This window comes from Durio zibethinus, chromosome 13, assembly GCF_047325235.1.
Source record: "Durio zibethinus cultivar Kanyao isolate XHJ-2024 chromosome 13, ASM4732523v1, whole genome shotgun sequence".
Lineage (NCBI taxonomy): Eukaryota > Viridiplantae > Streptophyta > Magnoliopsida > Malvales > Malvaceae > Durio > Durio zibethinus.
This window is the reverse complement of record NC_143174.1, coordinates 2,520,206-2,592,294: the sequence shown is the minus strand read 5'-3', so window position 1 is coordinate 2,592,294 and position 72,089 is coordinate 2,520,206. Positions and strand designations below refer to the sequence as shown.

The 72,089-nt window shown below is 32.3% G+C and overlaps 4 protein-coding genes and 1 pseudogene across 8 annotated transcripts; 2 read left to right on the top strand and 3 right to left on the bottom strand.

The window, feature by feature from the left end:
• The first annotated feature begins 20,319 nt into the window (after positions 1-20,319).
• Positions 20,320-37,672, top strand: LOC111303770 (DDT domain-containing protein PTM-like; annotated as a pseudogene). Its single transcript, XR_016327012.1, has 9 exons — positions 20,320-21,539; positions 22,054-22,761; positions 23,086-24,313; positions 25,082-25,368; positions 25,472-25,598; positions 25,707-26,173; positions 26,284-26,312; positions 35,675-36,186; positions 36,301-37,672. The product of XR_016327012.1 is annotated as a DDT domain-containing protein PTM-like (transcript).
• Positions 37,673-37,898: 226 nt separating this feature from the next.
• Positions 37,899-49,488, bottom strand: LOC111303768 (AP-2 complex subunit alpha-1-like). Of its 2 annotated transcripts, XM_022900198.2 has the most exons (27): positions 49,016-49,488; positions 46,944-47,075; positions 46,137-46,262; positions 45,631-45,693; positions 45,455-45,552; positions 45,154-45,361; positions 44,809-44,880; positions 44,635-44,727; positions 44,015-44,116; positions 43,792-43,889; positions 43,262-43,343; positions 43,046-43,134; positions 42,793-42,898; positions 42,624-42,689; positions 41,953-42,059; positions 41,761-41,865; positions 41,502-41,622; positions 41,191-41,382; positions 40,828-41,064; positions 40,408-40,488; positions 40,077-40,241; positions 39,869-39,955; positions 39,663-39,788; positions 39,294-39,374; positions 39,148-39,219; positions 38,664-38,743; positions 37,899-38,581 (listed from the first exon to the last, which is right to left on the bottom strand). In XM_022900198.2, exons 1-27 carry the CDS (start codon positions 49,145-49,147, stop codon positions 38,434-38,436), a joined length of 3,069 nt encoding a protein of 1,022 aa, XP_022755933.2. In that variant the 5' UTR covers positions 49,148-49,488; the 3' UTR covers positions 37,899-38,433. The 2 variants fall into 2 exon arrangements, with proteins under 2 accessions (XP_022755933.2, XP_022755934.2); XM_022900199.2 differs by lacking the exon at positions 46,137-46,262 and having other exon boundaries at positions 49,016-49,313.
• Positions 49,489-50,069: 581 nt separating this feature from the next.
• On the bottom strand, positions 50,070-54,647 carry LOC111303767 (protein RETICULATA-RELATED 1, chloroplastic-like). Of its 3 annotated transcripts, XM_089742661.1 has the most exons (7): positions 53,619-54,647; positions 53,010-53,118; positions 52,533-52,726; positions 52,157-52,215; positions 51,779-51,858; positions 51,133-51,197; positions 50,070-50,612 (listed from the first exon to the last, which is right to left on the bottom strand). In XM_089742661.1, the coding sequence occupies exons 5-7, from the start codon at positions 51,790-51,792 to the stop codon at positions 50,419-50,421; spliced, it is 273 nt and encodes a 90-aa protein (XP_089598787.1). In that variant the 5' UTR covers positions 51,793-51,858; positions 52,157-52,215; positions 52,533-52,726; positions 53,010-53,118; positions 53,619-54,647; the 3' UTR covers positions 50,070-50,418. The 3 variants fall into 3 exon arrangements, with proteins under 3 accessions (XP_089598787.1, XP_089598788.1, XP_089598786.1); XM_089742662.1 differs by lacking the exon at positions 52,157-52,215; XM_089742660.1 differs by having other exon boundaries at positions 51,779-52,726.
• A 1,960-nt stretch (positions 54,648-56,607) lies between these two features.
• LOC111303766 (UDP-D-apiose/UDP-D-xylose synthase 2) lies at positions 56,608-60,856 on the bottom strand. The gene is made up of 9 exons (XM_022900197.2): positions 60,458-60,856; positions 60,014-60,106; positions 59,732-59,839; positions 58,187-58,301; positions 57,972-58,105; positions 57,723-57,824; positions 57,513-57,605; positions 57,261-57,396; positions 56,608-57,167 (listed from the first exon to the last, which is right to left on the bottom strand). The coding sequence occupies exons 1-9, from the start codon at positions 60,722-60,724 to the stop codon at positions 57,055-57,057; spliced, it is 1,161 nt and encodes a 386-aa protein (XP_022755932.1). The 5' UTR covers positions 60,725-60,856; the 3' UTR covers positions 56,608-57,054.
• A 4,954-nt stretch (positions 60,857-65,810) lies between these two features.
• Positions 65,811-66,948, top strand: LOC111302677 (F-box/kelch-repeat protein At4g19930-like). Its single transcript, XM_022898472.2, has one exon. The coding sequence runs from the start codon at positions 65,843-65,845 to the stop codon at positions 66,941-66,943; it is 1,101 nt and encodes a 366-aa protein (XP_022754207.2). The 5' UTR covers positions 65,811-65,842; the 3' UTR covers positions 66,944-66,948.
• Positions 66,949-72,089: the final 5,141 nt, after the last annotated feature.

Sequence of the window (72,089 nt, the reverse complement as noted above, 5' to 3'; positions counted from 1 at the left end):
AAAGATGCTACACTTCAGAAATATTAAAGAATGCTAGAAGAAAAAAAGCTAAGGTAGGTGAAGAGCGAAATAACCCCAAAGTGAAACTTGAGAAAGATCATCCAAAGCCAGTGTTAAAAAAAAAGCATATGAATTTTTAAAGCTAGTAAAACATAGTGAATATTCAGTTATTGAACAGTTGAACAAAATACCAGTAAGAATCTCATTATTGTCATTGCTATTAAACTCATAACCACATCAAAATACCTTATTAAAAGTGTTAAACCAGGCATATGTGGCACATAATATATCTGTTAAATATGTAAACCACTTAGCTGGAAATTTAGTTATGCCAAATTACATTTCATTCAGTGATGATGAGATTTTCCCTGAAAAAAGAGGAAATGCCAAGGTTTTGCATATCACAGTCAAGTGCAAGAGCTATATCATGGCTAAAGTCCTCATTGATACTGGCTCTGCTATCAATATCTTACCCATGTTAACTTTAACAAGGCTACCTATCAATTACTCTCATATGAATGATAGTCAAATGGTCGTGTGAGCTTTTGATGGGACTAAAAAAAAAGTTTTAAGAGATATCAAAATGTCTTTGTAAATTGGGCCATGCACTTTTAATGTGAAGTTTCAAGTGATAGATATCCTTCCATCTTATAGTTGTCTGCTATGAAGGCTATAGATTCATATAGTAGGTGCTGTGCTCTCTATCCTACATCAAAAAATTAAGTTTAATGTAGAAGGTTGATTGGTAGTAATATTTAGAGAGAAAGATATGCTAGTGACTCAGCTATTGAATGCCCCATATGTAAAAACTGTTGAGAAAGTAATGGATGCTCTTATCAGTCCTTCGAGTTAGTCAACTCTGTAGGTGAAGGTCAACCCTTTTCAAAGTTAGTGATGTGTCAAGTCATCAATAAAAGTTGGTATCCAAGAGTAAAGCTAGGCAAAAACTTACAGAAAATAAGAGAATCTTTAATAGTGATGGACAACAGTGAAAGGTTAGGCCTAAGTTATGAAGCAGAAGGATAAAAAATCATAAGAAGACTAACAAAAAAAAAAATAGTAAGACTAATAATCGTTCCACACTTATATGAGACTTTCAAGCCTGGATGATTCATGTACTCAAATGCAAAAAAAAGTTATGAATAAAGTATGGAAGAGGCATTCGCCCAGTTAACCATCAATGGTATTGAAGATAAAAAGGGGTTTGAACAAGAAGGGTGGGTCCGCCCTTATCCCCCAGATTATGAGCTAAACAATTAAAGTACCATTGATATGCCCTATACCTTTGAGACTAATGCAATGTAATTATACATTCCAATAGCTATTACCCAAGGTATTGGGGTGATCTTTCTTGTTTAGGTCATTTATCTTTTATTATTTTAATAAAGATTAGAAAGAATGCATTTTCATTTATTTTTTTATGCCTTTATTATTGCCATTTTTTTTATTTTCCAAACACATCTTGCCAACATATCCCATTTCATTTAATTTTAGGTCTTTAAATGAACAAAAAAATAATTATGATAATGATCAATAGGTTAATTTTGAGAATTCAATTAACACTGATGAATTGGACAATTAAAATGATTCTGAAGAATATATTATACCTCCAAACCTAATGAGACTGATTGAGCAAGAAAGTAAGCCAATTGAGCCTCATCAAGAGATAACTACTTAGTGAGTTTAAGAGATGAAGATAATAAAAAAGAGGTCAAAATCGATACTTCACTTTTGTAAGAAGATAGGTAACATTTGAAAGATCTACTTCATGAATTTGTAGATGTGTTTGTTTGGTCTTATCAAGATATGACAGGGCTAAGTACGGGATAGTAGAGCACATACTGCCTTTAAAGTTAAAATTTAAGCCAATCCAGTAAAAACTGAAGAGAATGAAGCCTAAAATGCTACTAAAGATCAAAGAAGAGGTGAAAAAGCAGTTTGATGCAAGTTTCTTGCAAGTGGCTAAGTATCCAGAGTGATTGGCCAATATAGTACCAATTCTTAAGAAAGATAAAAATATTAAGATGTGTGTAGACTATCGTGACTTGAATGAGGCTAGTCCAAAGGATAACTTTCATTTACCTCATATCGACACGTTGGTAGATAACACGATAAGGCATTCAATGTTCTCTTTTATGGATGGGTTTTCAAGGTATAATCAGATAAAAATGATTACAGATGATATGGAGAAGATCACTCTTATGACCGTGTGGGGAACTTTTTACTATAAAGTCATGCCTTTTAGGTTAAAGAATGCTGGGATAACGTACAAAAAAACCTTAGTGATGCTTTTTCATGACATAATACATAGAGAGATTAAGGTATATGTGGATGATATGATTACAAAATTTCATGAAAATAAAGATCATATCATCAACCTCAGAAAGTTACTTGAGAGGTTGAAAAAATTTTAACTCAAGTTAAATTAAGCCAAGTACACCTTCGGGGTAAAGTCAAAGAAGTTGCTAGGCTTTGTGGTCAGTGAAAAAGTGATTGAAGTTGATCTAGATAAAATAAAGCCATTCAAAATTTGCCACCTCCGAGTACACCAAAAGAAGTTTAAGGTTTTCTAAGAAGATTGAACTATATTTTAGATTCATATCTCAGCTTACTTATAAATGTGAGCTCATTTTTAAGCTTCGTCACAAAAATAATTCTGAAGAATGAAACAAGGAATGCTAAGTGGCTTTTGATAAAATTAAGCAATACTTGTCAAATCTTTAGTGTTTGTGTCACATGTTTTAAGAAAACCCTTAATTTTATACCTGACAATGTGTAAAAATTTAATGGGATATGTACTGGGATAGCAAGATGAATATGATCGAAAATAGAGAGCTATTTATTATCTGAGTAAAAAATTCATAGAATATGAATCCAAGTATTCTTTTTTGGAGAAAATGTATTGTGCATTAGCTTAGACTGCCAAAAGACTCAGATAATACATGCTCTATCACACCACTTGGCTTATATCAAAATTAGATCCAATTAAATACATCTTCAAGAAGCCTTTTTTGTTTGAGAGAATGGCTAGGTGGTAAGTGATGCTCTCGAAATATGATATCATATATGTAAGCTAAAAGATAATAAAAGAGAGTGCTATAGCTGAGTTTCTTATAGATCGTGCTGTAGAAGAATATGAACCAATGAGATTAAAGTTCTCTGATGAAAATTTGATGTTATTTCTCAATTAGAGAAGGGGAAGCATGAAGAAAAATGTTGGAAGATGTATTTTGATTGAACTGCCAATGCCTTAAGACATAAAGTTGGGGCAATTTTGATTTCTCCAGAAGAACAATACTACCCTATACTAGCGAGATTAAATTTCAATTGCACAAATAACGTTGCTGAATATGAGGCATGTGTTATGGGTTTACAAGCTGCAATAGATAAAAAAGTTAAAGCACTAAAACTGTTTGAAGACTCAGCTCTAGTTATATATCAATTGAAAAGAGAATGAAAGATGAGAGATTCAAAACTTGTTTCATATCATAAGTATATTTTAGAATTGATAAAATAATTTAAAGATGTCCAGTTTGATCATTTACCTCAAAAAAAGAATCTGATAGCGGATGCCTTGGTTACTATGGCTGCAATGATCTGAATTAGTGATAATATTAACATTTAGCCTATCCAGTTAGATGTCAAAGATATGTCAGCTCACTACTCTAATGTAGGAGAAGAGAAGGATGGGAAGCCCTGGTATTATAACATCTTGTAGTATATTAAGAACTAATAATACCCAGTTCAAGCAATGAAAAATGATAAAAAGGTCATCTGAAGATTAGCTATGAGATTTTTCTTGGATGAGGATGTTCTATATAAAAAAAAAAAAGCCATAATCAGGTATTGTTGAGATGCGTAAGTAAAACTAAGGCAAAAAAAATCATTGAAGAGGTGCATGATGAAAAGCCAATGGACATATGATTGTAAGACATATCATGAGAGTAGGATACTATTGGTTGATAATGAAAAGTGATTGCATTGACTATGCTCGTAAATGTCATAAATGCCAGATTTATGTCGACAAGATCCATACTTTGCCATTTGTTTTACATGTTTTGGCACTACCTTGGCTATTCTCGATGTAGGGCATGGATGTCATTGGTCCTATTACCCCAAAAGCTTCTAATGGGCACAGATTTATTTTTATGATAATAGATTACTTCACGAATGGGTGGAGACGGCATCATATGCAAATGTAACACGATCTGTGGTTTGTAAATTCATAAAAAATGATATCATTTGTAGATATAAACTTTCAGAGAGAATAATTTTAGACAATGCTAAGAATCTTAATAGCAAGATGATACAAAAAATATGTACCCAATACAAGATCAAGCATCATAACTCAGCACCATACCATTAAAAAATGAATAGGGTAGTTGAGGCAGCTAACAAAAATATAAAAAGAATTCTTGAGAAGATGACTGAAACTTATAAAGATTGGTATGAGAAGTTATCATTTACACTGCATGCATATCGAACGTCAGTGCACACCTCTATTGGGGTAACTCCATTTTCTTTGGTTTATGAGATGGAAGTTGTATTGCCAATAGAAGTAGAGATCTCATCCTTGAGGGTTCTGAAGAAAGTTGAACTAGAAAAGGTTGAATGGGTTAGGGAGTGCTATGAACAATTAAATTTTATTGAAGAAAAGAGGTTGACTGCATTATGTCATGGTCAGCTATATCAAAGGAGGATGATGAGGGCTCATGATAAAAAAGTTTGACCCCATTACTTTCGAGAAGAAAAGTTGGTCTTAAAAAGAATCTTTCAAATAAGCACGATAATAGAGAAAAATAAACTCCAAATTGGGAAGGGTCATATGTGATAAAATGAGCTTTCTCAGGTGAGGCATTAATATTGGTTGAGATAGATGGAAATGATTTATCCCATCCTATAAATTTTGATGCTGTGAAGAAATAATATGCTTAAAAAAAGAAAAAAAAAGAAAAAAAGGGAATGAAAAATGTGGACTCGAGGCGAAAACCATAAAAGGGTGATTTGAGTCATAGGGGATTTATTTAAGTTGAAAACCTGAAAAGACAGCTTAGATAAAGAGAATACAGCATCAAATCTAAAAATTCATTGGCATAGAGGCTAGCAAATTCGAAGAAGCTCTAAGTTGTTAAGTGCATCAGATGGTTAGGTTTTCAAAAAAACCTTGAGATGTGTTATCATGATTGTCTGATTGTTCATTTTTAGGCATTGTTTTCCCATACCTATCTTTGTAATTTCTTCTTGGCCAAAGTTTGTCAACTTTTTTTTGCTAATAAAAGACATTCTTCTTCATTCTTTTTTGATTATTTCCTAACCATTCTTATTATTTTCTCATTAATACCTTGCAATGAAAAAAATGTGTGAATACATTCTTACTTTTTGATATCGAAATAATGATTGATAAATAAATAATAACATGAAAGATTTTTACATTACATTGAAAAGGTCAAGAGTGATAAAGGCAAATTTAAGATGTTCAGTTCCAAATAAGGATATTGAATTTGGAAAGAGATTGCTTAGGATATGAGAATTAAATGAAAGAGATGATTAAAAGTTACACTGACTTGGTCTTTAAAGAATAAAATATTTGAGGCCCAAGAAAAGAGCTTGAGAAACTTGAGTATCACAATTGAATAGGAATTAATTAGCCAACATTTGCATAGCATGCATTGAATTTCACATGCATTGAATTTCGCACGCATTGCATAGCATATATTACATTCAAAAAAGTATAGTGCATAAATTCAAGAAGCAGGGGTACTCTAGGATCCCACATAGAGAAGATAGATGTGAAAAATTTTTTTCTCATTTGAGAAAAAGCTTGTGAGGTAAGGTTTTAATCCTTGAAAAATGATATCTCTTGGTATCAGGAACGATTTGTAAAACCCTTTGGCATAATCTCCTAAAGTTCCTTTAAACATGATTTTTGACTCCTCTGGACGTGATTATTGATGAGCCATTTATTTTTCAAAGTTTTGGTGCATCTGTTTAGAGGAGTAATTTATTTTTCAAAGTTCGTTGCCTCTGTTTAGAGGAGTTATTTATTTATTTTTAAGTTGTTAAGCCTCTGTTTAGAGAAGCAATTTATTTTCCAAAGTTGTGGTGCCTCTGCTTAGATGAGCAATTTACTATCAAAAGTTGCGATACCTCTGTTTAGAGGAGTTATTTATTTCTTCAAAATTTGTTAAACCTCTGCTTAAAGGAGCTTTGTTTATTTCTTTAAAAGTTATGGAGCCTCTGTTTAGAGGAGCAATTTACTTTCTAAAAGTCTTTGAGCATATGTTTAGAAGAGCTTTATTTATTTTTCAAAAGTCGTTGAGCCTCTGCTTAAAGGAGCTTTGTTTATTTTACTCAAAGTCGTTGAGCCTCTACTTAAAAGAGCTTTGATCAAAATTTTAACCAAAATAAATAAAAAAAAAGAAAAAAGTAAAAAATGTGTCAAGTTGAGTCTTGAATGGGTGTCTACCTCTTTGCACAATTCATGTTTCACAAAAAATGTGTAAAAAGGGACAGCTATAAACACCCAATTGGATCTAAGCCAGGATCAATTGTGCCTGGTCTAAATGGGTAATATGGGCTCATTTTTCTTTTTAAATTTAATTTAATTTAATTTAATTTTTAATTTTATTATTTTTCATTATTATTATGATTATTATTATTTTTTATCTATTAATATTTTTTATTTATCTATTTTTTTTTACTTTTCTATTAATATATTTTATTATTTATCTATTTTTTATTTTTATCTTTTTTTCTTGATCAATTTTCGGTTAGGGTTAGGATTAGGATTAAAAAAAAAATTGGAATGAATTTGGTCGTGAATTTGGAGACTGACAGAGTTGGGATTGGATTCAAAGTTTGAATCACAATATTTTGAATCCAATCCCAGATGAAATTGAAATTAATCAAAAACTCTTCTAATCAATTCTTATAAATAGATGTTGAAACAAAACCCAAGGATACACGAAAAAGAACACACAGGAAGAAAAGAAAAGCAAAAAGGCATTTAGAAAGTTCAAAAGCAATCTTAAAGATTTTAGGAAATTTTTTGGGGAATTTTTGGTGATTTTTTTTTTGGAAATTCCATATTTTAGTTGATTTTTTTCAACAATATTTTAATTTTACGGTGATCTTTTCGGCATCGGTTGAATTTTTTAGCCAGTTACCTAGTTTTCGACATATCATTTCCAGAAATCAACCAACCTTCTGGCCAACTTTCGACGAATAACCCAGATTTTTATGAGAATTTTCAGAATCTAGTTAAATTTCAACCAGTGTTCTTGAAGGGGATAGAGAAAGAGAGAGAAAATAGGAGTAAAGAGAGAGGGAGGAAGAGAATTTTGCTAAAAAAAGGTTAAATTGATGTCGTTTTGAGTTTAAAGAAAATCTAAGATCCACGTGTTTTCCATTCAGGTGACCCGACCTGCAACGTAACCTGCTTTCGACCCGATTTCGACCTGCGCCTCAGCCATCAAACTCAGCAAGTCAATTCTGCTAAAGTCGCATTCTTGAGCCATTTTTTTTCCCTAGCCGAGTCGATTCCAACTCCTAGCTAAGCCGATTCAAAGTTTATTTTATTTTATTTATTTATTATTATTTTTAATTTAAGATTATTTGGTATTCCTTAATTTTAATCTTAATCTTTATTTTAATTTTAATTTTTTTCTTTCTTTTAAATAATTTTTTTCCTAAAAAAATAAAAATTTCCAAAAAAAAAATTTTTGAGTAAAAGTTGAAAGTATCAATTTTTCTTAGTGATAAATTTTAAAAAAATATATTTTTAAAGGAAAGTTAATTGTATCAATTTCCTTTGAACAAAAAAAAATATTTTGTTTTAAGAAAAAGTTAAAAGTATCAATTTTTTTCAAAATTAAAATTTCAAAATAAAAAAAAATATTTTGAGGAAAAAGTTGAAAGTATTAATTTTTCTTAAAATAAAAACTCTAAATGCTTTAAGAAAAAGTCGAAAGTATCAATTTTCCTTGTACAAAAGCAATGAGTTCCTTTTTAAAAAAAAAGATAAAAAGAAAAGGATTTGTATCAAAAAGTTGAATCATTATTCCTTTCTGTTTTATTTTATTTTATTTCTTTTTTTTTTCTTTCTTGAATTTTTTTTAAATGTTAAATAATCCAACGATAGAGTCTTTGCAAGTGAAACACTAATTTTCTTACATACTTTTGAGGTGAGGAGATTTTTTTTAATTTTTTACCAAAAGTATTGGAGTTAATTAAGAATAATTTTCAATAATTAATTACTTGATAAAATTTTTAAGGCTTATTGGATAACACGAATTTAAGCTGATACCATCTTTTGATGGGCGATGTGAGAATGTTATAACCTTTCTCACTCGTAACTGAACTTTCGAACCATGTTCTGGTTAATAGACTTGAACTTATTTTTTTAGGGACCTTTAGTCGAGCTTAGGTGTTCCTTGAAATGATAGATTCTTTAGGTGACCAATCGCACCTAAATAAAAAAGATTGGTGGTGACTTTTAAAGTCAATATCTAGCGATAGATCTCCGAATCTAGATGTTATGACACCATCCTTCACATAACCTAAACATTAGTCTCAGCACCTACAACACCTATACCTTTAACATCTCTAGCCGTTCTTATGCACATGCACTTACAGACCCAAGACCTAGCTTTTTTCAACCCATGTCCAGCCATCTCACAAGACCTTGTACCCATCAAAAAATCAAATAAAAAAAATAAAAGCACAGTCTTCCTTGAAGGGAAGAACCTCAATGCCAAAGCCCTCTACAACAAAAAACCAAACAAAAAATCATCAATTTTAGTTTAAAATATATATAATGAAATAAAAAGAAGAGACCAAGATTTTAAAGCCTGATTTACGTCGATCAAGACTATTTCTGACAAAAAAGAGATCAAATCGAGAAAGAAAATGTTAAGGGAAATTTTTAAGAACTTTTTGGCACTTTTTGACAATCAACACGGTGGTCGGCAACTATTGGCAATAACCGTAGGCGGTGGTTGGCATAATGACATGGCACCAAACTCCACCAAAAGTTTAGAAGATTTTTAGTTGAAAAAGGATTTTTTTTTTCCAAAAAAAAGTTTGGAAATGAATAAAAAAACTGAAAGATTTATAGTTAAAAAAAAGTAAAGTCAAACCGATCAAACTTGATCAGCTCGACTTGTGACCCAGCTCGTTCAAACTCAACTCGTTAGCTCCATTAGGCCCAATACATGGCCTAACTGTAGTAAGTTAAATAGCCCCTTTTTGAGCCATTGAATTACTTTGCTTGGATTTTAGCCCAAAATCAAGCCTAGTATGATTTTCTCACTTAATTTTATTTACATATTTGTTACATTTATTTAAGTATTTGTTTTCTTTTAGTTTAAGTCAATAATAATAATAATAATAATAATAATAATAATTTTAAAAAAAGCAAGAAATATATATAAAATATATAAGCATAAAAAAATCCATTTTTTAAAAGAATTATAAAAATGAGCTTGTTTCGAAAGTCTGCCTAGATGTTGAAAACTTTTAGAAAAGTTTATAAATTCTTAAAATTGAAACCCAAACCTACCTAAAACCGTAAACTTGTTTTAAATTTATAAGGATTTGCATGAAAACATTTTATGAAGTAATTTGTTCCCAAATGTTGCCTAGATATTGTGGTATTTAGAAAATTTTATTTCATTAAGAATTTTCATACATTTCTATAACTCAAAATAAATTTGTTAAATTAACAAGTATAAAACAATAACAAAAATAATCAGATGAGATTTTTAAATATAAAAGTCACACCCAAACTCTATCTAGATGTTGAAAAGTCCAAGTGATCTCTTTATCTTTGAAGATCTGATTTTTAAATTCTTATTTGATCATCATTTGCATATGTTTTGTTTTTAAATTAAAGTACTCATTTATAATGCACATATTTATATATATGTTTGCTCTAGTTATGGATGTTGAATATTAATTATATTACTATTCTCCTTTTTTTACTGTATAAAAAGTTTTCTTAAATTTTTTTAAGTTTTGAACAAATAAAATTAAAATAACATTTTAAGAAATATGTTTGTTAGTACTTTGCCTAGACGTTGGAGAGTCATCAATTATTATCATTTACAAAAAATGTTATTTTATTATTTTAGAAGGAATATTGTGATAAATCTTAAGCGAAAAGAGTTTTTTAAATTCTATCTAGATGTTAGAGAATTTGAAAGTAATTCTTTAATTTAAAATTTTCTTTGATATTCCTAAATAAAGAACTTTACTAAAATTGCTTTCTTTTTAAAAAAAAAATAATAAAGGAAATTATTATTAAATTTTAAATTAAAACCATTTTATCCAACACAAAAAATAGCGTATAATTAATTGGTACTAATTCTATGGGTGTTGTGGGTGTACTAATCCTTCTCCACATGTAACTGACTCTTGAACTTGATCTTATTTTTGCAGACAAAAATTATTTTTTAATAAATTTTTAAACCTATTTTTATTATTTTATTAAAAAGATAAAATTTTTAGGTGACCAATCACACCCTAAAAATGATTGGTGGTGACTCCCTGTGTTTTTCATAATCTTTAAATTTTTACGTCTAACAATCGAGTCCTCGGACCGATACATTATGACAAAAAAATAAGCTTGAAATTATTAAGATTACTTATAATGATAAATTTGATTACGTTTTGGCTCTGTTTAGTAACTAGAATTTGACTTATGGAAATAAAATATTTTTCATGGAAATCAATTTTATGAAAATCAACTATTATCTATTGTTTTGATAAAATTAAGAAAATATTTTTCATTATTTGAATCACTTTATGGAAAATATTTTTCACCATAACGCATTCAAGCTCAATGATAGGAAGAGCCACGGAGATGATGAAGTTCTCGTTATGGAGTTTTTCAAAACACGCGTGAAAGCCACAATGATTTGGGTTTTGAAGTTCTATGATGCACTGTTTATATGCATCAAAAAATAGCATGAGATGATGCAAGAAATAAAGACAATCAAAAACTGGTTATGATGGAGTTTCTTTATTTTTTAGTGGCTTTTTGCTCTAAAGCTAAAGATAAAAGCTAAAGGCTTTTCTTCTTTAGCGATTGCGATTAGGCAACTATGAAGATATTCATAAAAAAATCCATGTTGGCAAGCTCTTATCTTCCATAATGGCTAAATTTAAGTCATCCTGAAGATAAAATTAAAGAATCAAATAGAGATTGTGGTGTTAATGGTGTTTGGTAAGGGAGAACAGGTTGGTGGATGGGTTATGAGTTTGTTAGTGGAAATGGGGGTAGAGTTGTTTTGCAGTTGTTTTGGAAATTGTCTTCCGTTCCTCTCTAGCGAAAGACAATTTTTGCATATGATGCTTTATTTTTTCATTGACTTAAAATTAATTTCTATTGACCAAATTTTCTTTGCCTTTCCAAACATGATAAAACATAGAAAATAATTGCTAGAAGTGATTTTCATCCTTACCAAATGGAGCTTTAATTTAAATTCAATTTTACCCTTTTGAGGTATAAAAATCTTTATCATTCAAGTTTTATTGTTTTTTGTCACATAATTATCTAAAACCACTACCATAATATATTGTCTTTGTCTTTTATATATAAATTTTTAATGTGTAAATTTTTTTTGTAAGATAGATAATGTGTAATTCTTTCTCACGTATTTGTTATTAAATAAAGAATTAAAAAAAGTTAAAAAAATGATTTAACATTAGAATTATACAGATTTGCACTCGACTTACAAAATATTATTTATTTTAATATGAAGATATAACAATTTTGTCTTACAAAGGTGTCTTACAAGTATGGGTTTAAATCTCTACTTATATATCATAATAAATCTCCAGAATATCCTGATGTAAGATTGGAATGTTATAAACTTTTTCTATTAAAGTTTAACATTCCTATCAAGTCCAAAAAAAGCACACACAAAATCACAGAACTATCTTCATAGAACCACAGAACCATAAAACCAAGACCATACCAAGTATTGAGATTCTAAAGGTGGTTCAAATCCTACATCAGGATATTCTGAGAATCTGCTATGATATATAAGTAAAGGTTTAAATCTATACTTGTGAGATACCTTTTGTACGACAAAATCATAAAATTTTCGGGTCAAAAAAGATAAAATCTCATAGTTTAAGTATGAGTCTCCACAAATGTATCATAGCAGTTACCAGTTAGACAAAAGCTAAGCATTACACCATGAAAATCACCTCTAAAATCTAAAGAGAGTTAAGTGTTACATGATGGGAGCCATCTCTACAATCTCAACATTTGGTGTGATTTTAGTTCTGTGGTTTTCTGTGTGCTTTGTGCTAGATTTAAAAAGAACATCAAGATTTAACTAGGGGAATTTGTAACACCTCAGTCTCACATAAGATTTTTCTATGGATATGTTATGATATATATAAGCAGGGGTTTAAATCCATACTTTTGAAATGTGTTTTGTAGGATAAAATCGTAAGACCTTTAGATCGAAGTAGACAATATCTCACAAGTTAGGTACGTATTTCCATAAGAATTATATAATTTATATCAATTTAATACTTAAAAAATAAATTTATAATTAGGTATTTAAATTTCAGTTTTGTCAAGCATATTACCCTATTGATTAAAACCATCAACGTTAAGCTTACATTGTATAAAACCAGTCGATAAAATCTTGACACATTCAAAATTCCATGTTATATTTTTTTATTTTTTAAAAATAATAAAATTTAGAAATAAAATATAAAAATATTTTAAAAAAAAGAATTGAAGAGAGATGAAGAGGATAGAGGGGGAAAAGAAAGAAAAAAGCCTAAAAGTGACATATTCGATCGGCCCAAATGCAAATCAATTCAAAAGCATATAGTTTCATTGACTAACATTCTCCATTTTAAGCTTATGTAGCCTAAAAATAATCAATAAAATTTTAAAACAAAAAAAAGTCACATTAGCTTTTTAATTTTTTATTTAAAAAATAAAATTCAAGGACCAAAAAAATAGAAACATTTAAAAAAATAAAAAAAATGAAGGAAAAGGGAAAGGGAAAAGAGAGAAGCGGTCCACTTTTCCCCTTCCCCAAATTAATCTGACAGGTGCGATTTTGATTTCAATAGTATGGAGGAAATTGTTTCTCATAGGTGAAAGAGAGATGAGGATTTAAAATTTGAAAGTTGATTGATGCTAAAATACGTGACAGTACATGTTATTGGAAGGCAAGTAGGCTTTAGAAATAACGAGAGCGGTGGAGAAAATTACAGGGAATGACATGATACGAAGCGCGTGATATACTCTTGATGCGTCACTATTTTTCACCACTTTTATATTAAGTGCAAGCGTAACTCTTTTTTTTACTTTTGTAAATCTTCAATTTTGTTTTTATTTTTTACAAAAGAATAAGACGATTATAGTGTTAAAATTTAAATTTCAAATTTATTAAATGCAACATATGATTGTATAAATAATTGAATTAAATATTTATTTTTTATTTTTATTTTAGTATACTACTAATTGTCAATAGTGATTTTGGGATAAATAATATAGTATGATTTTGAAGGGATTAATGCTAAAATAAGTAATGTATTTTTATTATGAATCAATGTTAAATTTTGTTATTAAATTTTAATTTTTATTAATTTTTGTTATTTTTGACAAATAATAATAAAATTGATGAAATTTCTGTACTTATATTTATAAAATTAAATATTTTCATTATTTTTTGAAAATTAATGAATTCAATAAAATTAAATTACCATAGTAAAATCGAATGTTGAGCTATAATATAGTCACAAATTTCAACCTTAATTTCATTTTTCAATTGAATTATCCTATTTCAATAAAAAATTACTGTCATAAAAGTAAGAATATGCAGCTCGACATCAAATTATTAGAATCTTCATGTGTATTATTTATTTAAAATAAAGCAATATATATAGTGTATGTGTGTGTGTAAAGTATATAGCATTCACATATAACACTTTTCTTTTGAACAAAACACAAAAAAAAAAATCAATTAATCAATCTTTTTACAGCATTTTGCATACAAATATAAACCTTAATTTTAAAAACCTAAAATTATAAACTTGGTACCGATTGTAGGCTTGAATTGGGCCTAATTTAGCTTCAACTCTTAGGGATAACCCCAAACTGGCCCATAAATTTGAATTTCATTGAAGAATTTGATTTTTTTATATAAAAATCGTAATATTTCATAAACGATAAGTAGATAGTAGTCTCCCTTAATTAGAATCAGTTTTAAATCCATATTATGAATGGGTAAACAAATCAATTATATTCCTTTTTACATACATTACTATTTAAAAATTAAATAATTTTTATTAAAAAAACAAAATTTTTATTTTAAAAAATAGTGCATTTATAATTTGGGTAAGAAATTGTATTTTCATAATAATATATAATGTTTGAAATCTCATTTTGTAATATTGGTTGTGTGTGTGTATATATATATGTGTGTATGTATGTATGTATGTATATAAATAGGAATCAACTTATACCAATATAAAATTTTTTAGTTTTATTACTTTTTTAAAGCATTGATTTCAATAGATTCAAAATCATTTTTTTTTTTTTTACTTATCTCCATCTATTAAAATTAACGATTAGAAAAATATGTAAAAATGTATAAACTTTTTTTTATATAACTTGATCCCCCCCTATATATGAATGTGTGTATATATATATATATATAATGGTATACTTAAGAGAATTTAACCTATTGGTTAATAATTAAAAAAAACTAAATTAAATGAATTTGTTTTTATTTTCCTTAAATCATTCTTAATTAAATTTACCAAGAAGGTAATAAAAGTTTAATTGTCATCATTAATATATTGAATAATTTTGTTAAGACTTTTTTCAATTATAAATGCATTTATATTAATGATGGCAATTAAACTTTTATTACCTTCTTTGTAAATTTAATTAAGAATGATTTAAAGCAAATTCAAATAAATTTAGTTAATTTAGTTTTTGGAATTATTAAAATACATTTATTACATAACACATTTCTAGATTGTATACATGTAAAAAATGTAAACTATCCACATTAATTTTTTTTTTGTTTGAGACTTTAACTTTATATATTTATATAAGATTTCATTATTAGCAACAACAACTCACAAACAAAAGTCAAAGCCTACCATTTCCTAATACCCTTAGGTCATTCCCAGTCCATTTTGTCAAATAAGACGTTGTTGGTATAGCAAATGCTCCTAATGACCCATTAATGTTTCAAACACCATTCTCATACTTCCTAGGCATCCCTTTTCCTTTCTTTTTTTCAATAACATTTTCATTTCTAAGTGCAACCAAACTTTACCCTTTTTCATACCTTTAAGCACTTGTATCATCAGTAGCTTGAATTAAGGGAATTGTTTTTTGTGTTAACCAAAGACTTTTTCCCATTATTAACAGCTGAGTCATGTGAAAACATTGCACTTTTCTCTTCCATTAACCCTTTTAAATGCAAAACCTGAAAAGGAAAAAAAAAGCACAAGAAAAAAAAAAAAACATTGAAAATGAACATAAAGATATGATATTGCAAAGGGTTTTATTGAGAAAGCTTGAAAAAACTAATGTTGGAGTAAACAAAAGGTGTGAGTGAATGTATTATGTTTTCTACATATTTATATTTGGAAAAGGATTTTTCTTGTATTCCAAAAATACCTTTTTAGAGTTTTAATTTATTAATAATTAGTAGGGGTTTTTAAGAGAATGATAAAATAAATTTGTTATAATATTGTAATTTATTTGTTTTACTAATTAATGGAAAATGTTTTTTATTTATGAAATTAACATATATATGATTTATTTAGCAAATTTTATGGTTACATGAAATTTTTTAATATAATTATGAGGTATCATTTCCAAATATATTAACTAAAACATGGCAATTTATTTATTATCAGTCCATACTATTTTTTTTAGAATTTTGATTTTGAATTTAAAAAAAATTGTTACAACTGATATGATCATATAATTAGAATCACTTGACTGATTTTTGCTGTGAATGATTATAATTATATACCATACAACAAAACTACTAAAAATATGAATCAACTTTAATAAATTGGCAAATATTGATTTTACATGAGTATACTATGAAAAATATAAGCTTGAAATTATTAAGTTTACTTATAATGATAAATTTGATTACATTTTATTTAAATTCAATTTTACCCTTTTGAGTTACATGAATCTTTATCATTCAAGTTGTATTCTTATTGTCACATAATTGTCTTAAAACCACTACCATAACATATAGTCTTTGTCTTCTATATATAAATTTTTAACTTGTAAACTTTTTTTTTTGTAAGATGGGTAATGTGTAATTCTTTCTCATTCATTTGTAATTAAATGGAGTATTAAAAAAAGTTAAAAAGTTATTTAACATTAGAATTATGCAAATCTGCACTTGGCCTATAAAGTATCATTTACTTTAACCTAAAGATTTTACAATTTTGTCTCGCAAAATTTGTCTCACAAGTATAGATTTAAGCCTATATTTATATATTATAATAGATCTTCAAAACATTTTGATGTGGAATTAAAGTGTCACAAACTTCTTTTATTAAAGTTTGACATCCCCGTCAAGCCCAGCAAAAAGCATACACATAATCACAGCATCCACACAAAACCATAGAACTGAGATCATACCAAACATTATAATTCTAGATTGATTCTAATCTCATATCAGGATGTTCTAAGGATTTATTATAATATATAAGTCGAGACTTAAACTTATAATTATGAGGTACTTTTTGTGAGATAAAATCATAAAATTTTTGAGTAAAAAAAAACACAATACCTCGTAGTTTGGGTGTAAATCCCTATAAATTGTATTAGAACAATCACCAATTAGACTAAAGTTAAGTGTTACACTGTGAAAGTCACTTATTAAATCTTGAAATAGTTAAGTACCATACGATGTGAGTCACCTTTAGAATCCTAACATTCGATGTGATATTAGTTTTGTGATTTTGTGTGCTTTGTGCCGAACTTGACGATGATATCAACCCTGATGGATGTGATTTTGATTTCGTTAAAAGTTTAACTGAATAATTATGTTAAGACCTTTTTCAATCATAAATATTCAACTTTGAATTGCATTTATAATTGAAAATAAATCTTAATAAAATTATTCAATATATTAATAATAGCAATTAAACTTTTATTACTTTCTTTATAAATTTAATTGAGAATGATTTAAGATATATAAAAATAAATTTATTTAATTTAGTTTTTTAAATTATTAAAATATATTTATTAAAGAATACATACCAAAATTTTAAATTATTCATATATAAAAAATATAAACTATCCACATCATTTTTTTTCAGAGGATTTAGTTTTTAATGTATTTATATAAGATTGTATTTAACATACATTATCTATTAATGCCATGTGTTTTACTTTTTACTTTTGTTTTATTTGTCTGCAGCACGTGATTGAGGTTGAGAGAGTCTTGTTTTGTTGGTTTTGCTATAATTAAACAGCAATGATAATAAATATCAAGTCTTGAATTTCCCTATATTTGAGTTTTCCTTTTTATTACTGATATTTTTATGCTCTAACTTCTATTTTTTCAAACTTAAAGTTTTTCTTTGTGCATTTTTCTCTTTTTTTTTTTATCTTTCACCGATCACCTAGACAAATGGTCATGAAAGTTGCTCAAATATGCCATGTTATTGTTTTTCCTCATGAAGAGTGGTATCGAGGGATACATTTTGTCACACATGATCTTGACATCGTGAACACAAGACAACCGCAATAACTGCGAAAAAATGATAGACAGCGCAATAGGTTTTCAGAATGATTTACGATTAGATTTTACCCATTCACAGGTGAGGTTTTTTTTTTTTTTTTTTTTCCTTGTTTATTATGAATAAAATCTACACTATAATGTACTATCAATTAACTAAAATTATAATATTTCTATGATAAAAAACAATTATAGTTAGGTTAACATGGGCTTAGGCTACAGTACATTGCCCCAAAGTTCTTGAAATAAAACAAGTTTTTATGATTTCTTAAACGGTGTTCAATAATAAATTTTAATCATTTATGAATTTAAAAATATTCATTCACTGATTTATATATTACTAAAGGATGTTAACTTAAATGGTTAGAGAATATGTTTCTTTCTTAATTGCTTTTGAGTTGGAATTTGATGAAATATTGTGAAAAATAATTTTTTTTATAAATTTATTAATTATAATGTTAAAAAATCAATTTAAATCGATCCAAAAAATATATGAATTGAACAAAATTTAAAAACTTTTTATCATTCAATAAAAAAAATCAAATTTCTATCCATTATAATATACAAAAATTTGTCCACATTTTACTATCTCATATGAAAAAAATTATCATCTTTATATAACTAATTTTGATGAATAATATAATTTTTTGGTTATAAAAATTAATCAAAATTTAGCAAACTTACCAATGGTGATGACAAAAATTAATCCACCTCATTCATAAGGATAGTGACCGTTGCTAACAGATTAATCCCAATTTCGAAGATTTAAAAAAGAGATTTTTGGCGGGTAATGCCAGTGGGTAAAATTTTCCCGCCATCTTTGCTACGAATACAAAGAAAAATGCGCAATCCAAAATGTTTGACACCCTTCGGGCTTTGGGTTATAAGAACAGGCCATGAATCCGATTAACTCTGAGTTCGCTCGTTGATGGCCTGAGTCCATTCGACCATTTGCTCTACTATTTAATCTTGGTTATGTATTAAACGATTTTAGTTAGTTCTAGTAAGTATTTTTTTTGTGCCGTGGTCATGTTACTCGTGTAATGAGATTAGAATGGATCGTGTACGAACATGAACATTTGGCCTTCCGTGCAATTGGTTTGACTTTTGATATGGTACATTGATATGTTAGTAACATTTATAATCTATGATATATGACATTATAAGCTCTCGTTATTGTTAAATGTACAATAATCATGGATTAGGATTGTTTTTGTAAATCCTCAAAATTTTCAAGAACGCCGAAATTTTAATTTAACTTCGTTTTACAAGCATAAATAAAGAAATTAACATTTTTTCGTGTTGTTATTTTTTTTTTAGTAAATAAAAAAAAGCTAAATTTGCATTTTTCTTTTTGATATTTAAAAATGGACCTAGCCTCGAACAAATTACCTGTAATGCTTTATTTGGATGACTGAAGGAATCTCTCCTTAGATCATTCAATGAAATCTAATTTATTAATATTTTATGAATAATATTGGTTTTTTAATATCAATATTATTGGGTTTTTAATAATACAATTAAAGATATTTTTAGATTTTATATGAATTTTGTACTTTTTCACTTTACATCTAATTCATAGAATTTGAAATTTAATTATTTCGTGTAATTATTTTATAAAAATAATATTTAATAAATTTGAGACTTAAATTTTAAAATCGGCAATTCATTATCTTATCACAAATTATGATTTTTTGTATATTTAAATCAAATCCATATTTTTTATCATTTTAAAAAATAAATTTTATTTATTCTAAAAGCTTTTATGCATACACATATACAAATATGAAGTATCTAAAACTTGCATTTGATAATATTTCAAAAAAAGGAAAATTTCATTTGAGAATATTATTTTGTTCCTTTATACTGCATAGCACTACAAGTAATCAATAAAAATTGAAAATTGAAAAATATTTTAATGTGAACTGATATAAAAATATAGGTAAGGATTCATTTACACAATATAAAACTAAAAATTTTATACATTTTTTAATTATTAATTTTAATATATTTAAGAGATGAAACTAAATTAAAATTTTTTTATTTTTATTTGTCTTTTATGTTCTTTATATATTTTAGAATTAATGGTTAAAAAATATAATTTTTTTTAATTTTACACTGCATAAATTAATCATTATAAAAAAAAACACAATAACATTTTGATTTTTTTGAAAATTTTAAATATTTTAATTTTTAAAATTAATATCCATGGTAAATCATAACGCAATGGATGTCCTCACTCCTTACAGTATCGCCTCCCATTTCTACGAAAACAAAATTCCCGTACAAAAAAATCAAAGCATAAAATTTCACGCCCCAACTCGGACGAGTTCAAATCGTTATCACAAACCGAGTCCCACTTTCCCTCGCGGGATAAAAGAGGTCGTTTTTAAAAAATAATAATAAAATTCAAATAAATAAATTATTCGATAAAATATATGATTTTTGATAATTTAAAATAAATATTTAATATAATTCAAGTAAAAATCATTAATAAAATTCAAATTTTAAATTTTTTTTATCAAAAAACCTAATTTTAATTGATTAAATTAATCACTTAATATAAAAAAGAGATCGTTGTTCACTCCTATTAGGGAATCACTCTCTCTCTCTCTCAAAATCTCAGAAGAAAATTTCAGTGGCAGTTATCAAACCCTAACCAGGTGTCTACTCCAAAGTTCTTCCGCATAATTACCTTTCGTTTTCAAAAAAATTAACCTGATTCCCTGCAAAAATATAAATTTATAAAAATCATCGATTTATTGAATCTTTATTTATAACTTCCTTTAAGGATCTCCACGAGCACGTGATCACTCGAAAACTCAAAAAAAGAAGCCGAATTAGTTTCTTATTGAGGCAAAAAATAGGTTTTCTGGACCTTAGGGGACTGTTTGGAAAATAGTTTTTATCAAATCCAGGGCTCGATTCGATCTATGAAGCCTAAGGTACCCAGGCGTTGAGGTAGGCCGAGGAAAAGTAGAAGACCAGAAGAAGAAAATGAAAGTGCCGCTGCTGATACGAAATCTAATAATTCCAAAACTAAAAAGCGGGCATTTGAGACAAGATCCACGGCCCTCGTAGGTCAATACGTGTTGAAAGAATTTGGGGAAAATGCTTTTTAAGGAAGATTGTTTCCTACAATACCGGATTGTATAGAGTAGATTACGAGGATGGTGATTTTGCGGATATGGAAAGTAGGGAGCTTCGTGAGTTGATTTTAGAAGAGTCGTATTTTGATGATGATTTAAGTAGAAGAAAAGTTAGATTAGATGAATTAGTGTTAAGCATGACTGTAAAGGAGAGCGAATTGGAGGAGGAAAAGAAGAAAGTGGAGGTTTCAAAAAATGAGCTTGATGGCGTAACTTCAGCTTTAAGTGAGTTGAGTGGTGGAATGACTGTTGAGAATGATGGGGAGCGAGTCGAAGATGATGCAGATTCTTCAAGTGATTACTGTGAGCATGCACGCGATAGGGATTTGTCTTTGGCGGCTGAGGTTCCTCGTATTCCTCGTCTGATATTGCCACCTCCTTCAGGAACAGTTGGTGTGACAGAGGAGTTCATTTCACATCTGTTTTCTGTTTATGGTTTTCTAAGTTCCTTTGGCATTGTTTTGTTTTTGTGCCCGTTTGGATTGGATGATTTTGTTGGGTCATTAAATTTCTCTGGTCCGAACCCTTTATTTGATGCTGTTCATGTTGCTTTGATGCGGGCATTGAGTTGTCATCCTGAAACACTCTCTTCAGAAGGCTCAGAGCTTCCATCAAAATGCTTAAGGTATGTGTAAAGATTTTGACATATCATCAGGTAATTAGGTTTTTATATCATTGCTTTAAAGATTGGTTTTGTGGTTGGGAATGGGATATGTTATGGAAATATCTTTTCCTCCACAATATATGTTATGGAAATATCTTTTCCTCCACAATCTAATATACTGTTACTTTTTCTTGCTAAAAATGTCATGTGGACTTTTAGCCCTTAAAAATTGAAAGAAAATCAACACTTGTTCCAATCCTCCATGAGTGCATCCCTGTGCTTTTTGGGTGACTAAAACTGCCAAATTCTTATAATGATACAATTAATACACTTTTTCCTCCCATTTTGAAAGAACCGAGGAGTGGCTTTGATCTCTCTTTATGGAACAGATGTTTGAATTCAACTTTCAGGTATCATAATACCTACCCCAGCCACACACACACACAAAAAAAAAAAAAAGAAGAGAGAAGAATAACGTGATTGCTTTAATTCATTAATTGAAATTCAAAATATTTGTTACATTCTTTATCTGCAGGTGCCTTGATTGGAGCTTGCTTGATACACTGACTTGGCCTGTTTATTTGGTTCAGTAATTTATGGTAATGGGATATGCAAGAGGACCTGAGTGGAAAAGATTTTATGAAGATGTCTCTAAAAGAGAGTGCTATTCCTTACCTGTGAGCAGAAAGTTGATGATTCTGCAACTTCTATGTGATGATGTGTTAGAATATGCAGAGCTGAAAGCTGAAATTGACATGTGAGGCAACGGAAGTGGGAACAGATCTTGATGCAGTTGCCCTGATCCTCCCGAAAAAGGACCTAGAAGGGTTCATCCTAGATATTCTAAAACTTCAGCATGCAAGGAGAGAGAGGCAATGGGGATCATTGCAGAAAACCATGAGGTCAAGTCATCTTCTACAACATATTCTTTGGGTTTGAGAAGTGCTGAAGGGAATGCTAGTGCTGATGCTGATGCTGATGTAGATGGAAATAGTGATGACTGCCGTCTTTGTGGGATGGATGGGACATTGCTTTGTTGTGATGGGTGTCCATCTGCATATCATTCAAGATGTATAGGTGTCATGAAAATGTATATTCCTGAAGGTCCATGGAATTGTCCAGAATGTGCAATTGATAAAATGGGAACAGCAATTACAATAAACTCGTCACTTAGAGGGGCACAACTTTTTGGTGTTGATTTATATGGGCAAGTCTTCTCGGGTACTTGTAATCACTTTCAGGTGTAAGTTTTTAAACCTATTTCTCATTCTGCACTAGGAACATTTTCCATTTCTCAGGTCAACCTTTCTTCTAAGTGGTATCTGTCTTTGAAACACATTCTTGTCTTTGACTTGAAATTGTTCTCTGATTATTTTATGTTCTATTATTTAACTGTCTCCTCTTTTGAAGAGAGTTCTATCATGTTAAGTTGCTTGTTCATGTTTGCAGCCTTTGAATTAAGTTGTTCAGTGTGCTGATATTCATGACATTAATGCCTCCTTTTTTCTGATTAGCTATCCAAGTTGTTCCAAATTTTTGTTCACAATTCCAAATTTGATAATCACAGGCTTAAGGCTTCCCTTGACACTGAATCATACCTCAGATACTACAATCTGAATGACATTCCAAAAGTCCTCCAGGTGCTTTCTTCATCCATTCAACATAAAACATTATACTTTGATATATGCAAAGCAATTATACACTATTGGAATCTCCCGGGAAGTATTTTCTCTGTACTTGAAATGGTTGGCAATGTAGCAAAAATAAAGGAAGATGCAAAATTTTCTACTGGATCACCTCTGTCATCTGGGAAGGAAAGTCATAAATTTTTGGATTCAATTGATGCTGAGAATGCAAGTAGTTTCGGTGGAAGCAACGTGGGAGTTTCGCGTCCAGATACTTCTGTGGATGCAATGAACCAAACTGACCCTCCTGGCTTTCTGAGCAATGGTGGCATAATGGGAGGGAAGGATAATCTTCCAATGAATAAGAAGCTATCTGAGCAAATTTATATTGAGTCTGCCTCTGCCATGTCTGCTGCTTCAGTTAGCCAGCAAGCTGCCTCTGATGTAACCCACCAAAGCTTAGTTGACAGATCAAGTGTGATAGATTATGCGTCACATTTCTCAGTATACAGTAGTGACAGTTATGCTGGACTGGCAAATGGTATCTGTTTTCAAGCAAATATGTTTTGCCAAAGCAAAGCAGGCAATTATGTGTTTTGGAAGGGACGCAAGAAATTCTACAATTGAATATGCATACATGGGGATTTCTTTTAAGCCACATGCTTATGTAAATCACTATATTCATGGGCATTTTGCTGCTACTGCAGCTGCTAAGCTGGTTGCTCTTTCATCATGGAAAGTCAGGTTTCAGAGGCAAACAAATCAGGCAGTGCCAGAAGAGTTACATCTACAAGTAACATTTTACTTCAAGTAAAGGCTTTCTCATTGGCAGCCTTGCGATTTTTTTGGCCAAATAAGTTGAATGTTCCAAGGGAAAGGTGTGGATGGTGTCATTCCTGCAAGGTCCCAGTTTCAAGCAGGAGAGGATGCATGTTGAATTCTGCTGTCTCCACTGCCACTAAAAGTGCCAATAAGCTCCTTATTGGCCTTCCTCCTTCAAAGAATGGAGAGGGTAGTCTTCCTAGCGTTGCGACGTATATTTTATACATGGAGGAGAGCTTACGTGGTCTTGTAGCTGGCTTCTTCTTAAGCCCAGATTATAGGAAACAATGGCATAGAAAAATGGAAGAAGCTTCAACCTGTAATGTAATAAAAGTCCTCTTGCTTGATGTGAGTTCTACAAAGTTATTCATTAATTTCCTTTGTAGTTTATCTGTTAAAAGCACTTTATCTCGATTTTCCCCTTTTTTTGGTCAAGATTGCCTGGCATACTGTCAGCTTAGAACTTTTCACCTTCACCTAATTTGTTTTTTCTTCCAATTATCTTTACATTATGCTTTAAAAATTTGGATTACTTTTAGAACTTAACTGATGTGGAAGGTGTGAGTTTATTTACATTTCATTTGTGGATTATTAGTTTTATCATATTCTTTAACAAAATTATAGTTGGTTTCTAACTAACTTAAACTTTGGGTTAATAGGTAATCAGGACTATGATTGGTTTTCCAATTTTATCATTCATTTCTTCTTTGCAGATCATTCTTGTTTCACACCTAGTATAGTCTGTCCTCACTCTTCACTTTTCAATGACTAATAGTTTAAGATGGCCATGGATATGTTAATTACTTATTTTGCTCCCACTTCCTTTCCTGCTTTATCAAATTTTGTCTCAATTCATCTTTAGTTGTTAGAACATTTATAAAACATCCTTTGTTTTCATCTTACAATTAGTAATTTAGACTTTCTTATAACCCCCTATAACCATTGTGTCCTTGTAACATGTTCTTTGCAGTAGTAAGCTAATGCATGAAATTTAATGCGCAGCCATTTGCTGTATAATTTGTTACTCTGATTGATGTAGTAGATACCCTATAAATTCATCATCATGCATATATCCTTTATATTTTGGTTGATGTGGTTTTTGGTTTCTATTTTCAGCTTGAGGAGAATATTTCTGTTAATGCTCTCTCTGTGGACTGGCTCAACCTAATGGATGATTGGTTTGTAGAACCTTCTGTGATTCAAAGCACTTCATCCACTGTGGTGTTGCCACAGAAACATGGACCAGGTGGGAAGTAACGTAAGAAACAGTCTATTGCATCTGAGGTTACAGCTGGTGACTGTGATGATAAAAGTTTTGATTGGTCGCGTGGAGGTAAGTTGTCAACCCATATATTCCAGAAAGCAATTTTGCCTGGTTCAATGGTTAGAAAAGCTGCAGACAAGGTATCTTTGGTGTCTATGAAATACAGAGTTTAATTTGCTAAGTTGTAATTGTAAAATTGGTGAAAGTGAAGAAAGTAATAGAGTATCGTTTTGTGACTTATTAGGTGGTGTGAGAAAGATTTCTGCTGTTAATTATGTTGACGATTATGAGATTCCTAAAAGAAGTAGACAATTAATTTGGAGAGCTGCAGTTGAAAGAAGTAAAAACGCAGCGCAGCTCGCCCTTCAGGTTTGTCATTAAATTACTATGTTTGAATGAACCGTTCCCTGCAATACTGTGTCCAACAGCATGCTAGATTGTCAGGGTTTAACAAAATTCTGTTGGACTGTGGTTCAGGTCAGATTCCTAGACCTTCATGTGAGATGGAATGATCTTGTTCATCCTAAGCATAACATCCTAGATGGAAAAGGTACAGAGACTGAAGCATCTGTTTTTAGAAATGCAATTATCCGTGATAAGAAAATTGTGGAAAGCAAGATCCTGTACGGAGTTGCTTCCAGAAGTCAAAAGCATCTTCCTTCTTTTATCATGAAGAACATAATTGACAATGAGCAAACTGAAGAGAGAAATGATAAATATTGGTTTCTTATTACACACATCCCTTTATATTTGATCAAAGAATATGAAGAAAGAATGAGTTATGTGGTTTTGCCATCAGTTAAGAAGCCTATCAGTAAGTTATCTGAGTTACAAAGAAGGCAGTTGAAAGCTTCCTGTAGGAATATATTTGCCTATCTGGCATCTAAAAGAGATAAGTCAGAAAAGTGCTCTTATACTTCATGTCAAATGGATGTTTTACTATGGTAATTATCTTATACTGTTGTCGTATATTATTTTTGTTGATATTGAAATTCCTGTTTTCTCCACCTCCTTGCTCTAGGCTTATTCATCTTTTCTGTTGTGCAATCATCAGGAATGCAATCAAGTGTGGCACATGCCAAGGTATGCTAACCACTCTTTGTAGGAAACTTAGAGAACAATTGACCTTATTTCTTCTTATTCTATCTACAATGAAGGAGTACATCTAAATAAATAGGAACAGTGAAGTTCCTTATTAGGAAACAACTTACATGAAACAGAAAACAAAAAATAATAAAAGAAAAGAGAATTATTATATTCTAAAATAGAAACAAATCCTTAAAAACTTGACAATCAGAATAGTTGACTAAATTAGAAGAGTAAATGAGAAATCTTCCCAAAATAAATTAGGAAATCAAGCTGCACTAATGTAGGAGAATTGGATCTGCACTAATATAGGAGAATCAGATTTCTACACTCCCCCTCAAGCTGGGTTGTGAATGTTAATAATACTTAGCTTGGATTTCAATTCATCAAAATGCTTCTAGGAAGACCTTTAGTCAGAATATCTGCAATTTGTGAACTTGTAGGGATATAGGCCAATTTGATCGACCCATTTTCTTCCTTTATGAAATGTTGGTCTTATCATGATAAATAGGATTTTTGGCAATACTTATAGTGGGCTTATTGTCACAAAACAGTGTCATAGATGTCATATTCTTAACTTTTAATTCTCCAAGTAACCTCATCAGCCAAATTCATTCCCAAATACCATGGGACATTGCTCTAAACTCAGCCTCAACATTGCTTCTAGCTACAACAGCTTGCTTTGTACTTCTCCAACTGACCAAATTGCCCCAAACATAAGTGCAATATCCAGTAGTGGACCTTTTATCTGATATTGATCCAGCCCAGTTGTGTACACCTCAACTGCCTTGTCCATTAACTTCTTAAAATATGGACCTTCACCAGGACTTTTGTTTAAGTACTGTAGGATGTGATGAACAATGTTATCATGCTCCTTGGTTGGATTATTCATGTATCTACTTACCATCCCTACTGCAAACCCGATATTAGGTTGTGTGTGGGAGAGGTAAATAAGCTTCCCAACTAGTCTTTGGTATCGCCCTTTGTCCGTGAGAGAGCTTCCATTTTCATTTCCAATTTTATTAGTTGAGTCTATGGGTGTATCGACAGGTTTGCATCCAATTATGCCGGTTTCTTTGAGTAGATCAAGTACATACTTACGCTGAGACACTGATATTCCATTCTTAGACCGAGTCACTTCCATCCCAAGAAAATATTTAAGGAACCTTAAGTCTTTTATTTCAAAGTCCTTTGCAAGGAGTTTTTTCAAATCATCTATTCCTTTTGCTCTTCGGTGATTATGATATGAAAAAATCTCTTGAATAAAACTATTTTATTCTTCTATATTTTTCTCATTACAACGCTAGAATTGCATGAAAATATATAGGCTAAAGACTGAATATTCTCAGTCTTAAAACCCAAGATTTTCATGCATTAAAAACGGCTAATCAAAGGAGTAATTTACTCTTTACACATAATGGGAAACTATCTAATGGATTTGGTGTAATTACCCAAATCACTTCTCATTCTAAAAATAAGAGACATAACTAAAATAGACAAAGCCAATTAATCAAATAATAATAAAGATTAGATTTCCACACTCCCTTTTAAGCTGGGTGGTAGATGTCAGTCATGCCTAGCTTGGACTTTAGATTCTCGAAGTTGTTTCGAGAGAGAGCTTTAGTGAGTATGTCTACAGTTTGGAGGCATGTGGGAGTATAAACTAATCTAACCTTTCCTTCTATATTTTCTTTGATGAAGTGACGATCAATCTCCATATGTTTAGTCCTATCATGATGAACAGGATTCTTTGCTATTCTTATGGCAGCTTTGTTGTCATAAAATATTTTCATGGATTCTTCTGCAAAGACCTTTAACTCTCCTAGCAACTTTTTCAGCCAAATTCCCTCGTATATGCCTTGAGACATAGCTCTAAACTCAGCTTCCGCGCTACTTCTAGCCACCACAGATTGCTTCTTGCTTCGTCAAGTAACCAAATTTCCCCACACATAGGTACAATAACCAATAGTTAATCTTCGGTTAGTAACGAATCTACCCTAATCAGCATCAATGTAAATTTCAACATTTCGATGTGATGTCTTCTTAAAAAATAACCCTTTGCTAGGACTCTTCTTTAGGTACTGTAAGATTCGATACATAGCCCTCAAGTGTTCTTCGGTTGGGTTGTTCATGAATCTGCTTATCATGCTAACTGAAAAACTGATATCTGGTCTTGTATGAGGGAAGTAGTTAAGTTTCCTTACAAGTCTTTGATATCTGCCCTTATCTGTTGGTGGACTTCTTTCTTCCATTCCTACCTTATTCATTGTGTCCATAGGGGTGTTAGCAGATTTGCATCCAAGCATTCCAATTTCATTTAGTAAGTCTAGAACATACTTACGCTATAAAATAGAGATGCCATTCCTTGAGTGAGCTACCTCCATGCCAAGAAAATATTTGAGGTGTCTCAAATCTTTGATTTCAAATTCTTTGGTTAGGAGGTTTTTAAGGTTGCTAATTTCTTCCACATAGTCTCCAATAAGAATAATATCATCCACATAGACAATAAGAATGGCTATGTTTCCTTCGGATGAATGTTTGACAAATATGGTGTGATCGGTCTAACATTATGAAAAACCATACTTCTTTACCACTTTTGTTAGTCTATCAAGCGATGCACATGGATATTGTTTGAGACCATTCAAAGACTTTTGAAGTTTGCATATCTTACAAAAATTGTCCTGGTTTTTGAATATCGGAGGGATTTTTATGTAAACTTCTTCTTGGTTGCCATTAAGAAATGCATTTTTGACATCTAGTTGGTGGAGTGGCCAATCTAGATTTGTTGTCAATGATAATAACACCCAGATTGAATTAAGTTTAGCAATCGGAACAAATGTCTCAGTCAACACCATAAAACTGAGTAAATCCTTTTGCAACAAGGCGAGCTTTGAATCTGTTAACACTTTCATCTACATTGTGCTTGACAGTAAAAATCCATTTGCACCCAATTGGATTTTTCTTTTTGGGTAGTTATGAAATCTCCCTTGTTTTGTTCTTTTCTAGGGTCCTAATTTCTTCCAAAATAGCCATATTCCATTTTGGTTGCATGAGTGTTTCATGAATATTATTGGGAATCTGCATATTGTTTAGTGTGGTAACAAAAGCCCAATAACTGGATGATAAACCTTCATAAGAACTCACATTACAGATTGGGTGTTGAGTACATGATCTCACATCTTTCTTTAGAGCAAACTGTTGATAAAGATCATTAAAAGATTCAATTGAATCAGATTCAGTAAGAGTGTTACCTATGTTGGTTTCAAGTATCTCTGGCGTTAGTTCAGATTCTTGGTTTTGCTTTGAAGGTGTACATTCTCTTAGATCCTTCTGAGTTTATGTCTTCTTGAATAGACAATCAATTATTTGTTTGTTTTCTTTTGTGTGGACTTCGAGATTGGAGGATTTGGTTGGATGTTATGCACTTGAAAGGGAGTTAGAGGATTTGGTTGGATGTTTTGGACGTGAAAGGGAGTTTGAGAAGTATTTGGTGATTGGTAATAGGATCTTCCCAAAACTGATATTCTCATGTGATTGGATTCTCCCCTGAATGACAGTTTTGGGAAAGTAAGGTTCATTTTCAAAAAAAGTAACATTCATGGAATGATAGAATTTTCTTGTTACTAGTGAGTAACACTTGTGTCCTTTTTTATTCGAGGAGTATCCGAGAAATATGCATTTTGTGGATTTGGGATCTAATTTGCTTTGGATTTGTTGGCTGGTAAGAACAAATGCAGTGCATCCAAACACTTTAATGGGAATAGACAAGATGATTCGAAGGTGAGGATAGGAACCGAGAAGGGATTGGTAAGGGCTTTGAAATTTCAGAACTCGAGAAAGCATTATGTTTATAAGATATGTAGCAGTAAGAATAGCCACCCTAAAAATGCTTAGGTACAGGGCAGCCATCATGAGGGATCTAGCAACTTCCAACAAATGTCGATTCTTTCTTTCAGCAACGTCATTATGTTGAAGAGTATCAACACATGAGCTTTGATGAATTATACCATGCTTCATTAGATATGATCCAAGGATTGAATTTTAGTATTCTTTCCCATTGTCGGTTTTCAACACTTGGATTTTGGTTTTAAATTGAGTTTGGATCATATTTTTGAAGTTTTGGAATAGCTGGCCTACTTTTGATTTTTCTTTCATAAGGAATACCCAAGTAACCCTGGTGTGATCATCAATAAATTTGACAAACCATCTTGAGCCAGTAATGTTATTTACTCTGGAAAGACTCCAAATGTCAGTGTATCATGGAAAAAGGATGGGATGATTTGTAAGATTGATTAGGATATATGGTATGGGTATGTTTGGATAGTTAGCAGACTTCACATTGAAAATTGTTAGGATTTTTATTGAATAATAAGGGAAACAATCTTTTGAGGTACAAAAAATTTGGAAGACCTAACTGATAGTGCCACAACATAATTGTACTATATTATTACTGGAAGATGAGGCCACATAAAAGGTATTTTGATATTGTTTTTCAGAATCATTAGCTCTTAGGATGTAGAGTCTTGCACACATTTTAGCATTGCCAATCATCTTCCCTGAGTCCAAATCCTAAAATTTGCACATATTTGGAAGAAATTTAGTAACACACTTAAAGTCTCTTGTAAGTTTGCTTATAGATAGTAGATTGCAACTTAGATTTGAGACAAATATAACAGAATCAAGTGTTATCTCTTTGGAAAAAATAACAGAACCTGTACTGGCTACTTTTGAAAATGACCCATTAGCAATTTGAATTTTGAAGTTTTCATGACGTGTTATATTTACTAAGTACAGATGCATCCCCAATCATATGGACTGAAGCTCTTAAATCCACAATTTATGAATTTGATTTCTCTAGTTTTACACTCAAGACAGTTAGAAAATTACCTTTTTGTACTAAAGAACCTGTTCAAATAAAAGTGGTAATATTCTGCAATGATTGGGAAATGCTAGCTCTGTGGTTAGAGGAAACCTCCGATGTCGAGCTTTCCCTTTCGTTGGCCATGCTGGACTCTGAGTGAAAATTTTTAAAGGTTCTAATCGTGTTTTGATACCATGAAGAAATCTCTTGAATAAAACTATTTTATTTTTCTACATTTTTTCTGTTACAATGCTAGAATTGCATAAAAATTTATAGGCTAAAGACTGAATATTCTTAGCCTTAAAATCGAAGATTTTCATGCATTAAAAACAGCTAATCAAAGGAGTAATTTACTTTTTATACATAATGGGAAAATATCTAATGGATTTGATGTAATTACTCAAATCACTCCCTATTCTAAAAATAAGAGACTTAAATAAAATAGACAAAATCAATTAATCAAATAATAATAAATATTAGATTTCCACATGATATCGTCCACATAAATAATAAGAACAACTCTTTTTCCTTTATTATTGAACTTAACAAACATAGTATGGTCAGGTTAACATTGAAGGAATCCATACCTCTTCATTGCCTTGGTCAACCGTTTAAACCAAGCCTGAGGAGACTATTTAAGTCCGTAAAAAGATTTCCTGAGTTTGTACACTTTGCCCATGTTGTCTTGCTTTTCAAAACCAGGGAGAATTTCCATATAGACATCCTCCTCTAAGTCACCATCTAAGAATGCATTCTTGATATCGAGTTGGTGGAAAGGCCAATCCAAGTTGGCTGCTAGTGACAATAGAACTCTAATTGAATTGAGTTTGGCTGCAGGAGCAAATGTCTCCTCATAGTTTATCCCATAGGATTAAGTGAACCTTTTTGCAACAAGTTTAGCTTTGAACCTGTTTATACTTCCATCTACATTGTGCTTTATTGTGAAGATTCATTTTCATCCAACTAAGTTTTTACCTTTGGGCAAATTTGAAAATTTTCATGTCCCATTTTTCTCTAGTGCTTTGATTTCTTCAAGAACTGCTGCCTTCCAATCTGGTTAATTGAGGGCTTCTTGAATATTTTTTGGAATTTTCACATTGTCAAGGTTACTAGTAAAGGGTCAAAAGTTTGGATTTAACCTGTCATATGAGATGTGCTTGCAGATACGATACCGGGTGCATGATCTCACACATTTTCTTAATGCAATAGGAATGTCAAGGTTACCAACTGGCTCACAAGTTTCAGTTTCAGATTCAATAAGGACATTACCTGTGTTAGTTTCAAGTTCTTGGAGACTCATATCAAGTTGATTTTGAGTGTTGGGTTGTGTACAATTGTCCACTTTTTCCTGTGATTTTTGCTTCCTTGAGTAGACTATCAGTTCTTTTGTTTTTTCTTGCATAACCTTAGGGTTTGAAGAGTCAAGAGTTGTTTGAACAGGTTGGGTTTCAGAATCTACATGTTTGATAGGTTGGTTAGTTTGAGAATCTAGTGTTGAAGGGGCTGGTTGGGAATCTGGTTTTGAAAGGGTTGGTTGGGAAATTGACAAGTCGACAGCTAAGAATTGATATTCCTGAGTAGTATTCTCCCCCTGAATATCATTCTTGCTATAGTATGGAAGATTCTCAAAGAAGGTGACATCCATAGAGCCATAGAATTTTTTTTGTGAGGTAGCCCTTTTGGTTTGGGGAATAACCAAGGAAGATGCATTTTAAGGCTTTGGGATCAAGCTTGTTACGGTTTTGTTGGCTAATATGAACAAAGGCAATGCAGCCAAAAAGTTTGATGGGAATGGACAAGATCAACCGAGTTTATGGGTAGGAAGCAAGGAGAGTTTGACAAGGTGTTTTAGAGGCAATAACTCGAGAAGGCATTCGATTAACCAAATAAGTTGTAGGGAGGACAGCTTATCCCCATGAATATTTAGGCACATTGGAAGTCAACAAGAGGGATCTAGTCACTTTTATCAAATGTTTGTTTTTGCGTTCGACAACCCCATTTTGCTGTGGAGTGTCAACACAAGAGTTTTGATGGATAATGCCATGCTTGGTGAGGTAAGGGCCGAGAATAGAGTTGAAGTATTCCTTTCCATTGTTAGGTTTTAGGATTTGGATTTTGGCTTGGCATTGGGTTTGTAGCATGCTATTGAAGTTTTGAAAGATTTCGCTAACCTCGGATTTTTCTTTTATAAACAATATCCAAGTGAGTCGAGTATGATCATTGATGAATGTAACAAAACACCTAAAACCTGTGATATTGTTAATTTTTTACGGTCCTCAAATGTCATTGTGAATCATTGAGAAGGGTTGAGATGACTTATAGGAAAGGCTAGGATAGGTATTTCAAGTGTGCTTGGAAAGTAGACATTTCACATTGAAAATCTTTAGAGATGTTATTGAGTAATGAGGGAAATAGCCTTTTTAGGCATGAAATATTTGGATGTCCTAATCTATAATGCTATAACATGATAAGGTCATCCTTACTAGTACTAGAGGCTAAGGCTGTACAAGAGTTTTGTGGTTTCTCAAGTGCATCATCTTGAAGAAGGTAGAACCCTGCACACATCCTAGCACTGCCAATAATCCTTCCCGAGCCCAATTCCTGAAATTTACACAAGTTTGGAAAAAAATTTAGTGACACAACATCTATCTTTCATAAGCTTACTGGTAGAAAGTAGGTTATAGCTTAAATTAGGGACATGGAGGACATAGTCGAGTGTTATGCCTTTCGAAATTACAATAGAACCTGTTCTTGTCACCTTTGAGAGAGAGCCATTAGCAATTTTTACAGCAGAACTATCATAGCTAGGTTTATATGTGTTTAATAAGGATGCATCTCCAGTCATGTGATCTGATGCTCTTAAATCAACAATCCAAGATTGTGTATTTCCCCGTTGAACACTTTAAGGTGTTTAGGAAATTACCTTTTTGTGCTAGTAAACTAGTTCCAAAGGTTGCAAACTTGTTTTGAAGGATTTGTTGGAGCATCACCTCTTTGTGACTTCCTTTATGCCATACCTCTATAGAAGAAGAGTTCTCACTTCTGCTAGCCATAACAAAAACTCATGTGGCTACAGTCTAATGGTTTAGGCTAATTTGCTTTGATACCATGTAGGAAACTTAAAAAACAATTGTCCTTATTTCTTTTTATTCTATCTATAATGGAGTACATCTAAATAAATAGGAACAGTGAAGTTTCTTATTAGAAAACAACTTACATGAAACAGAAAACAAAAAAAATAATAAAAGGAAGGAGAATTATTCTATTCTAAAATAGAAACAAATCCCTAAAAACTTGACAATCATAATAGTTGACTAAATCAGAAAAGTAAATGAGAAATATTCCCAAAATAAATTAAAAATCAAGTTGCACTAATGTAGGAGAATCAGATTTCTACACTCTTTAGATCTTCTATTGAAAATCAATATTTCTCAATTTTATCTTGGGGCTTCCTAAATTATCTCTTCTAATATTTTTCAGCATCTGTATATGAGCATTAAGTAGCTTGCTAGCCTCTGTGCCTATTGCATAATGTATAATCCAGTTGCACTGTTTATTTTTTTTTGCAATTAACTTAAAACTGAAAAAAGACAAGCCATTCTGTTATAAGTAATCTAGAAGAAAGGTGAAGGTAGGGTAAGGTCTCCCAATTGTTTATATTTCTTCATTTGTTTGTGTGTGCGTAATTAACTTTTGATATTTGCATTCTGTGTTCATTTTCCATGCACATGAGAGGAAGTTTGTACGTTGCATGTTTGAGGGGTGTGCTGTCAGCATATTTTGGTTTATAATTACATTTTTCCACAAAGTGAAAGTCTGGTTGGATAAATAATATTATAAGGATAATTTCCTGTAATGTTGCTGTATAGAAGTGATATTCCTGTTAAATAATATTGATGGGCTTTAAGTATAAAAACATCTCAATAACTGCATGATAAATTAATCTAAAAGGCAATTCCTTCGTAGCTTAATGAGTGGAAATAGAAAAAAAAATTTTCTGATATCTAAAACTCTCTCAAACTTTCTTTTAACTTCATGGCAAATAGCAATTGATTGATTTGAGCAGTTTTGAGCCAGGGGAAACCTGACCCTGTGGTTCTGACAAAATGAGTTTGTTTCGTTTTTTGCATAATTTTGATTCAGGGGAAAAAATATTAATTGGTGATCATCGACACTTGGCAGAAAGCTGCTTTTGATGGTTCATAATTAATTATCATTTCATTAATTGTTTGATTGGACTGGACCTAGGTCTGACTCTTATTGATTCAACTGAATGGCTAATGGCTATCCAAACCAATTTATTTCCAGTGAGTTTTTAAAAAAATGAAAATATGAGACAGGATATGGGTAATATATGAACAATTTTGCAACAAAAATCAGCAACCCACCAGGAATGAATGCAGTTTGCCTTTTTCTTTGTGGGGGCCTTTATGTTCATTGTTGCTGAGTTATATTTGTCTTTGAACATCAGTCTGAATAATTGTCATTTTGTTATCAGGTTATTATCATCAGGGCTGTACTTTAAGCTCAATGCATATAAATGGGAAAGTCTTGTGCTTGATTATTTGCAAGCATTGTTACCATGCCAAAGTTCTTGCTCAAAATGAAATCAGTACCAAGTCTCCCACCACTCTGCTGCCCTCACAAGTACGAGATTGTCACAGTGCGCCAGCAATCACCAAAGGCATGCAGGTTAAAAGTTCTATTCAACCTATGAAACCGATGGCCTTTATCAGAAGGAAGGAAAATTCTGTCAGAATTCAGGAAAGATGTTCTGATACGAAGCAATCTGCTTCTCTTTATGGGTTAGTGACAAAGCGAAGCAAGTTGTGTAATTGGGGGGTCATATGGAGGAAAAAGAACAGTGATGAAACTGGAATTGACTTCAGGCGTGCAAACATTCTCGCAAGGGGCGGGTCAGATAACCACTTTTTCAAGCCTATTTGTGAGCTGTGTGAACAACCCTATATAATTCTGATCTAATGTATATTCACTGTGAAACTTGTAGGAGTAAGTATATTGTAGATCATTAGTGTCATTTGATTTTTTTGTAAGTAACAACTTTTTTTAATTTTCTTTTGACTTTCTCTTTTTTTTTAAAGATGAATGTCTACTTTTTATCAGAGTGGTATCATGCTGAAGCTGTTGAACTAGAGGAGTCAAGGATTTCTGATGTGGTTGGATTCAAATGTTGCAAGTGTCGAAGGATAAGAGGACCTGAGTGTCCTTTCATGGACCATGAACTTAGAGAGCAAAAGCGCAAGAAACGATTTGGAAAGCAGCAGAAACAGGGACAAGGAAACATAGTATTGGACTCTGATTTTGGAACTATTTCCGACTTTAAAGTGTAAACCCATCACTCCTATCATTTCTACTGAGGATGAGTTTGTACCAGCCAATGATCCTCTTCTTTTCTCCCTTTTGAAAGTTGAGCAAATAACAGATAACAAATCAGAAGTGGACGTGGAGTTGAATGCTGCTTCCGGCTTTGGGCTGCAGAAGTTACCTGTCAGAAGGCATGTAAAGTGGGAAGGGGAGGTGGATGGTCTTGTTGGGGTTGATCTTGAACATGTTGAATTATCGACATGTCCTGAACCTAATGACTTTGTGGAGCCCAAGGAGGATTCATCTATTCTTTTTGCAGAAGGGGATGTTTCTGGCAATGACCTTGAAGGCAAGCTGCTATTTGATTATAAAAGTCTTAACTATGAGGATATGGAGTTTGAACCACAGACGTATTTCTCTTTTACTGAGCTGCTAGCATCTGATGATGGTGGCCAAGTCGATGGAAATAATGTAACTAGAGATGGGTCAGGAAACTGTGAGAATGCATCTTGTTCAATTTCACGGGATGGAGTCCCTGAACCGTGTGGAATTGATACTTCTAACAATCAAGTGAAACCCCTGAACTCTAATATTAATGCATTGCATTGTCATGTGTGTCTACAGAATGAACCTGCCCCTGAACTTCATTGTGATATTTGCGGGTTTTTGAGGCACAGTCATTGTTCTCCTTGGGATGAGTCTTCATGTTCAGAATGCAGCTGGAGGTGTGGCCGATGCCAAGAATGGCGTTAGTCGGCTTGATTTTCTGTAAGTTTTGAGGTTGTCTTTTGTATCTGTTTGGTTTAGTTGTTAGAGGGAGGCAAAACGAGCCATACAAGCGACAATTTTTTGTTATCACACCAGTCAATGAGGTTATACGCATTGGTGGAGGAAACTGAGTCCCAAGGCCCCATCGCTGTGGTTTCTCGAGGCTGAGAAGCTTTTCGTTGATGCTCCTTGAAACCTCATTCCTTTAATTGGACCAGTTCTCTTTTAGAAGAAGAAAAGGATAAAAGTAGATCATCATAACAATCGTTTGGTTAAGATGTTTTGATGAAATACGTTGACGAGCTGGCTAATATCAATTTTAGGGAAAGATAACACAGGGTTCAGATATTTATGTACAGCATGAAAGATCGGCAAAATTTTTTTGTGCTTGTCTGATTGGCATTATTTTTGTATAAATCAAAATGCAAGTATCGTCCCCTTTTTAAAGATAAACAAGGATTTAAGATTAATACAGCATTCTTTTGCCTCTTTTGTTACATCTTTTCCTTCTCCACGAGAAGTCATTCTTTTTATTTGCTTTACTTTGGATTTGTGAAGAAAGAAACAGGATGGGCCTAATGACATGGGTGGATCATTGGGGGATGGCAAAGTTTTTGCTTGGTAAATCATTATTAAAAACCAAAAATTATATTTATATTAAAATCGGAACTACATATGATCAAATTTCATATGTTCTTTTTTCCCCACTATACTTTGTCTTAATAAAAAAATATATATTTGGATTGACAAACGAATACTTTCTTACAAACGACCCTACTTTCATGCCATATCTTACATGCTACGACATTGCACTAGAGAAACCAATCTCGTAAAACTGGGAAGAAATAGATAAAAAAGAAAAAGAAAACCTTCACCCACCGGCCCCCACCCGTAAGACACTGAAAAGGGAAAGAAAAGGCTTTAAAACAAAACTCACCCAAGGCACAATATCATTGTGCAGAAAGAATCACAAAATCCCGACCAGCCCTTCTTCACTAAGCCGACAATAATATATAAGCTCATCCGTGATCCCGCCAGCCCTTGCATCATGATCTTTCCATTTACAACTCTTAATGTGATGGCAAATGGGTGGGTCGCTGTATAAAATCAACGTTTATAAAGTGTATATTGAACAAATCTTCACATTCAGTCATCTTCATTTCATCACATCAAACCAGCTAGTACATCAGCAGGATCATTTGCCGGTATTTGTGGGGTTGGTTGAGCTACAGGAGGTGCTGGCGGTGCTGGTACTGGTGCCCGAGGAGCTGTAGGAATGCTAACCAATTGTTCCTTGATGAACTCTTTCAACCTGAAGATATAATATATAAGAAAAATCTGCCAACCCAAAGAAATTAAAATAAATTGCTTGGGTGCGAAGTTTAGCAACATACTCAAATGTTAATGTAGGATCGCCTGAAGCCAGTGTCATACGCAACTGGGTTCTGTCCGCTGGATCTGTTTCAATTCTGATCTGAATATTACAGAAGAAAAGGCTGTAAGCAGTGACCTTCCCCAGATTCTAACGCACTACAAGCTCATGGATAATCTCCAAAAGTGCAAGTTATAAAACTATGACTAGTTTTCTTTACATATGAAATTCAATTAGGGTGGCGCAATAAGATGAAGTCATGAAAAGAGGCTAAAGCCAAAAAAAAAAGGTGATCAATTTCAGAACAAATTCAGCACCTTTTTAAACCAGAAAATATATATATGTGTATGTGTGTGTATAACACAAACCAAACAGATCAAATAACTAACAAACAAGGGAAAATAGCATAAGAGTTTCTTAGGTGTCATCATAGCATTCAAGTTTACCACTCAGCTTCACCATTACAATACAACAGCCATATAGCTTGACGAGAATATATTTCTTACCAAGCAGAGCATGGCACGTGTATGCTCCGAGTAGAATGTTGTGCTTGCAACTAGATTATTAGGATTTGGATCCTGAAACAGAAAATTGAATGGTGAACAATGCCTATATAAATGGCAGAAGGGATTATTCATATGAAAGGACTTACAAGTCCTGGACAAATCATTAGCCGGAAACTATTGAGTAGATTCACCATATCTGGAAGAGGCATAGGTCTTACACCTCTAACCTGCACAAATTGTAGCAAATGGCCAAAGATCAGTTAGGGAACCCAGCAATGAAAATAAACAAGTCTGTACGTGCTAATATGATCTTGAATACCTAGGTGTGGTTTCTACATATATGACACTTGGTATTGCACTCTCCAATAGAGAAACGATAAAGATGGGACTACTACTCCACTTATAGCAAAACATACTTAAGGCTAAAGGATGATACAGGTCAAATCTCGCCCCTTCCCCCACCCCCCCAACCAAAAAAAAAAAAAAAAGGCATGTAAAACAGGAGGTACACATACAACTTCTTGAAGCTTCAATGGTGGTCCTGAAAGCGATCTCCATTGGGGGAAAAACTCCTCAGCAGACACTGGTATAGGCTGAAGAAATTTATTCAACACAGCAGGAAGTCGAAGCTTGGCATTAACCTGTACAAGGAAATAGTAAAATACCTGGCATGATAAAAATTAACCAGCTCGTATATAATGTATCAATTTTCTGCAAGTACCATATTGGCTCCAAACTTGTAGGAGAAGTCGAGAACAGCTACATCCCGGCTTGGCTTAAGATTTACAATCTCAAGTGGGCATTGCACCTACAGAAACCATTACATTAAACAATAAACATGATAATACAAAAGAAAATGGATGGATAAGATGACAAAAAATTCATCAATAACCATTAACCACTATATAGGCACAATGAGTCCTTTTCACCTGTGCTCGAGGAGGTATCGTGTCAGGCACTAATGAAAGTTCCATCTTCAGATGAGCAGGAGGCAATATTACAGCCTGAACTGAAATGAGAGGAGCAGTATTCTTGTTTCCCAAGAAAAGAACAAGACGTCCATGATGAGCCCGCCACTCTGCTTTAATGCCAATCTGAAGTAATGTTTAGGGAGAAAATCAGCATTGACCTTTTGGAAGCTTCTAAAAAAGTAATAATACCAAATTGAAAAACCAAAATATATCCTAGAGTATAACCTGAGGAAATAATATAACCTAAAGATAACAGAAACTACAGCATATGAAAAGTAAAAGTCCGTACCTGAATGTAAGGATCCTCATATAAAACACCACTATCTTTCAGGCATAAAGCATGGAATCTTTCAGCAATATTTCCTATTGGCTGCAGATGCAAGTATTAAAATCAACTAGTAAACTTATAATAATACTTAACACTTACTAGAATCATCATGCAAATTTAACAATGACTAAACTTTTTAATTTTGTTAGGAAAAATCTATAGCACATCACTTGACATTTTATTGCTGGATACAGCAGCAATTTAGTACTTAAAATTTAAGCAAAGAATTGGAAAATAGAAGCTCTGTACTTCGACTTGAGGATTTGTGAAAAAAGGGTATATAATATCACAAACTTTCTTCAACATTGAAAATAAACCACGTTAAGTTCCATTCTGGTTTTGAACTTGGAAAAAGAGATTTGACCAATGAGAAAGCAGTACCTGAACTGTATTTGTATGCTCTTCTACAGGCACTATGGCTGAACCATCCACTGCATCTAGAACACCTTTCAATCCAGAGACAGCATTGCGCTCAGATTGGACAGTAGCACCAGGAGGGCCTTCAATAGCCAGTGGGCCCAAAAGATCACCAAGTAGATCTGCTGAAGGAGGTTGTGAATCTACTTTGCTTAAAGTCCCATTTTCCTGAGACAAAGATTGGTCTGTTGAATTATGATCCTGCCAAAATAATCAAATATAAGTTAGTCCAAATTAGACTAAAAACAAAAGCTATAGATAAGTATGTATGTATTTATATCAAAAACCTAGAAAACAAGCAGCCACTAGGAGCCCAAAAGAACTAACCTCAGTACTAACCATGCTAGGCACCTTTACAAGACTAAGCTGCCCAACAGAAACTGCTGGTGGAGCCCCATTAGCAGGGCATTGGTCAGTTACAACTAAAGCATTTGACATTTGCTGTTGAGCACGCAACTTGATAGCACTTTGCTCTGCAGTGTCAACCTCACCATCTTCAGCCTTTTTTATCAGTGAAGACTGTAAATTGATGACAAGTACACGGTTAACCATCACTTAAATCAAGACTATACATGGACCGCATACAATTCAAAGATGGAGCAGGCAGCTTCTAAACAAATATTGCAAAGTACACAGACCTGGCGCTCAGGAAATTTAGGCATTTCAGCCAATATATCCATTAGAGCAGCACCTTTCCGACTCAATGCAAAATATTCAACAGCTCGTTGCTGTATCTCCGCATCAATGCAACTCTCATATCTGAATTAACAATTACAAAAGTTCATTAAGCAAATCACATTATTTTGATGACAAAGAAACCAAATATTTTCAAATTTCAAACAGACTACACATGAGATTGACCAATCAGAGAGAAAAATATGCAAAACTAAATCTCACTTATTGAATATTGCCCAAATCTGATTTTGCAGTTCTTGATCTGGTGGTTGAGCGTGCATTAAGATCTTAGCATAAGCTGATAAAAGAATAGGAATGGTAGTAGTCCTGAAACATGATATCCATGATAAGATACATAAAAATAGAGAAGCAAATATTGACCCAGCAGAGAGAATCAATGTTTAAGGCTCTTACGATACTGTAGGAAGCTTCTCATGTAGGATGCTAAAGATTTCTTTTGGACTACAACCAAGCCGTCTAGCCAAAAGGTGGCTGTATTCTCCAAGAATATAAGCACTGACCTGTTTGATACATACAAATACCCCAAAATAAACTTACATATCTCTAACCCTGAAATATACATATCTACGTAAAATTTAGTGCTAAACAAGATCAATTTGGAAGAGTTTAACACAAATAATGACACTTGATTAAATTTGGTTAATAACAAACAAGAGAAAAGGGCAAACATACTTAATGCAGCATGGTGCACATTTCAGTCCATTGTACATAGAATCAGTTAAAAAGAACCAATCCCTGAGATATTTGAGAATAGAATAATGACCCTAAAAGGAACGAGTGATGCAAATGAAACCACTATGCTAATTCTGTTGAAAATCCCAAGTTTGGCTTGTAAAGAGGTAAGTCATAATATAACCATCAGTCTTGACAGGTAAAGATCTCTAATGCAATCCAATATGCTTTACCTACTACCCAAGGATAGACAAACCAACCCAGAGATGCTAATATTTTACTGTTGTTTTAAAAAATTAGTATGAAATACTTAAAACCATTCACATGAACCATAGACTACTCTCCACGCCCACACAACTCATCCAGCAAAAAGAACTACAAATTATACAAACCTTGACCATTGTCTCATGTACAGCAGGCTTGTCAAGATACTCTTTCGCCTTTGCAGCTGCATAAAGCTGGTCATAAACATAAGAGTTTCAGCCCAAAAACCATCAAAAGGAGAAGAATACTTTTCTGTTATCAAAGAAGAACAACATGTGTTAAAGACTCTTTGATCACCTGTAGGTCATCGTTGTTAGTAACAAACTGCACAACACGGAACCATATGTCATCGCTAATAAAATCTCCGGCTTTGTCAATCAACTGAAGGATCACATCCACATACCTGCAAAATTTAGGCAAGCTAGTTATTTTGACAAGAAATAACAACCAATCATTTGATGAAGTTAATGTACACAATAGAAAAGAAAACACACAAAATTTTCAATCATAACACATCTGCTAATATCCTCCTTTCACCCGACATACTTACCATGACAGATCAGGAGCAAACTTCTCAGCAAGAATAGCAGCCTTAAGTGACAATTCTTCACGCATTGCAAAATCAGCTGAGCTCAGATACTGGTAAACAGATGACAGTCAGTGACATTCTCATCTTGTGCCTTAGTATTTGAATAGTTATATGGAAAATAAATTATCAAAGGAATCATTCGAAGTAATAACTTTTACATACTCAAGAATCTAGTACCTGCAATAGTTCTTCAACAATGTCCTTTGCATTTGTTACATCACACATACCATAAAGCAAATCAAGAGCACGCCTACGGATACTGGAAATTCCATACTGGAGTTAGTGAATAAAAAAGGATTTTAAGAACATACAATTTGAAGCACATATAATTGATTTAGATAATAGAAGTTACATGCATTACTGCTTACAGCTGTAACAGCCATTTATATAAATATGCCAATAGTCAATGCTTTAGGTATAAAAGAAGGTTTCAGACTTAAATAGACCAACTTGTCATGTCAATCAATCAGATTAGGAACTCATCAACAGACAGCAATATAAGGTTATTTCAAAACTTTTTGACTGCATAAGCAAGGATGCTTACAAACACAGATATTTTTAAACACTTTGGCATGTTTGACATGAGGCCAACTAATAGATGTTACCCAGATTTGAACCTTAATATTAATGATTCAGAAAAGAAAATCATAGCAATAACAATAAAAGTGGAATCAATACTGAAAAAACTGCAAAATTAGAAACTTAACCTAATATCAGGATCCTTCAATGATGTGATAATCTGCGCCTGATGTCTTTTGATAATCTCTTGCACATCAGTCACCATTAGCATCCTAGTCATATTTTCCTGCAACCAAGCATTTGAAAAACTATAAGTAAATCATTAGGTTATAGGTAAACACTAATCACTGCTACTGACTGAAAACAAGATCATTTAAAAGATAACTAAGTAATTATGTTTCTATTACTTACCAAACCAAGATATCTAATATTGGGTTCGCGAACAGCAATGAATTTCCCAAGAAGGGCAACACACTGAGACATCATCTCCTTTTCTGCATCAAGATGCATGACCTGTAATGAAGGGAGCAAATGCACAACACAACTTAATAAAGAACTCTTCAAACATGCTTAGTACATTAGAACAGTTACATATGTATATGGTTGTATACTTTATAGGATGTGTATGCTCACAGAAGGACCAGGAGAGGGGTATACTATATAGCTTACAAATGCCATAGGATGCAAAAAAGCAGATAGGTTGCTACTTTGAAACCACTATGTTTTTCTTTCCTCATATGGATGTGTAGTGTGAAAGGTGTTATCTCCATACGAAAATACTTTTATTACATACTTAAATATGGGCAAAAAATGTATGTGTAAATGCTAAAAAAGTGCAGAATGCTTCTTGTCATATTATAAAAGACATGAAACCCATCTACAAAACCTATTTTAGTGAACTTCAACATGATTTTCATACAATTATCACTTCGAGTTTGACAGACTAAATCTTTCTGGAGTCACATATAGTCAAGAAATGTCTTTGATAATAAATTTCACATGCTAAAACCAGAACTCAGTAGTAAACTCACGAGAGCAAGGGCTTCAAAGAGGACAGCATGTGATGCATTATTCTTATTAACGTTCTTCACAACATCAGTTCCCATTAATATACGTTGTAAGACCTGAAATCAGCATTCAAGTTCCAACAATATCAAAATAATCTTAAAAAAGACAAAAGAGGAATTCTATGGGATAGTTTAAACCTCAAACAATGTTCTTCTGGTATTTGGATCTTCAATGGTAGGAAAATACTGGAGAGCCCTCATTGTCTTAACCTGTTATAGCAGAAAATAATAAACATCAAGATGCACTTTATCAGAAATGAGTCAACGATAATTACTAGTAACCAAAGTCATTCACCCCAAAATGAGATAGGAAAAGAAAAAAGGAAAAATAATTGGACACAATTACCCAGTAGTCTAGTGCAAAACATATCCAAGAGGGAAATAAAGAAATTATTCACTTAGAGCATACTTGTACACACTAATCAGACCAGACACATATATCTAATTCATAGAAGTTGTAATAGTGAAACAATAAGGACAAACCTGAAGCCAGGGAGATGGGATACCATAGTAAGTATATTCCTGTGGAACATCTTGGTTCCTCGCAAGGCGCTCCAATATTTTGACACACTTTGGAAGGCAAGTCCAATATGCTTCATGATTGTTTGATACCAAAGCAACAAGAAGGCTCATAGAAGATGTCAAAACACCAAGATCACGCTCATCTAAAAGTTGCGCCATCCGATCCACCCTAAAACATAGGAAAAGAAAAACAATTCAAAATAAGCCCAACTAACATCATAAAACAGCCAGTTGGGATAAAATTTTCAACATTCTAACATACCAGCCATCAACATTGACAACATCTGGATTTTTCCTAAACAACCGCAGCAAACATAATGCAGCTTTTTTTCGTACAAGTGGTCTACAGCTGCTAGAAAGCTGGAATAACAGATTATATCAGTGTGAATTATTTCTTAAAGAAACAGTTGAACTTAACAAGTTTCTAGTTGATCTTACAAGCAACTTTTGAACATCAGGTGCCAAAGATTCAGCAAATTCCCTCCCACCAATATTTCCAACCTACAAAGTCAATTCAAGAAAAAGGTAGATATAAGGTCGCAAGAATAACAATATGGAAAACCTTAGGTGTCCATAAATCACCCAACGAAAGGTAACAAAAGAGTGACCAGAACATCAATAACTAAAAACTTTACACACTATAAAGCAACATCCAAGGTATAAAGCAATAAAACACTGAGTTCCCTCATGGCATAATGATAGAACCACCTATTGCAGATGCAGGAACAATGAGCTACAATATAAATTATAAAGTGATGAATAATATTTAGAAAAGTGAACAAAAACTTCTCTGGGGTAAAAAGAAAAAAGGAAAACTCTCAATCATATTTATCTCGATCAAGTATGTAGGATAGCTGTTTGATGCAGTAAATCAGAAACAACTCTCTCCCATCCTAATTACATGGATGACATCTAGAACATCAAGCAGTTTTTTTTTACAGTACCATGGTTAATGCTAGGCACTGGAAAGTTTCATTTCGACCAATTATATCATTGCGAACAGTGTTGATTGCTAGTCTCAGAAAATCATGATTTTCATTGAGCAAACATGATGTCACAATGTATCCAACCTGCAGCCAGTTATAGGACAACAAAAGTTAAATAAACAAAAGAGAAAAGTACTTAACACAGAAAATGGAAACATGCAGATTTCAAAATCAACCATTCAGAGCTTGAGAATTATATCTTTTATTGACCATGGTAAACCCAATAAGCTCAATTATGTGAAAGACTCGTAAGAGTACCCGATCCATATATGATCCAGGCTTCCATAATATATCCTTTATTTGATATCTACAGGCCCACTCAAAGACTTTCAGAGATTGCGATGCTATAATATGATGGTTATCTATACTGCTCAGACGGTACCAATCATTTGCCCAATTTATTGTTGTAGGAGACATGTTGCATGTAAAAAATAATTGATACAAATCTAATGAGTAAAGATTTCATGGTAATGCATATTCTAAGCAGTGAGACAAAGCTGAGACATCTCAACATGTTATCTTGTTAGCTCTTTACACATTCAAGTTTTGTTGGCCCTTTTCCCCTCTTTCTTTCTTAGGATGAAAGGAGAAAATGGTTATAAAAACTTTAGACCTTAGTTATACAACTTTTCTTGTTTCCTTATCTTTTAGGCTTTTGAACAGGATGTCATTTCTAGTGCATAAATCCACTAAGTTTTGCTCTCCATTTAATGTCTCGTAAATGTGATAGTAATCATATTAAAGGGAAAATGAAATGGATCTTACCTGCTTTTCTGGATACTTTGGTGCAGATATCAAGGAAACAGCTTCCATATGACCAAAATCAACATCATAACCCAGCATGTAAATATAAAGCATTTTCCAAACATATTTCTTCTTCTCATATGGTGTCAATCCCTGTCAGAAGAACATGAACTTTCAATAAGAAACTGCTCACTCATCTCAGTTAGGCACTAAAAAGACCTTGTCACCTAACAAAGCACTAAAAGGTTCCATGTAAAAATTTCTAGATAGAATGGCAGTGTTTGGACAAATTTGGCTCTAGAACTTAAATTTCACATGAAAGAATGAGATATACTCCTCCTGAATAAGTCAACTACGAAAGCAGAAAAGAAAACAAAAAGAAACTTCATACAGAAACAATAAGGCTACATTCTTGGAGCTGGAGACCTGGCTGAAATTCAGTCAACAGCCCTTAAGTAAATAGATATATGGATTTCTGTAGAAAAGAGTATAACCTAACATTCTAGCATGTTTGAAGATGGAGAAATACTCAAATTGAAACAAAAGCAAATGCAATTTAGGTTTCTTACTGAGACTAGAGTTATTTGTATGAACCTCTATGAGAATCAAAGACAATAAACTAGTAAGATGATGCAACAATTAAGGAAATAAAATTTTCCAACAAGGCAAAAGATTTTAAAAAAAAATTGATGGTACAACTTCTAGTGAAGGACGAATACAAAACACTGTAAAATTTAACAATGGTCATCCTAAAGCACAAATTAATTTTTCAATTATTATAGTAGTGAGGAAGGGGGAAAAAGGAAATTTTTATTAGGTTGAGAACCTTAGTGCTTTTCCCTTCAACATAGAATGATAGGAGAATGTAAATGGAAAAAGCCCATATAAGGACCGCATTAAAATGTACCCACAGGGGGGAGTTTAGGAGAGATGGAGGAGAGAGAGACACTATAATAATAACATCAAATCAAAGGCTACAAGGACCTCTTCTAACTATCAGTAAACAGCCAGACCTATAAAATCCAAATAAAAATAATATTTGCAATTCAAATATGCCAGGGGCTTCATAATTTCATCAATTTATGGAAAACATCTTTAAAGCTTAGATCCTCATAAGGCATACAATTTTAAAATTCTAACAACATAGTTCGAATGTTTGGCTTGTTAAACATGGTTCTGTGGGAACATACAATCAACATCATCTTCCTAGCCTTCAGAGCTGAACTGGAGAGAACCGATTGTTCAAAAGGAGCCCCGGAGCTCATTCGTCAGTTAGATTGAGGAAACTTATTACATGAAACCTATTTAATTGCTACTCTATATAATTTATACTTCGAATAATTGCAACAGGCTTATTTGATTAGAGTATTGCAATGCTACAGACTGCCAGAGCATACTATAGTACCATAGAATATACATGTTTGGAAAGTTGAGAAATTCATTTAAGGGTCTTTAACTGAAAGCTCAAGTTGCAAGAGTTTCTCAGTATTAGCAAGCCGAATACTATCTAATAACACTAAATAAATTTTCAATTAAGGTGGGGTTCGCAAAAATTGTTAGAATTTTTAAGACTACGAGATCCAATCCTACCACAAACCCTATATAAAATATTTCAAAATGACGTTACTGCATAGGTTTGGTCAGAAGAAATGTGCAGTAAAAGCTTATAAAAATAGCATTTTTCTCATTCAAACAGCTGCCACTACTATTATGAAACAATATGGCACTTTTTTCCTGATAAAATTATGAGAAATTGGTTTGTTGTAAGTTGCTGTTAATTATGTACAAAATTGATACACTTTACGGAGTTTACATATGCATAGATTTTTAACCAAAAAGTTATTATGACATAACAAGCTAGTTCTTTGCTTAAAAAAAAAAAATAACACAGTGATAAACCCTAAATAACTTAATAGCTTAGCCAAGTTCACATTTTGCTCCCAAAAAAAAAAAAATTTCAATAAATCTAATTGACAAAAAACATAAAGTTCATCGCTTTTTATATTATAAGAATTTAAAACTTGAAAGAAAGTCCGATCATATTGTAAAGATGGAAATTAAAAAACATCGAAAATTTTCTTTGAAATTCAAACCTTTTCATTTTTGAAGCGAGTACGGACGTTGCCGAGCTCTTTATCGACACGTAAGCGTTCCTGCTCTTTGTTCTGGCAATTTCGAATGTCGCTTATGAAAACCGAGAGCCCTCTCATCCCGTGCATTGTCATTCCACTTTATCGATCAGATCCACCTCTTCTTCCCTTTGGATCTGCCTCTCAATTTTCCAGATCTTTCTCTCTTTTCCTTCAACGGCAACGGAGAAATCGATGCCGCATAAATTTAAAAAAAGAAAAACAATAATTTTGAAGACAAAAATAAGCAGTTGAAAAAAAATGGAAATTCAGAAGAAAATGAGAAAAAGAGAGAGAGAAAGAGAGATGGTGAACCGAGGAACAAAATTTGGAAAAAAATGCCGTGGGGAAGAGATGGAGACGACTTTTACTTCACTCGATTTAATTTAATTTTTTTTTTGTTTCATCTTCTTTGGGTTTTTTAATTGATTTGAAGTTTATTATTAGTGTTATTAAGTAGACAAAAGAAATCAGGACATTGTCCGGTTTCGGTTTTCTGGGTCGGGTCTCATACGGTTTTGGTTTTTTCACTTTGAACCCAATTTACCCTTTTTATGTTTGGTTTGGTCTCAAGGCCTAATGGATTTCCGGTTGTTGTTTTGATAATTGAAATAATGGGAGATTAAATTTTGATTATTAAAATTAAAATTTTAAATTTTGACTGTTGAAATTAAGAAGTTGATATAAATAGGCAGTTGGAGATTTTTTTTGTTGGCTAAATGAAAAGATGATCATTGGATGCTTATTCCATCAGCACAACTGAGCATAATAATAAGAACCAGTCAAGAGTGTCCATCCTAATCATAAAAGCCTTAATAAAAGATTAATTTTAACCTTTAGAAAAAAGTTTACAGCTCAATTAAAATGTTTTTTCTTCCACACTAAAACTTAAATTTTCGATAAATTTCGGAAAAATTAATATCTTTTATAATGTAACAACGATATATTCTTTTTATTCCTAAAATTAAGAGACGATATTTTTTTCTTTTTTGTGAAGGTGGGGAATTGGATATTCGCATAAAGTTGAATTCAACCAGTTAAATCAAGTGGAACGAAGAAAAGGAACAAATTGTCCTCAATCCTCATAGTGCATTTCAAACCATTATGTAATGCTTGCCTCAGAATATCCAAGGAAGGAAAAAAAAAAAAAAAAAACCCATCTTTCAGCATGAACAGCAATGTTGACCCAAAAACATGGAATCCTCGTTTATACTTTGACCATCCATGTAATTGGCTTGTCATGATCGAAAGCCAAGGGGAAAAAACCAACCTTTTGTTCCATCTTCGGGGGGTTATTTTGATTGTTGAGACCAGCCTGGTGGCTCTTCCATTTCAAGAACAGCTATGGCAGAGAATGGATGTTGCTCCTATTGTACCCCACTCCACTTGGCCCAATCTACAAATTGCACGCCACCATAAATATTGTTGGCAAACCTCACACCTCGAGTGAAAGCCAATGCAACTGGTGGAACCTGCTTGGCAACGGGTAATGCTTCCACCAGACGCTCTAGTCCATTAATAATTTGATAACGAGCGTTGGAAGATACCACGAGGAAAACACCTGATTAAGATGGCAAAGCAATTAAGCAGGATGAATTTTAAAACTACACATGAATAAATGAATAATTTTCAGTTAATTATATAAAAAAAGTCAGTTAATAATTTAAGTAGCATTCAAGGCATTGCAACTGCCATCATCCACTGATTCCTCCAAGGCTCCAACTACTTCCGCTACAACATTTTTTATGAGTGGCCACATGAATCTAGTTTAAACAGTCTTCAGGATGAATATATTATTAAGGCTCCTTTTGGATGAGCGGTGAGAATGGCAGTGGTGAGATTGAAAATAGTAATAAAAGTTACTGTAGCTGCTATTGAAAAAAGTTGTTGTAGCTATGACTGAAAAAAAATTTTAATGAAAAATTTATGCTGACTTAACCTCACTGGAGTTGGCATTCAGATTCAACTGAAGGTGCGGTAAGCTTAATCGCACAGTACTGAAGGTGTGGTCAAATCCAAATGGCAGCTAAGTAGTATGAGATTGAAGCTAAAAGTTGGAGTCTAAATAGGTTTAGACATACCCCAAAAAGCAGCTCTTTGTACAAGTCGTGGCACGGGAATGTCCTCATCAGATTTTGTTATGCTCCTGATCATTTAGAAGATTATACATGTAAGCAAATACCTCAAAGAGAAATGATAAAAACAGTCAATAATATTAAACTTAGAGATAGAGCATCTAAACAGTTTCATTGTTAAGAAGTTTGTGCAATTAAAAAGAAACAAAAAAAGCTGAAAGAAACCATAGAAAAAAAAAATGTTTCATCATTGAATAGCGTGAAATTTTGCATTGCAATTGTGTCACTCTCCTTCTGCGAGACAGATCAAGTAATTATTCCATCCATGGAAGGCAGATGATATGATGTCCCCAAATTGATTCTAACACATAATTAGCTAGGATGCGAGAACAAATTAGGTAATTTTTTCCATTAGACATCCTAAACCATTCTAAGCTGATTGATGGACAGATCAATAGATAGAAATATGCCATCCGTAAAAGGGTAATTACTCAAAGTTCACTAGAACTAGGAAGTGGAAAAGCAAATTAGATCACTTACATACTGAATTCTTCTCCCAAATTATTAGAGGCTAGCAACTTAGGTTGAACTTTTGGCAGGAAAACCACAAAGAAAGTTTTGACGTATAAATGGTATTGAGAGAACATTGTACCTTTTGGCAGTCATGATCAGATTTGCAATGCCTACGCCAACAAGACCACAGCCAAACCCTACTGAGCCATACAATACACGCTGGATCCAGAAAAAGCCAACAAATAAACTAACAACATAAAAGATACTCCTTGCTCTTTTTTTTTTTTTTTGGATGAGGAAAAATGAGGGATGCAATGGTAACAGCAGAACACAGTGCTAGTAGAACCAGATGAGGAAATACAAAGAGCTTTAATGGCACAAGAAATAGATCCTCTAAAACAAATTCTCTGTGGGTGAAACTAAATCCAACATCGTAATGTAATCAGAGCATGAAGCAATACCACCTCCCGGACTTGGCATTCCATCTAAGAGTCATTGATTACTCAGCAATGCATACCTTGTAAAAATATGTCGCAATTCATTGTTTCACTGAGAATTTACATCCTGGTCTTTCAGCTACAAAAACAATGCGAGAGCAGAATTGTTTACTGTAAGTTAAATTTTTGTGACCATTTACAGCTAGTATTGTGTAAAACATAAAGATAAAGTTGGAACTATATAGGAGGAAAGAAAATCAAATAAAACAAGAAAAGAGCAAAATGAAATTTTATTTTTTTATCTAAACAACAAATATCTCACACATGAAATCTACTCTATTATCAATCAGCGAGAACATCTACCAAGGAACAAACTCAAAATGATACTTAAAATGAACCATCAAAATAAGAGTTTGGAAGTTCATAGGACATAAACTGTTGATATGTGATGATTACCTGCTAGAAAGAGCAGAACAAGCATATTGTAAGCGCCCAAATAAATCTCTGGATGCAGAGGGTCAACCACTATCAAAATATCAACCACTACACCTAGCAAAAGACCAGCAAGGTACAACTCAAACTCTGACCAAAAGTCCTTCCCCCTTTTCTTCATTTCCACAAATGTTGCACAGCTAGAATCAATTACTATTCTGCATCACGGCAAATCAAACAAAGAAAAGAAGAAATCAAAAGTGGAAAACTTAAAAACCCGGAAACACTCAGCACAAACTGCAATCAACAGAGAATCACAACTACATCTCAGTACACTACAGTTGGGCTTATCAGGGTAATCACAGCACAATGAGGAACACCCACCAAGGAATATGGCTAATGTTAATGGTCAGTACATCTGCAGTGCTATAACTTGGGTTCATATGTAAACTTTGAGAAAACATTATCATTTATCTAATCCTGTGAATATATTAATATTACCCTCAACAAACTCTGTTCCAACTTTGAAAAGAAATGAAGGATCCACTAGCATTCAGTTCCGGAGCATAGAGCAGTATTTCATTAAAAAGCGAAGTGGCCAAACTGATCCCTGCCAATAAAAAAGGTAAAAAATGAGCATAAAAGATCCAACTCATAAACATTGATGATACAAAATAATAATAATAACTGCACTGCAGGCATAAAACAGAGGAAAAGCAATAAACTAACTAGAATTAGAATCAACACGTTCTAGCCACTTTTCAGCCTTTAATTTGTATTAGTATTCAATTTAACTAGTCCAAAATCTAAAGCTTTATTTTGCCCCTAAGAATATTGTTATTCCTGAATAAACACTATGATAAGTAATTCTATTATTACTCAATATCAAATAAAGTGAATTCCTCTATTTAGTTGCTTTTGTATAAGCAATTATGTATATCCAATAAAAGAATAAAGCCTCTTGGTCAACTATTTGACCTAGTCGGTTTATCTATATTCCTAAAAGACAAAGATTCGCATATTTCTTTCTGCTCACTTTTCCTCCAATTTCTCATCAATCAAACAAAAACAACGATCAAAAAGAAAAAGTTTAAGCTTTTTAAATCCAACCTGCAAATCCAAGTAACGAAGAAGGAAAATTTTCCGGATTCCGTTACTTTTCGCAGCCTCCATCATATCCGAAGGCAGCTTCACTCCTCTAGCTTCCGCTTCTTTTATCACCTCCTCAAACTTCAATATCGGCCCAAACTCTCTCTCCTCTTCATCGTCACCTTCACCACCACCCCCGCCACCAAATTAACCACCGCCTCCATTATCTCCGCCGTTGCCGCCGTCAATCTTCTTTCGGTCACCATTTCCAATCTCTAAAACCCTAGATTCACCATCAAATTCATCATTTTCCCTTTCCAATGAACTACTGTGTTACCCGCAGTATCAGGCTTAACGCAGTGAACCGTAAAAGCGCGGTTTGTGAACTTTAACGGTGCAAGTAAACTGATCCTGATGAAGTTAATTGCAAGCGAGATTCGATATTGCTAATCTCTTTGAAACAAGCGAAAGTTCTGGTTCCGATACCTTGATCGTCGTTGAATCGTTGTCTCCGCCGTTGGAAAAAGTTGAGTTTGAAGCTTGACGGTGTTGAAATTGACATTTTTGCCACGGTGAACGAGGACAGAGGTTTCAACAGAAGGCGGCGAAGCTAAAATTGCAAGCGAAAGAAAATCAAGGAAAAATTAAAAGGTATGGAATTTTGTTTGTTTTGAACTTTGAAGTGACACTGGGCTTTCCAAGAGGGGGGAGTGAGTGAGTTTCAATCAGGTGCTACGCGGGTGAGAAGAGGAACTGACGTGGCAAACTGTGATTATGTTGGAAGGTTTCTGTTGTCAAAAGTCAACACATTAGTCTGATGTTGACCAGGGATAATAAAAAGGGCAAACATCGCGTGAGAGGTCCGAACTCTCGCAGGGGGTGACAACGGATCAGAGTCGCGGATTTTTATTGTTTTACATTTGGTCCGATTTCATATTTGTAATATTTGAAATAAATTTGATTTGATTTGATTTTTTTATTTTTATATTTAAATTTGATTTGATTTGTTATTATATAAAAACAGAAATAATTTGATTTAATTTGAAGTTAATAAAATATTAATATTTTAAAAAATAAAATATTTTTTAATATAAAATATTATTTTTAATGTATATATAAAATTAAATAATTAATTAAAAAATATTTTATATATATATATATCGAATCAGATAAAAATGAATTTGTTTAAATTTTGATTTTGATTGATTTTAATTTTTTATTATAATTACTCGATCTGACCAAAATTATAAATTTATAAAAAAATAAAAATAATCTTACGAGGTTGAATCAAATTTAAATCCCTCAGGATGGATTTGGTTGATCGCCAGGTGAAACCCATGTACTTAGCAGGCAAACGCCCCAACCACTCGGCCAAGTGACTGCAGATACCCTACGGGTTTTATTATTTTGAAGTAGCACTTCTAGATTTAATTTGGTGGTTTTGATGGTTTTCAATTTTCATGTTGAAGGCTTGGCATGGCTAACTTATGCCCTATAAGCACACCAACATCGTCATTTCCTTAAACAATTTTCTTTCCCTTAAATTATTTTCACATCACTGCTCGAACCTATTGTTTGGATTGTATAAACTGGATTAGACCGAAAATGGTTTCTTTTTTTTTTTTCTTTAAATCTTAAAAGAATAGGTGAATTCTTCAATGACCACATCCACATGCAAGAGGGACATTTTTCATGATTCAGTAGGGTCCCTGAAGAAAACGTGAATATATGTAATGTAAGTGTTGTCAGTCAATTTCAAGCAACGTAAACCAAAAAATCACACTTTAGCTTCAATTGGCTACTTTTTTCTTCTTTTTATTATCTATAAATGGAGATTTGTCGGACGGGTTATGATTAGAGTTTTTTTTTTTTTTAACAAATGAATTTTTTTCATGAATGGCTGACCATGCAATTTGAAGATATCTTTTTCCTAAAAGCTCGAGAATTTGGCTAAACGAGTGTGAGAAAGGAGAAAATTAAACGAACAACTCATCAGACGAACCAATTGTTTTTTTCTCTTTTCTTGGTGACGTTAATTGGAGCACAAGGCTTCTTGGGACTTGGGAAATTCTGGACTATTCCCTTAAAGACCACATGAGCAATCGAGATTGTTCCTATTCCAATTGCACATGGGCCTTTAATTTGCTGTGACTATTCGAACATTTATATTCGAATTTCCAACCCAACCTTTTCTTTGTGAATAAAGAGTATATCATAAAAACTCACGTGATCGCCAACCATATTGTGATTTGTTAGTAAAATGCCATATTAAAATTCTCACAATCACAAATACAAAAAGAAATGCTACGTATCTATTAAAAATGAGGTGATACCTAGAACAAATGTAATTCCATCAATCAAAAGAAAAAGCACGAGAAATAGTACAAAATTAGAAATTCATTTTTTAATGCATATGTTGAGTAGCTACCAAGCCAAGCCCAAGGAGGACTGCCGAAAATTTTCCAACTCACCTAAACGTAAACGACTCCCTATTTAGTACCTAGTCGTCCTTGATCTGATCCAAATCCCTGACGAATAATTACTTGCCTTGTATATACCAACGTCCAGAAATAGAAAGTCTTACGGTTCGGTTCCCCTTTTTTGCGAAGAGAATTAAGACATACACTCGAATTAGAAATTCGAGGTTAAGCCTCTGGGATCTTAGGCCGACAATTTAATTGGCTTACTTGGTAAGTTGGTCACTAATTCAAAATAGAAGTCAATTATTGAAATGTAGAGCATCTATCAGCTACCCCATGAGAATTCATCTTCAAATTGAAGAAACAAAAAAAAAAAAAAAAGAGTTGCTCCAAACTTCAAAATTTCATGAACTTCAACCATACTAGCAACATTTTATATCAGGAACTGTTAAACGCCCAGTCACTATAGGACTCCTTAACTAACTGGGGCCTAGTCAAATGACAACAAAAACTGCTTTCAAGCATCAAAAACATTTAACATAGTAAATAACCAGTTTTTATCACTTGCTTGATTAATCTTATAATTTAGCTGCACTTCAACTTGCATGAAATTTATAAAACAATAACTTATAAGAGGGTCAAACAAATTAATAAATACAACACAACCCAGAAGAGAGAAAGTGCAGGAATAGCAAGCAAACCACCAAAGAAAAGATAAAAGCTTTCATTTCCTCGTACCCCCAACCCGCTGTAGCCCATAGCTCTATTGGAATAATTTAGGATATTAACATAATACTGTCCCCTTGTGGAAAAATCTAATGTCTCCACATAATACCATACCGAGAACATAGCTGCCTGTGCTACGGTGAGATATCTACTATAGTGACACAGGGAAGACAAAAAAAATAGCTTATTAAGGAAAATCAACAATTAAGATATATTTAAGACTCGCTTAAAAAGAAAGAATTGAAACATTTGTGAACAAGCAGATTTTATGTGAGTCCTTTTCTTAGGCATGGTCTAAACATCTTGTCTCTTTAAGATGCAACAGGTTTTACCATGGACTTCTTAACAGCCTCGGCATAAGTCCTGTGTTGGTAGGTAAGGGTCGATTCGAGCAAGTCCCAAAGGGATGTCTTGGGGTTCCAACCTAATGCAGTATTAAACCATAATCAGATAACTCAAATTCTCGTATGGAGAAAAACTAAAGATCATGAGAAAACCAAGGATGCAAAGTCGATACCAAGTTGTCGATTTATTATAGTCATGTCTGGAATTCTCTTGTCACTATCATCATATCCCTCGCCGTAAAATTCCTTAGAGCTGACGTCAATTGTTGGCACCTGCAGTGCAGGTTCTCCGCTAACCTTGGTATAGACCTGAAGAGTCCAACGATTTATAGTTATAAATTACATATGATCAACATCTCACCATAAACAACACAAAAAAATTATATGAATAATAGAAACTATATATCATCAATCATGTACTTCACCTCAGTCATCATTTCAGCAAGTTGCCTAACTGTGACTTCATTGTTTGGGTTGCCCACATTGAAAATCTGACCATTCGCCCTGTCTGGGTTTTCCTGTACAAAAGACACTGCTAGTTTAGTTACTTTGATTGGACTGCCTGATTTGGGGATGAAGGAGGAGGGAGGGTGAGGTAAGGTAAAGAACAGGGAGAGAGGAGTGTTAATACGCACCATCATCAAGAGAACAGCTTCAATAGCATCCTTTATGTAAACAAAAGTTCTTTGAGATTGGCCACCATCCACAAGCTTAAGTGGCTCATGGCGTAAGAGATTCTGAACAGAAAAAAGGAAAAAATATCATTAGAACTAAAACTGTACAAAAACTACAAACTAAGCCTTAAAACTATAAAAAGATCAAAAAGAGAAATTATAGATGGCTTCTAGGCCATTCTCTAGAACTGTGAAAAACGTTCAACTAACATTACTAAAGCATGCCAGAACTCTTGGAACTCCCTCACTTGGACCATCAATGCCAGGGATGAAATCCATCCTAGGTCCAATCCAGTTGAAAGGCCTCACAATGGTGAACTCAAGGCCATTCTCTGCCCCCTCAGCTGCAATGGATAATAAAAGAAGTCAGCAAATTAAGCTTGAAGCATCTCAATAGGGGCCAGATCAATTGGCAAGATGCTAACCATAAATGAGCCTCTCAATCAATTGCTTAGCACACGCATATGACCACCTCTGCTTCTCAATTGAACCAAAAATGCAGGGCGAGGTATCTTCCTTGAGAACATAGTAGGCAGGATCCTATCACACAAATCACAGAATGTGCAAAGATTCTAAAATTGGTAAACAATAAACATGTTAACATTACCACAAAATACAAGAGTGAAAAAGGAACAATAAAACAAGGAAACTCAGAAGTTTAAAGAAGAAAAAAAACATGAAGCATATCAAATCAATTTCAGCATCAGCATGAATTTAGAGACGCAATGATTATGTGCAAAAGGGAAACAGCTTGCTTAATAAACAAAATTCCATTAAAAAGGACCTAGTTTTAACCTTTCTGCCTCATGAAGCAAATGAATAAACAAAAAAGCTTTTCCAAAGGCGTCTAAATTTGTACAAGTAATAAAACCAAAACAAGATAGCTTCCTACAGTCAAATGTTGTATGGTAAACATGGCTAACAAAGAAGAGAAAACAAATTATATTAAACAAAATTTAAGAACCAGAAAAGAGCATATCAACAATCAGTACAGGAATTGTATCTTGCAAGTCTTGAGGCTGTTCTAACCTCTTATTCATCAATTAACAGGTTCACCAGCAGGGCATTCTAGGAATAACAATAACTCAAAGACTCTTAAAACAAGTGAGATCCAGTTGACAAAAATGGCATAACTTGTTATAAACCACTCATAGAAACAACTATGATAGACTAAATAAGACTTGATAACCCATTCAACTACCACAGCAAATTGTTATTACATTGAAGGTTAAAATGTGCCATAGGTCCTTGTACTTTTCGATTTTTAGGAATTTAGTCCCCATAGTATTATTTAAAGGAATTTTATCCTTGTAATATTATTTTTAAGAAATTTAGTCGCTTTAGTAATATTTAAAGGAATTTAGTCCTTGTAATATTATTTTTAAGAAATTTAATCCCTATAGTATTATTTTTTAAGGAATTTAGTCACTATGCATTGTTAACGATTTTGAACTGAAATTCTTAAAAAATAATACTACAAGAACTAAATTCCTTTAAATAATACTAGGGAGACTAAATTCTTAAAAATTGAAAATTACAGGGACCTATGGCACATTTTGACCTTACATTGAATCAAACAACCACATAAAAACTGGCCCCTGAACCTTCCATTTTTTTTGGAGGGGGTTTGACCAATTTTTGCTGACCAGAAGAAGACAAATCCCAGAAAATTGTAAAAATCCAAAGAAATGTAGTAAGAAGAATATACAAATCAACTAACCACCACCCTATTATCAAGACTTATTCATTTAAACCATATTTCTTACCATTTCAACTGAATACCAACTTTAAAAATCCCTTGTCTTAAATATTAAAAATATATAAAAAAAAAAACCATAAATCCTCAATATAACCAACAGATCTTTACTAAACCATACATGTTACCGTGTTAAAAGTGAAAGCATAGACATAACTTCTTTTTTGAAAAGATAATCAGTTAAGTTATTAAAGGAGAGATAGCGAAAGGTCACCTGACGGAGAGGAGAATCTTTAGGAAGAAAGCTTCCAACGGTTTTGCCATAAACTTCACAAGTAGAGAAGTGAATGAGACGTTTGTTGTTCTCAGAACAGTACTTCACCTATCAAACAGCAAATCCACATCAGAAAAACTACAACATCAATTTCAACTTTGATATCGAAAAGCTCAGTAACAATCAAATCTCTACTCACATGATCACATCAATATCAATCAACAAAAACAGAAACAAGAAAATGTGACGCAAAAATAAAACCGTTATAAAAGAAATGCTTACCACGGGAAGTGCATCAATAAAATTGCTGTAAATCGTGTCGAGTGGCCGCGTATTGTAATCTGCCGGAGTACAGATCGCCGCGAGATTAATCGTCTACATTGTCGCAAAAACAATAAAAACCAAATCAATCGCCATAAATCCAATAAAAACTTTTTTAAAAGTCAACAAAACATCAAACAAATCAGAAAAACTTACTTCTAAACAACAATGTGAGTAAATTAGATTAAGAAGAAAAACTTTAAAATCACATAGAAAAATACAGAATTGAACCAGATCTAACATATTAAAACCAAAGAAAACACTAAAGGAACAAAAAAAAATTAAAGCATTTAGAGAGAAATAAAGCGAAAAATCAAAAGATCGGTGATCTCCTGCAAACGTTTTCAGGAAAAGAAAGAAATAGAAATGGTAGAAAAAGAGAGAGCAAGAAATGCAAGAAATTACGAGATCTGCCATCTTGATGAGGCCTTCCAGCCTAGAATCGTGCTTGATGTTAAGTCGGTGGAACTGGATACGGCCAGCCCAAGGGAGAGAGTCAGGCTCGAGGAGGTGCCTGATCTTGTCATTATAAACGTCCAAGGCAAGCACCTTGTGCGGCGTCTCCGCCATCAGTTTCTCGCAAAGGTGAGAGCCAATGAAGCCTCCGGCTCCAATCATGCATATTGTCATCGGCTTGATTGGCTTCCCGTCCAGATCCATTCTCGTTGCCATTTGAAACGACACCTTTTTTTTTTTTTTTTTTATCTTCCAACGCCAGAAATGACAAGGAAGAACTAGCAGCGCTAGAGCGATAGAGACAAAGGACGCGGAAGAGGCGAGATGTGTGGAAAGGAGGGAAACGACAGGGAGAGAGAGAATATGTGCCCCTTTTACAGAGCTACAATAGATGAGGGCCAGGATTAAAGCGTACTCGCGAGTGTAATCACTGGTTGTACTCGACTTAGTAGAGGGACACGTGGACAGATATTATTTCACATTTGGTAAACTTTATCTATAAAATAATGCATTAGAAAAATTTTTAATATTAAAATAAAATTTTGCGAATTTTTGGGTTATTTTCGAAATAAGAAATTTCATGAAAGTTAATCAAATTACAAAATTAATGTCTTGTTTACCTTTAGAAAAATGCAATTTTTTTCTATCTCCCTATTTTAAAACTAAATATTATATATATTCATTACATCAGTTAATTAGTAGGAATTTTAAATTTTGGAAATCTTAACTTTTTAATTTTTTGAAAAACTAGAAAACGATTTGAAGCTTTTTAATAAAATCAATTAACTTCGGTTTGTGTAAAAAAAAAAATAATAATTTGATGTACCAAAATAAATGAAAATTGCTTTTGTAGTCTTTTCTTTTTATTTCTATTTCTACCCAATATGTTTATGATTTACAAATATACATATATATATGAAATTTTATTATTTTAAATATTTTTATCATTAATATTAATAAGATTTATCAAATTTATACATAAGAATTTTAATTTCATTAAAAATATTATTAAATTAATTTACTTGATCAATAAAAAAATTAAATTTCTATTAAATTGTTTTATCTTCGTAGTTCTCATTTTACATTACCATTAAAAGCAATAAACTAATTTTTATCTAATTTCAATTAATTGGATTTATTTTATAAATGAAATTTTAAAGTTTACATTAAATTATTTTATTTTTTAAATTATAATTTTACATTAACATTAAAAGCGATAAACTTAAGGTAATCTAGTATGTATGACAAATGAGATAGAATTTACATATTAATGAAAATGTTGATTAATATGTATTTTATTAATTAATTCAATTAATTGCATAATATATAATTTTATATTTAATATATAATTATTAATAAAACTAAATAAGAATACAGTAATTTCATAAAAAGAGGTCATTATAGATAAATTTAACAAAAATACTAAAATTGTCATAATTAATTAAGTAAAATTTAAAATAAGCTGAAAATTAAAAAATTTTATTTAAGTGGAACATAATTTAAGAAAATGTGAAGGAATGGGGTGAATTAATATATTTTTGGCTAAAAATATTGTCTATTTTTATTTAGTTGGAAACAATTATTTGAAGTGATAGTAAAAATTGAGTACTCTTTATTGTTGAAAATAAATAGAAAAATCCCATTTAAATATTAGATAATAAGGAATTCAAGACTTGATAGATATGTAATAATACCATTTAACATAATTCATTAAAAGTATAAGGTATTTAAAATTAAAAATTGAAAATATGGAAGACAAAAAATTTAACTTTACTCGATAATTTGCTCAAACTTTGAATAAGTTCACAACAAGTCTCTGATGTATTTGTTGAAAATATGATTAAAAAAAATATTATTTTAAAATTAATAAATTTTAAAATTTTGACTGTAATTATCTAACTTTTAGATAATTGGTTGAGCAATACAACATCATTAATCCTTTATTTTCTAACATTTCAAATTCTATTCAAAACTTTGAAATAGAATTTACAACTTAGAAAATAATAAGATAACACAATACAAAAATCATATGAATAAAACACGAAAATAATATGATTTAAAATTTTAAAAAATATATAATTAAGTTTAATAAAATAAAAAATTATATTTTACATTTTCGTATTAACATGAATTATAACATGTAATTTTTATATAAAATATAATACGAATATAATATTTTATACGATATGATAACATGAATTATTAAATATACTTAAAAATGCCAATTGAAATATAAGTTATTGGCAGCACATGGTCTCTAAGCTAAGAAAAGAAAAGAGAAAACTAGAGCATCCAATAAATGAAGTAAAAAGAAAAAAAAGGAAGTGGGCATAGGGTAGTTTTCTCAAGTTAAGAAAAAATAATAAATCATTTAATTATTATTTTATTATCCTATACAAGAACATGAAGTTCAAAAATTTTAGAAGTGATCAATTTACATTCTTATTGCATCTATATTTTTTTTAACATATTTAATTATTATTTTAAATAAAAAATAATTCGCATATTACATTTAGAGTTTATTAAACTTGAATTTTAAACCTTAATATTAAATTTTTTATTTTAAATTATGATTTTTATGTAAAAAGTTAAAATCACATTTTTAACAAATACTAAATATTTATTCATTTAAATAATTTGGATTAACTTATTATTTGTTATTGAATAAATATGTGATAATCATATAAAATATGTTTTCTAAAATATATATTTTAATATAAAAGATAATAATCCAAGAAACATTATCCTACGTGGAAAATAATATGAAAAACAGTTGTCCTAATTGTCTCATCTCTACTCTAGTATTTTGTTCGTGTCAATCGTTTTACACGAGAATCACGAGGGTTTTGAAGCCAGCTAAAATCACCGACAAGGGGAGAAACAACTCACGCGTATTTCATCGCGTGGAAGAATAAATGTTGACTATAATAGTAACATAAAAATGACCGAATGTAGCTTCCTACAATTTGGTTAGATTGTCATTTTAATCTTTGCTTTTTTGAAGTGATCGTTTTTAATTGAACCGACAAAATGCGGAAAGACTGCTGCCTAGAGTCAAAATTCTGAGCTGGAATTTTTTTATGTACTTATTTAGAAAGGCCTAATTACACTTAGATGGTTCATTATTTATAAAAAAGAACTTAGGGTTTGTTGACGATGTTTTGAGTAAAGATGAGCTGGCACTCAACCAAATAAATGAGAGAATTAGTATTAAACAATGTTTGGCACCAGCGATCAGCATCTACTTTTCGTCAGCGTTTTAGGTAGGGCAACTTGATTTTACTGTGAATTAGAGAAATTATTTAAAATTTTATTTTTATTAAATTAAAATGGAGAATGAATATGAGATTTAATTTAATTGATTTATTAATATAAAATTTATTTTTTAAATTAACATTTTATTCTTTTTTTTATATCAAATTAAGCTTTAATGATAATTTATTGATTCATAGATAACTTTAAGTGATAAATGATCAATTAATCACTAATCTAAAGCTTCAATTCAACTCTACCTAAAATGGAACCTATTTGGCAGGAAAAAATATTATAATAATTAAATTATAAAATAACATATGTTGTTAGGTAAATCAATTATGAAATTAATTTTTTTAATTTCTTTTACCAACTATAATTTAAAAGTATAATACTAAAAATGGGAAACGCGTTTGTACAAAATATAATTTCTTTTTTGGCCATACTAGTATTTTTTGAGCATTTATGCAGCATGATATTTCTAGGCCATGATTTTGACATTGTCCTTTGTACAATTATGCTGCATGTTGGAGAAAACAAAGGTTCTGAAAATAGTTAAAATTTGGGGATCCTTGTACAAGGAACTATTGACGGTGGGAAAGAACAAGCAGAAATAGTAATGGCGGTTGGGAAAGAAAAATTAGGGTTAATAATTTATGCAATTGTGTCATACTTAAAAAATGTCAATTCTAAAAAACCCACCATGTTTAGGGTAAGAAAAAAATTGTAAAAATTAAAAATTATAATGTTCAATCTTATTTGAATTGATTTTTTAGTTCATTTTGATATTAAATATATATTAAATTTAGATTAAATTTCAAATAAAAAGTAAAAAATTAAATTGAGTTATATATTTTTTAATTTTTATAAAATAAAATAATTATTTTAAATTTAAATTTATTTAATTATATTAAATATATATATTAAAATAATATATAGAAAAATTAAAATTTAAAATGAATAAACTAAATCAAACTAATAAAATTCAATTGAAAAAATAAATTCAAATTTAGATCAAAATTTACAATTTTATAATATTATATATTAACTAAAAAAATCAAATTAAATAATGTTATGGAATATGCCTGGTTACTACTTGCTAGATATTCTTGAAAGGGTATGGGCTAAGTTCGGAACAGAAATGAATAAACATTCCTCAGGCCCAGATATAAACGTGGTAAATGCTGATACGACTTTAGCCTTGAGAATCCGAAACAACGACCTATTTACTTTTAAATTTTTCATAAAAAAGACAATCTTAAGACCAAATTCGATTATAACTCGATAATATAGTAAAATACTCAAATCAAAATTGACCCAAATCAAAATAATTTAAATACAAAATTAGTAGATATTTGATTTCACTTTTAAATAATTTGAATATCAAAATGATATACATTTATTGTTCTTCAAACTCGAATTAATCAATTGACTTGAATTGAATCGAAATATGAAATAATATAAATTTAAATTTTTAATTTACTGTTTTATTATGGTGAAAACAATTTTATTTTTGTAATTATTACTAAAAATTTTAATCTTAAAAGGTATACGGAAAAAATCCAATTAATATGATATTAACTTAGTAAGGTCTACATTTTAAAATATAATTTAATATATTCTTGTTTCAAAAGTAAGATTTATATAATTAATAAATAATATTTATAATTAAAACATATTAGAAGATAAAAAGAAACTACCGACTATAAAATTTTTAAAATATAAATGATTTTAACTTGTAATTACTCAAATCTTAAAGTAATATGAACTCAAAATAATCGGAATTGAAAATAACTCAAAAGGTAAACTATTATAAAGTGGCTTGGAATTTGTAAGTGCCAGTTAATTTAACATTTGAACATAAAAAGAAACTAAATCAAATCAAATCAAGAATTACGATATTTTCTTGATACTTTCACAAATTAATGAGATCACAGTTATTATAAAATCTGATGATAACTAAGAATGAGACGATACTATAAAATCTTCTTATTTCCCGGAGTCCAAGAAACGTGTTCCATTCATGATTTAGTATATATAATTGCCTATGGAAGGATAGTGTCTTCAAGGCCTAAAGAGTCAATGGAGGGAGAAAGAGACGTCAAAGCTTTTGATCTAGTTGTAAAGCTTCCAGCGGATTATTGGGTTAGTTTCAGTAACATGTCAAAGCCCTGGAGTTCACTGACTTCCAACTCTCTTTTGATCTCTTGTTCTAATAATTCCTCCTCTGAAAGATATTTCTTCACTGCCAATGATGAAGAACTGACAGCTCTTCACCGTCTCACCCTCTCCACTGCAGATCAACCCCATACAGTGACCCAAATCCTTAACCAGCTCTTCTGCTTTTATGATGGAAATTCCACTGTTTTTGTTTGTAATCTGTTTAGTCATGAAATCATCCCCCTTCAAACACCAAGTTGCTTGCGATCATGTCACAAATATTCCTCCAAAAAGTATTGTCCTGAATATTTCTTAGGCTTTGAACCTTACTCTAAGTGCTACAAAGTTTTAAATGTTTGTCACATCTATGTCGGTAACTTCATGTCCTGTAAGAGTATGGATACCAATCATACGGAAGTCAATTGTGAGGTATTTGGTTTAGGTACCGATAATTCTTGGAGAAAAATCGATGCCCCACATTTTAGGATTCGACCCTATAGCCAAAGTGTGTGTGTTAATGGAACTTTACATTGGATGCGTACAGATAATGGCAAGGCAGCAGCTTTAGGAGCATTCGATTTGAAGGATGAAAAATTCAGGGCTATGAGTCTTCCAGAGGGAGTTTCTGGACACCATGATTTGATTCAAGTTGGAGAAAATTTGGCAGTCCTGGACTGTGATGATTTTAGGATGAAATCCAAGATAAGGCTTTGGACATTGAAAGACTACAACAATGAGGCTTGGATGAAGGAGGACTTTGATTTTCCATTCAGCACCATGATGCTTAGGCGCCCTATTCCTATCAACAATAGCAACAGAGGGGAGATCATGCTTATAGAATACAATTCATCTTTGCTGTCGAGGGTGTTTGTTTATGATTTTAAGACTCAACAGAGAAGAATGATTGAAATCACCGAAACTATCGATGGAAACAACTTCAAGTTCATGGACGTTGGCAAGCGTGCTGGAATTTTAGTTACCTACTTATCAGGTAAAGAACTTCCTGCCTTTCAAGGGAACTAAGAGCCAGCTACTGCTAAACCTTGAGACATCAATACCTATTCATGTCTTCAAACTCAACTCGGTCAATGAACTAATTTTGTCGAGAAAATATATGAAAGAATTCTATAATCACTCTGTTTTCCTTGGTGATTGTTATTTGCAAATAAAACAATGTGATCAGCAACTATAATTTTCTGCAGGGTATCGATCTGGTGAATAAATAGCTGTAAAGAGGAAAAACCTCACTAATTCTTAGAATTGTGGGCGAAGCAAACAACCACTCACATAAATTTATTCACTAGCAAATCAGTAGCAACTGAAACATTGACAATGGAACAGAAAAAGGGACAACACCTTTGCTCTTACATTGAATTCGCACACAATTTCCAAGTACTAAATGTAAACCTAAACGCTATCAAATTAACAAAGAAAGGCGATTTTCTCAGTTATTATGGATTTGAGTAACACTTATGGAGATCGCACAGATCGTGATAAGGAGCAAAGAGAGTAGAAACAAAGCCAAGACAGCGCACTTGAGCTCAAATGGGAAGGGAATTGCTGTAGCGTAGCAAAATGCAGCTGCAGCTACCAGGAAGGCAACTTTCTCTAATATCTCTGAAGTTTTGGTGCAACTTGGGCTAACAAACAATGCCACCAAGATAACATTGAATGTAAGTAGGACAAGAAATGTAAGCAAAACGAAGGAAGAATTGGGCTGATTGGCTTGATGACCGGTTTGGGCGTATAGGATAGAAACAGAAACGGCAAATGAAAAGCAGAATGATAGGACTGCGTTTTTCCATTGTAAATGCCGCTGGGCTGCAAGTGTAGGATCTAGTTGTTTCTGGTTGGAGGCAGCAGAAGGAGTTGGTGCTGGCGGCTGTGACTGTTGTTGTGAAGATTCAGGTTGATTAGTAGGAGAAGTTGGCTGACGCAATTCAATGTTGAAAGTGGAAAATAGTGGTGGTACCGGTGGCGGTGACTGTGGTTGCAGGGTCTCAGAGTCATTACTAGAAGGTGGCGATGATAGCTGCATTGGTGGTTGAGATGAATATTCAAGGCTGATAGTAGAGGTTGATGATTCTGTTTGCAGGGTTTCAGGGACATTAGCAGAAGGTGGTGTTGGCTGTGATCGTTTTAGGACTAATTTAGGAAAACTTCCGAGGAATGCTATAATTGAAACAAGAAAAGCTTTAAGCTCTTTCAGGAGGTCCATGTTGATTGCTGCTGAAGTAAAGAGAAGCTAAGGATCTAGCCAGGTATTTATAATCGTTTGGCTGGAAAAGAAAAAGAAAAAATAAATAAAAAACTGGATGTGGAAAAAAGGACCTTCTTGCATATGAAACTGTTTGAATGAGTGGGCCTACCATAACAGATCGCTGAAGACAAATATCTTTGTAATAGGATGCTCCGAGTTCAACCCAGAAAGGCCTTGATGTAGCATAAACAAATGCAAGGCTTAGGTGAAGTTCCCTCCTACTTTGATTCTGTTGTTTCAAACTCAGCACAAGAAAGCTTCTAAGAATGTCCACATTGTTTTTGGTCTTTTTTGTCACTTAATAATGACATCAAAAACACTAGAGTTGCATTTATTTCATTATTTATTTTTTGGTATAAAAGAAATTATAGTTGAAGATAAAAGAAATTAAATGTCAGAATTATTTGTACTTACTAATTAAATTAAAATTTAATTCATTTATTTTTTAATTTTATGTTTGAATCGTTGATTTTTTTATTTTGATTTGTTATTATCTTATTGATTAAATTTCAATAATTATGCATTGGAATACATAATTAACATTAATAGATGCATATAATTTCTTTTCAATTAAAAAAAATCAGAGTTCTAATCTCACTTTTTCCAAACAAAAAATTTTCAATTGATTAATGTGTCTTAATATTTGAGATTTTATGGGATTCTTCTTCATTAATCTTAAGATTAATTATTACTTATATTTGTTAACGTAAATTATTTCATATTTAATAAATTTTTAATATTTTTACTTACACGTGATAAGAATATATTAAAATGAATTATCTCACATTTAATAAATTTTTAATATCTCATAATAAAATTCTTTCATCTTCGTTTATTTACAATAAAAGTCTGCTTAAATGAATAATTTCACATCTAATAAATTTTTAATATTTTATAATTTTATATTCAAGTTGAATTTTTTTAACTTATCATCAATTGATTTTAAATTAATTATTTAATAATATTCAAATTTCAATTAACTAATTGCTTCTCTTATAATAATTGATTTTTTTAATTCTTTTCTTTTGGGCAACACAAATAAAAAAAAAAGAAACAAAAATTCCAAAGGAATAAAATTTTCTTCATTTTTTCTTTTTAAAATTAAAATTAGTCGCTTTTTCCGATTAGTAGTTAACCCCCACATTTTTAGCCATCCGGACTACACGATGCCTTTTCCATGTCTATTAAAAAATAAAAAAAATAAAGGTTCAATTGTCCTGGCGGATTGTTTTATAATTAAATTTTTAAAAATTTAATTACAAAATATAATTATAACCCGATAAAAATCTCTCCATCACCCTGCCAAGCCAAATAAATAAGAAAATATACAAAGAAAATCACCACAGATGTTTTGCTCAAAAAGATTTGCGTGCAGACCTTGGAACAAAAGGTCAAAGGAAAAACCCATCAGCTTAGGCTTTTGATCCGACAACGTATCATAAATCTTAACATATATTATACTGAAAGAGACAAGACCCTAAAAGGAATTAACAAATCGGTAGCTTTTAAGTTTTGATTGTGATCGGACTAATGAAGAATCGACTTTGAGACAAATCCATAACATTGCTTACAATCAGCGGAGCTCCGATTCAATTCCACTATAGGAAACAAAAAGTTGAAGGAAAACACTTGGAAGACTTTTGCTTTCTTTTGACAACGACAACTGAATTGGTGATCTATGGTTTCGGTTGTTCTTGGACTAAGCCAATATGAATGCAGTAATATTTGCTTTGACTAAGAGTTTGGGTGATTACGCTGGAAAATTTCCTTGCTGTTTCCTCTTTCAGCATCGGATTTCTGTTCCAAAATTTCAAAGCAATTACTGAAATCCAACTCAAGGATTCAGGTGTCATTGCCAACTAGTTTCTCTTACATTGAAATCCGATAGAATTGTTAAGGAAAGTTAAACTGTATATGCTGAACTTACTATCACTGTCCATTCCATATCATTCCGTTTGTACAATTGTTTGAATTTCCATTAAAAAATTTATCGGTTATGTGTGTGGAATGTGAGTGACAGTTTGTCGTAACGTCTAGATCCGGGGATTTATCGCTAGACATTGACTTTTAGGGAGTCGCCACCAATCTTTTTTATCTAGGTGCGATTGGCCACCTATGCAATTCGTCTTTCTAGGGAACACCTAAGTTTAAGGGTCCCTAAAAGAATAGGTTCAGGTCTACAAACCAGAACAGGGTTCGGGAGTTCGGTTACGTGTGAGGAAGGTTATAGCACCCTCACAACGCCCATCAAAAGATGGTACTAGCTTAAATTTGTGTTATCCAAAAGCCTTAAAATTTTACCAAGTAATTAATTATTGGAAATTTTCTCAATTGACTCTAATACTTTTAGCAGAAAATTGAGAAAATTCCCTCACCTCAAGAGTATGCAAGAAAAACTACTGTTTCACTTGCAGAGGCTCCGTCGTCGGATTATTTAAAGAAAAAAAAAAACAAAATCAAAATTAAGATAGAAAAGAAGGAAAGAATGAATTTTTTTTTAGGAAAAATTGATACTTTCAACTTTTCCCCAAAAAATCCCCTTTTTTTGAAAATTTATTTCTAAGGAAAATTGATACTTTCAACTTTTCTCCAAAAATATTTTTTTTGGAAATTTCGATTTTCAAGGAAAATTGATACTTTCAACTTTTCTTCAAAAACCCTTTTTTTTTTAAAATTTATTTCTAAGGAAAATTGATACTTTCAACTTTTCCCCAAAAATAGTTTTTGGAATTTTATTTCTAAGGAAAATTGATACTTTCAACTTTTCCCTAAAAATATTTTTTTTTGAAATTTATTTCTGAGGAAAATTGATACTTTCAACTTTTCCCCAAAAATATTTTTTGGAAATTTATTTCTAAGGAAAATTGATACTTTCAACTTTTCCCTAAAAATGTTTTTTTTGAAAATTTTTTATTTTTATTTAAAGAAAATAAATAAAAAGAATATTACATAAACCTAATCTAATAAATAAAAAATAAAATAAACAAATAAACAAAGAAAAAAAATTCAAAGAGAAAAAAAAATTCAAAGAAAAAAAAAAAAAAAACCTGGAGCGGCTCGGATCGCGGCTCGGCTCGGCTCGGCTCAAGGAAGAGAAAACGGCTCGGGGGAAGCGACTTGGTGGCTTGGCTCGGCTCGGCTCGGAGGGGCTGCACGCGCGGGTCAGAAAGCGGGTCGACGCCCGGGTCGGGTCGGGTTTTCGGCAAAACGCGCGGATCCTCTGATTAACTTAAAGCCAAAACGACGTCGTTTTGGGAGGGTATAAAAGGCACTACCCTCTGTTTTTCGGCAGACCGCCCCTCCTCTCTCTCTCTCTTCTTCCTTCTTTCCTCTGCCTTCTCTCTAAAGACTGAAGAACACCGGTGGGATTTCGTCGGATTCTGGAAATTCTCGCCGGAATCTGGAAAATTTCGCCGGAAGTTCGCCGGAAGTTGTCGAAAGATCACCGGTTTCTGGGATTCTTCGCCGGAAACTGGGCTGGTTGCCGAAAACTTCAAGTTTGGCCGGAACTATCGCCGAAAAATTCAAACTTCGCCGGAATTTTTGCCGGAATCTGGAAATTTCCCAGAAATTTCCAGAAAATTTTTTCGCCAAAAATTTCTAGAAATTTTTTCTCACTCCCAGACCACTCCTAAACTTTTCCTAGCTTCCTATACGCCTCATTTTCTCTCAAATCAGTAGCTTTGCTTACTGTTTTCTGTGTGTTCTTGAACTGTTCCAGGAGGTGCTTTATATAGGGATTGATCAGGAGTTTCTGATCAATCCCAATTCCTCCTTGGACGGGAATTCAGTCTTTGAATCCAATTGGACTCTCTTGATTGAATTCTCATTCCCGGTAGGATTCTTCAGCTTCAATCTTAGCCCTCCAAAATCAAAAATAAAAAAATACTAGATAATAATCAGATAAAT

Excerpts from the sequence above, each read along its gene's own strand:
- LOC111303768 (XM_022900198.2), bottom strand. The coding sequence starts at position 49,147 with ATGACAATGCACGGGATGAGAGGGCTCTCGGTTTTCATAAGCGACATT. Across the intron at positions 41,623-41,760 it reads ATTTGGGCAATATTCAATAA|ATATGAGAGTTGCATTGATG; the intron begins GTGAGATTTAGT and ends TTGTTAATTCAG. Across the intron at positions 38,744-39,147 it reads CACGTGCCATGCTCTGCTTG|ATCAGAATTGAAACAGATCC; the intron begins GTAAGAAATATA and ends TGTAATATTCAG.
- LOC111303767 (XM_089742660.1), bottom strand. Across the intron at positions 50,613-51,132 it reads ACAAAGAGCTGCTTTTTGGG|GTGTTTTCCTCGTGGTATCT; the intron begins GTATGTCTAAAC and ends CATCTTAATCAG.
- LOC111303766 (XM_022900197.2), bottom strand. The coding sequence starts at position 60,724 with ATGGCAACGAGAATGGATCTGGACGGGAAGCCAATCAAGCCGATGACA. Across the intron at positions 57,825-57,971 it reads TTCTGGCATGCTTTAGTAAT|AATCTCTTACGCCATGAGCC; the intron begins GTTAGTTGAACG and ends TTTTCTGTTCAG. Across the intron at positions 57,606-57,722 it reads AAGCTGTTCTCTTGATGATG|GAAAACCCAGACAGGGCGAA; the intron begins GTGCGTATTAAC and ends TCTTTTGTACAG.
- LOC111302677 (XM_022898472.2), top strand. The coding sequence starts at position 65,843 with ATGGAGGGAGAAAGAGACGTCAAAGCTTTTGATCTAGTTGTAAAGCTT.